Source organism: Prunus dulcis, chromosome 4, assembly GCF_902201215.1.
Source record: "Prunus dulcis chromosome 4, ALMONDv2, whole genome shotgun sequence".
Taxonomy (NCBI): Eukaryota; Viridiplantae; Streptophyta; class Magnoliopsida; order Rosales; family Rosaceae; genus Prunus; species Prunus dulcis.
In genome coordinates this window covers 2,570,965-2,622,729 of record NC_047653.1, presented here as the reverse complement: position 1 = coordinate 2,622,729, position 51,765 = coordinate 2,570,965, and the positions used below count along the sequence as shown (strand labels likewise).

General features: G+C 37.8%; 9 protein-coding genes across 16 annotated transcripts; 5 read left to right on the top strand and 4 right to left on the bottom strand.

Moving 5' to 3' along the window:
• Positions 1–1,151: 1,151 nt before the first annotated feature.
• On the bottom strand, positions 1,152–2,128 carry LOC117623786 (ethylene-responsive transcription factor 12). The gene has a single exon (XM_034354764.1). The coding sequence runs from the start codon at positions 1,952–1,954 to the stop codon at positions 1,436–1,438; it is 519 nt and encodes a 172-aa protein (XP_034210655.1). The 5' UTR covers positions 1,955–2,128; the 3' UTR covers positions 1,152–1,435.
• A 1,282-nt stretch (positions 2,129–3,410) lies between these two features.
• On the bottom strand, positions 3,411–8,908 carry LOC117626236 (receptor-like protein 4). The gene is made up of 9 exons (XM_034357898.1): positions 8,592–8,908; positions 6,572–7,627; positions 6,062–6,209; positions 4,867–4,938; positions 4,568–4,639; positions 4,292–4,363; positions 4,128–4,205; positions 3,836–4,017; positions 3,411–3,708 (listed from the first exon to the last, which is right to left on the bottom strand). The coding sequence occupies exons 1-9, from the start codon at positions 8,707–8,709 to the stop codon at positions 3,584–3,586; spliced, it is 1,923 nt and encodes a 640-aa protein (XP_034213789.1). The 5' UTR covers positions 8,710–8,908; the 3' UTR covers positions 3,411–3,583.
• Positions 8,909–10,864: 1,956 nt separating this feature from the next.
• Positions 10,865–17,321, top strand: LOC117624617 (protein FRIGIDA-ESSENTIAL 1). 3 transcript variants are annotated; one of them, XR_004585344.1, is made up of 6 exons: positions 10,865–11,352; positions 11,913–12,177; positions 12,363–12,583; positions 12,665–14,232; positions 14,339–16,769; positions 16,842–17,321. XR_004585344.1 is itself a non-coding variant. In XM_034355977.1 (6 exons), exons 1-6 carry the CDS (start codon positions 11,049–11,051, stop codon positions 14,366–14,368), a joined length of 2,178 nt encoding a protein of 725 aa, XP_034211868.1. In that variant the 5' UTR covers positions 10,865–11,048; the 3' UTR covers positions 14,369–17,321. The 3 variants fall into 3 exon arrangements, 2 of the variants coding, with proteins under 2 accessions (XP_034211868.1, XP_034211867.1); XM_034355977.1 differs by having other exon boundaries at positions 12,665–12,838; positions 13,049–14,232; positions 14,339–17,321; XM_034355976.1 differs by having other exon boundaries at positions 14,339–17,321.
• A 1,344-nt stretch (positions 17,322–18,665) lies between these two features.
• Positions 18,666–19,818, top strand: LOC117623817 (auxin-repressed 12.5 kDa protein). The gene is made up of 3 exons (XM_034354810.1): positions 18,666–18,905; positions 19,032–19,248; positions 19,380–19,818. Exons 1-3 carry the CDS (start codon positions 18,800–18,802, stop codon positions 19,414–19,416), a joined length of 360 nt encoding a protein of 119 aa, XP_034210701.1. The 5' UTR covers positions 18,666–18,799; the 3' UTR covers positions 19,417–19,818.
• Positions 19,819–20,753: 935 nt separating this feature from the next.
• On the bottom strand, positions 20,754–26,573 carry LOC117623816 (putative E3 ubiquitin-protein ligase RING1a). 2 transcript variants are annotated; one of them, XM_034354808.1, is made up of 10 exons: positions 26,246–26,573; positions 26,026–26,068; positions 24,601–24,659; positions 23,260–23,341; positions 22,940–23,060; positions 22,804–22,845; positions 21,867–22,385; positions 21,487–21,594; positions 21,178–21,387; positions 20,754–21,060 (listed from the first exon to the last, which is right to left on the bottom strand). In XM_034354808.1, the coding sequence occupies exons 1-10, from the start codon at positions 26,337–26,339 to the stop codon at positions 21,025–21,027; spliced, it is 1,314 nt and encodes a 437-aa protein (XP_034210699.1). In that variant the 5' UTR covers positions 26,340–26,573; the 3' UTR covers positions 20,754–21,024. The 2 variants fall into 2 exon arrangements, with proteins under 2 accessions (XP_034210699.1, XP_034210700.1); XM_034354809.1 differs by having other exon boundaries at positions 25,222–26,068; positions 26,246–26,326.
• A 4,105-nt stretch (positions 26,574–30,678) lies between these two features.
• LOC117625106 (glyoxysomal processing protease, glyoxysomal) lies at positions 30,679–36,261 on the top strand. 4 transcript variants are annotated; one of them, XM_034356695.1, is made up of 14 exons: positions 30,679–30,812; positions 30,896–30,942; positions 31,049–31,226; positions 31,340–31,387; positions 31,534–31,614; positions 32,135–32,257; positions 32,539–32,631; positions 32,745–32,848; positions 33,002–33,087; positions 33,170–33,264; positions 33,349–34,087; positions 34,855–35,053; positions 35,361–35,452; positions 35,687–36,261. In XM_034356695.1, exons 1-14 carry the CDS (start codon positions 30,747–30,749, stop codon positions 35,947–35,949), a joined length of 2,214 nt encoding a protein of 737 aa, XP_034212586.1. In that variant the 5' UTR covers positions 30,679–30,746; the 3' UTR covers positions 35,950–36,261. The 4 variants fall into 4 exon arrangements, 3 of the variants coding, with proteins under 3 accessions (XP_034212586.1, XP_034212588.1, XP_034212587.1); XM_034356697.1 differs by having other exon boundaries at positions 32,485–32,631; XR_004585413.1 differs by lacking the exon at positions 35,687–36,261 and having other exon boundaries at positions 34,809–35,053.
• A 269-nt stretch (positions 36,262–36,530) lies between these two features.
• On the top strand, positions 36,531–39,161 carry LOC117624382 (mitochondrial arginine transporter BAC1). 2 transcript variants are annotated; one of them, XM_034355586.1, is made up of 8 exons: positions 36,531–36,857; positions 37,334–37,423; positions 37,569–37,670; positions 37,823–37,927; positions 38,002–38,100; positions 38,208–38,396; positions 38,502–38,600; positions 38,712–39,161. In XM_034355586.1, exons 1-8 carry the CDS (start codon positions 36,765–36,767, stop codon positions 38,844–38,846), a joined length of 912 nt encoding a protein of 303 aa, XP_034211477.1. In that variant the 5' UTR covers positions 36,531–36,764; the 3' UTR covers positions 38,847–39,161. The 2 variants fall into 2 exon arrangements, 1 of the variants encoding a protein (XP_034211477.1); XR_004585312.1 differs by having other exon boundaries at positions 36,831–36,857; positions 37,539–37,670; positions 38,002–38,396.
• Positions 39,162–39,633: 472 nt separating this feature from the next.
• LOC117624383 (squamosa promoter-binding-like protein 3) lies at positions 39,634–41,492 on the bottom strand. Its single transcript, XM_034355587.1, has 2 exons — positions 40,898–41,492; positions 39,634–40,035 (listed from the first exon to the last, which is right to left on the bottom strand). The coding sequence occupies exons 1-2, from the start codon at positions 41,275–41,277 to the stop codon at positions 39,927–39,929; spliced, it is 489 nt and encodes a 162-aa protein (XP_034211478.1). The 5' UTR covers positions 41,278–41,492; the 3' UTR covers positions 39,634–39,926.
• A 7,164-nt stretch (positions 41,493–48,656) lies between these two features.
• On the top strand, positions 48,657–50,801 carry LOC117626485 (dof zinc finger protein DOF1.4-like). The gene is made up of 2 exons (XM_034358200.1): positions 48,657–48,805; positions 48,998–50,801. The coding sequence occupies exons 1-2, from the start codon at positions 48,740–48,742 to the stop codon at positions 50,060–50,062; spliced, it is 1,131 nt and encodes a 376-aa protein (XP_034214091.1). The 5' UTR covers positions 48,657–48,739; the 3' UTR covers positions 50,063–50,801.
• The last annotated feature ends 964 nt before the right edge of the window (positions 50,802–51,765 follow it).

Here is a 51,765-nt window from a genome sequence, read left to right as displayed (position 1 = left end):
AATTATAGAATTCTTACGAAAACCAATAGAGGCAGACAGAAAATGGATTGGGTTGCCTTTTAGTTAGATTGCAATCTTCTGTTTACCTTTATAATTAAAGCCAGCTGATGCTGATGCTGCACAAATTACTCAGACCAGAATGAAATTACTAATCTATTATAAGTTTTGGAATACGTTTATTCGAAATTTGAACATGATATGCATATAAACAAAATGTTACGTGATTAAATTGTAGACAGTTCATTATCATCGAAACATAATAAAATCCAATAACTAATAGATCATCACCACATGTACAATTGTGTGTTACAACAAAATTCAAATGAAATAGCCACCACCCATCAAAATCACTAGGTGGTGGGGATGGCATGTTATAAATGTGTCTTTCCCGGCTGGTGAAGAATCATCTGAGGAAAAGAACAAACGGGCAAAGGTTGTCACTCACTAGGCTTGAAATTGATTGCATAATAATTTTAATATTATAATCAAGGTTTTGTATATAAATAAATAAACATGTAGTTTTCAAATATTGGTTGGCTTGAAAGAGAGAGAAATGGACAGCAGATTCCCACAGGATGGATAATTATATATATATATATATATATATATAAAAAGAAGAGAAAGGGACCCAAAGCCGGCAGCAAGCAAAGCAACAACATCAACACACATGAACAACGCGGCCATTTTTTTTCCTTCCTAATTTGCTTTTCCATAACAAGGAAAAGCTACGTCCCCTACCAAGAAAGCAACTTTTTGCTTATCCGAAGATCCAAATTTTGTGAAATAGACCTAGCACCTAAAACAATTCTATTAAAATCAAATTAACAGCTAATTATACGCTTGGTTATTGTTAGGAAAAAAAAAAAAAAAAACAGAGAGGTAAGGGTTTAATTCACGAGGTAAGATGAATAATTAAAGAATATTAAACTGGTTTAATTAAGATTAAGGACACTGCTTATCTCCATGTCGGAGCAGACATGGACACTCTGAATTAACACGCGCCATGGGCTGAGAGTGGGTCAAGTTGTTCAAATTTATGGGATGCTGAAATGATCGGAAACAGATGATCAAAACACACACCGCACGCACGCACGCTGGGTTTGCTGCAGAGCTTCCTTTCCCCACTTTGAAATGAATGAAAAGCTTCAAACTTTATCGAAATGGAAAGAGTCTCATTAATAAAAAAGCACATAAATTTATATACAGAAAGAAAGCCTCTCTCTAATATTTTTACTTTCAATAATAACATTGTTTTCTTTTTCCCTCCCTCAAATTCTCAAACCTTCAAACGTCCGAAAACGGAAGTGAAGATTTTTTCTTTAGATAATGGCGAAATACTAAAAACAAAAAGAAAAATATGGAGGGATCATGAGATGAGATGAGATGAGAGGAAAACCCAAAACGACGCCGTCAGATGAGTACTACTTTTTTTTTTTCACAGCCACAAGGGTGGGGGCTCATTGAGGTCAATAGGCAGGCCACGTCGTACAAGCCCTAAATACGACGCCGTACTCGAACCCTCTGCGACCGTACCACCTGCGACGCCGCCAACATTTCCTACAACACCAACAGGAGGTTGAGGTTGTTCCCTCTTGCTCACCAACGACGTCGTATCGGGTGTTGCATCGCCGCAGCTCATGTCGTTCAAGACGCCTGTGTGGAGGAACTCGACCAAGCGGCCGGAGTGAGAGGCCCAGTGGGCGGCGGAGGGGATGTTCAGGTCCAGAGAAAGACCGCCGGGAACCGGCGCCGGGAAGTTGGTCTTGGCCTTGGCGCCGCGGAGTGATCTGGCTGCGCCGTCATAAGCGAGAGCAGCTTCTTCGGGTGTGTCGAATGTACCCAACCAAACCCTGGTCTTCTTCCAAGGGTCTCGGATTTCGGCGGCGTATCGGCCCCACGGCCTCTTCCTCACGCCTCTGTAGTGGCCCTCGCGAGATGAAGAAGCAGTCGCCATGAAAAGACAGAGAGAGAGAGAGAGAGAGAGAGAGAGAGAGAGAACAAAAGAAAAGGTTTGAGTGAGTGAGAGAGAAAGAGAGAAAGGGAGAAAGAGAGAGACTGAAGAAATGGAGAGATGTATTGGGTGTGGAAAGTGAAAGGGTCCCACTCAGACACCCGTAATCGTCGGCTGGACGGCACGGCTCTCTCTATTTACTTATATATTGATCTGATTATGGGTTTTATTTACGTGTAAATTATTTGGCAACCGTTGGATTGTGATGAGGATCAGAGAGTTGGCCTCAGGTGTGATCGGACGGTCGTAGGGACGAAGAGGGAGGAAGGTGCACGTGAGGAGGGTGTGGTGGGGCCCAGTGGGGAAAAAGAAAAGAGCCGCCGCCTGAGTAGACGTGTGGGTTTGTGTGTGGGGTGTAGTGGTCTCTGCGCAAAGGGTGATGTAAGCCCTATCCATTTTGTACGGCGCTGTGGTCAGGCTCAGCGGCGCCTGCCACTTAATTCGTTTTTTATTTTATTTTATCTATTTTTGAAACTTAATTTAAGAAAATAAAATTAAGGAAGTGGGGGCAGGGGTGGCGTATCGGGTAGTGAGTTGGATTGAAAGGAGATTGTTTGGTAGTGAGGAGGGAGTCCACGTGGCGAACAGAGAGGCGGTGTCCGAGTTGCAGGAGACAAGGGGCGCGTTAAGTTGAATTGGGTTGGGTCGGGTTTGGGTAAGATGGGCTGCTGCTGCTGCGTCTGAATGCCTTTGGCGTCAATGCCGTGTTTGACTGGGGTTTGGGTTTGGGTGTGGGTGTGACCACTGACCACTGACCACTATGACGGAAATAATCGTACGGTGATCCTCATCCTGCCGTAAGCAGACTCACGAGAGCCTGACAACTATCTTATTTTATTCAATTTTATCAAATTGGATCTCTGAATTGTGTCCTTGTGACACGTATGTAATGTTAGGGGATTGTGCTTTTTGACCAAGCTCTCAGTTTTCCAGCTTTTTACTGGAGTATCTTACCTTACCATTAGCAGGAACAAGCTGTTAATGTAAATTCCACTTTTAGGCTCCCTTGGCATTTACCCTTAGATTTGGACTCACTGTAACTTTTTCTCATATAAATGCTCTCTTTCACTTTAGTATGGGAGCGCTTATGTAGTACAAAATCATAATTTGGGTCTTTATGATTTGTACACATCGATCGTCAGAATCTGAATGGGGCATGTCTGAAATTTTCCCTCCAACTCATCATGCCCCTTCTATGTTTTCTGAATCAAATTTCAAATAATTTCTTAAAATACTTCTCATACAGACTAGTTTTAATTAGTATTCTACACTCCATATGTTTAAAGTTGTGGAAGGATGGGATGGGAACATTTTGATTTCTACATGCATCACTTCCTTTAGGTGTTACAAAACTTCGCCAAATTTGAAAAGAAGAGGAAAGAATTGGAGCAATGTACAGTTTTTTTTTTTTTTTTTTCTTTCTTCTTTCTCTCTCTGTAGCATATACGGGCACCCAATGAGGGATGTGATCTTGTGTAAGTGAGAGGGCCAATGCAAGCAGTATTGCCTAGAGACCAAGTGCTTTGGATCAAACTTCCAACTATATTGGGCTTTGGGCTGAAAGTTGTCTGATCATGAAAGCAAGATGGGCCCAGTCTCAGCTGCCGTTCGAGATTGGGCATGATGATTATGCTGCCGGCTCATCTGAATGTTTTGTGATAAATGGGTCCTCGCCTTTGCATATGGAGCTTCTCTTGCTGCACAAATAAAGGTAGATCATAGTTTGCATTCGTAATGTCTACTTATGCTAATATGGCTGATTTTCAGTCTTTTTTATTATCAGCACCATTGTATGCAGTTGCATTCCATTTCATATATCCTTACCAGCAAGTTGCTGCGTTCGGAGGATATTCTGCCGCCTTTTCCAACAGCATATTGAACAGATGACAAGAAGTAGGAACAACAACAACGCACCAAATGCAATTCCAATCTTTGCCGCAGCAGTAAGGTGTGGCCCGCATGTAGGCAGTCCAGGTATACCACAAAGACCATGATTGTCAGTGAAGCTGCATGCAAGCCAGATATGGAGTTCAGAATTCGTATAGATACATTTCTATTTATGTTATCGTGCATAAAAGCCAACAATATGTACAGATTATTACTGACTAAATCATACTTGAAGCTAGCTCTGTGTAAAAGCCTTCCTCCTAGAGCAGCTGGGACCCTTCCGGACAGAGAATTGCTATTGAGATTACTGCACAATGACAACTTAGGTTAGAGTCTTCTTTCTATTACATTTTAATTCCTTAGGTTTATAAGATGCATGATGATATATCTTACAGTCTTTGTAATGATGTCAACTGTCCGAGGGATTCAGGAATTGATCCATTGAAGGAATTTAAGGAGAGGTCCCTGCCAAGGAAGGTGCATGTATATTCTTCAATGATTACGTTGATTCAAAAACAAAAAATAGAACTCGAGGAAACTTTCACAAAATGGAATTGAACATGCAAATCACAACAATAATCGAGTTCATTGGATATGCCGTCCAGAAAAAACAAAATAATAAAACATCATCAACACTTTATGAAAAGAGAATATAAGCTGTGCACTTACAGTACTTCTAAGCTTGTTATTGTTCCAAGGGAGGATGGAATTGTTCCATGAATGTTATTTCCGCTCAAATTTCTGTAAATCCACAAGGTAAACAAACATGGGTTGAAACGGCTGTAAAACATTTGACTAGCTAGATGTTGCATTTTATAAATAAATAAACAAAAGCAATGCCGAGCTGTTATTTCATTGAAGTCTGGCATCAGATAGATATATATATATATATATATATATATATATATATATATTGAATTAAGTTAACATGACAAATAGAAGCTACCACATCTTAGAAAGAAACTCACAGGCTCTGAAGATGATGTAATTTTGATATGCCATCTGGCAAAAATCCCTTCAGACCTTGATTGTCAAGACCCCTGTGCATGCAGAGGTAAACATTAATTGCCAAAAATGTTCATATTACAATGGAACACACAAATGCCGAGGGGCCTTCTTCAGACATCATAAGAGTAATTCTCAAGACTACGCTGGAAGGTAATCTGAAATACAAATCACTCAACCATGCACAGAATAACAGCTGGACTTCATGTAGTAGGAAATAAAGCTGGAACATAAAAGGTGCTAGAATTCAGATTCAGTGAGATGAATAAAACTCAGGGAAAAAGAAACAAGACCAACTATTACGCCAAAATGGAAGCAATTCAAGTGGCTCGGGCATATTAGGACTACATTTTGTGAAGACTAACCCTTGGTCAGGTATCAATTGATATTCACTTCCAAGACTAGAAGCAGAAGGTCTTCTGAAAAAATTGCTATTTGTATTCAACAGCCTCAAAAGAACTCCTCTACAGCAATAGCTCATCTCTATAGAATCAAAGAGTAACTGAGCTGGCAAGAGGCCATCAGAAATTCAGGACTCAAATTTGGGGTAAAGATGAAGGCTAAATAATGAAGAAGCCAGATGATGTCAGTATACAGTGGAAAATGTGGACATGATGCCATAGTTGGGCGAATACTTTCCCTGTCAAATAAGCAAATAAGTATTTGATATTGCAACTAAAGCTTTCCTACTTTTTCTCGTCCACTTCCAAAAGAAAACTGATCATTCACACCAAAGAAAGAAAGATAAATTTGATGCTTGGTGGGTTAAGTCGCTTGTTTTGACACCTTCTGTTGTGTACTTCCAATTCAAAAGAAAACTTTAAACATTACAACTTCCTTATAAATGAATCACAAAAAATTAACGAAATATCTCGACTGGTATACCAGCTGTCCATGTCCAATAGTTGTCTCAAGGCACACTATTCAAACTTACATTATTATTTTAATACCTTCATCACAGTGTTTTCTGAACAAAAACAGAAAACTAAGTTCTTTACATATTCAAGAGTGAAATTCTTGCAGTGAGAAAATGAAGAGGGTAGCCAATTGAAGCACATGAGCAGTATAAAGAACACATAAATTGGAAAGACAAATTAGAAATAAGGTTGAAAAGGAAAAGGAAATAATAAAAAATGAGGTGAAGGCTCAAGAAATTACAGTCCGTCAATGACCCATTTGCTGCTAGTTCTATCAAATTGGCAATCTGCTCCACTCCATGGATGTTGTTGAGGAACACATGGATCACCATTCCACCCCAACCGAACAGGAAGCCCCAATGTTTTCTTTAATGTCTGTAACGCCTTAACTGTTTTTTTTTTTTTTGGGTGTGGAAAGAGAAAAGGGTGATGAATTAGTAACAACGGTTTCCATAGCGTTTGACTACCACTATAGACATATGATAGCTTTTGGTGGAAAATAAGACACAATAAAAACAATCTCCAATAGGTAACACAAGTTAAGAATGTTTTCAAAGCAATTGTAAAGTGAAGAAGATATTAAGTGATATGTGACAAGATCAAAGAGTACATTCGTAAGACTGCAATTCTACATGTCTAACTATTGTTTAATGAAATGAGTATGTGTACACTATGTACATATGCTAGGTGCTAGCGAGGGTTGCATAAAACTTGGATATATAAAAACAAACAAAGAGGTGTGCATATGTACCTTCTTCTGGTACAGTTTTTGACTCGGCCATTATAACCTCAAAGATCTCAATGGCATTGATTATGGCATGATCACCTCCTTTAGGGTGCAAGGTTATTGTTAAAGTCCTCCCGCTTACAGCGACAGTTTTGTTAAGTACAAGAGCAGCATAACGGTCCCCACTCATTTTGATAACATCCACATCTTGAAATTCAGTGTTACCATTTATCAGGATATCAAATACCCTTTGCCCTACACGAGTGACTGCAGAATCAATCTCAGCAAAGTGTAACCAAATTGAGTAGTTTCTATTGGGATCCACATCCATTGTATATTCTAAATCGAGCTGACTAGCAGTACCAACAATTGCATTTTTATAAAGAGCTGCTGGATAAAAGTTTGGTGGATTTGAAGCCTGCTTAATGCTGCCTTCAGTAGATCGGGCTGTATCAGTACTCTGACCAAAGGTCTTTATGTAATTCCAAAATCTGTCCCCGCCCCAATGATCCCCGCCATAATCTACATCAAACTTTGGCTTCCCAGTACCACAGCTCAATCTTGTTACTGTTCTAAGGATTATTCCTTGACCTGATTGCTGGCTAAGTTGGTATGCTTTATCATCAACTTGGAGAATTTCAAGGGAAAGAATTGCTGGATCCCCATGACCAGTGCTATGGAAGCAGATAGACACAGAGCTATCTTTAAGAAACACTAGTGCTTCAGCAAATGTTTCATCATCGTGGCTACTCCAACCAGATTTTAATGAAGTAACCTGAGTGCCTTCGACAGAAATATCAAATAAAGGTTCACTGTCATAGTTCTGTTGTGCAAGCAATCCAAAGAAGATCCTTACTGAGTAGTGTCCCCGGGGAACTCTATTGATGATGTAACAATTTTCAGGGCCTTCAGACAGGGGAAAATACCGAAGTGACTGAAGTGGAGGACTGATATAACTTGGGTGTGTTGCATTAAAAGGTATGCCTCCTGTATATGCAAAATCCTTAAACCATAGTGTATTGGTTGGCTTTGTATGCACATTCTGACGAGCTCCACAGCTTATGCGCATAGCAAATGGTGCTGTTATCAAAAGCATAACACACAAGTTAAAACCAAAATTTTAACCGGAATAAGCACAGGAAGATAAAATAAAGGACTGAGTATTATTCTCTAATCTTATAAGCATGTGTTGTCTGCATGATGGTGTGTGAATAGTAATACCAACTTCACTAAACAACAACTACTAGAGAATTAATCTTCTCTTAAATTTGAGTATTCTTTTTATAAGCACTGATGTGAAAGCAGCAACTTATACAAAAATGCTACTTTCATGAAAATCCTATTACTATAGTGTTTTTCTTTTTTATGTATAATTTTCTAGATTCTGTAATTGTACTGTAACCACCTTATTCAATTTTAAAAAAACAAAACAAAATTAGACAAAAATAGAAAATTCATCTAAAATGTTGAGAGGCCACAGAGCATAATGCACCATCCGCCATTAATACGCCAATGCCCCTGCTTTCTCTATAACTTGGTAAAATTGGTTATCATCATACATAAGAAACATAACCTACTTTAAGCCTCGTTTTATGCCGTTCTGTGTTTGCAATTGGCACAACTGAAACGCAGATTCATTTCCTTTTCCAAAAGGAATTCGAACTCATTAACTTTCCTTCAACATCAAACAAACAAATTTTTTTTTTTCCAGAAAGAGTAAAAAAGTACTACTTATTTCCATTTTTACTCTCTGATTCATTTCCATTCTTTGAATCATCAATGCCAAACAGAATCGAGCATAAGAACAAGATCTCCACCAAAGCAAACGCTAAAATTTACACCAAAAACCAAAAACGATAAATTAGCACCACTACGCTTTAAACTCATTGTTCTCTCTCAAAATTCAGTGGCTAAATTCACTCCAATGCCACTGAATTTGACTCCGAATTGTTAAGAACTCAAGAATCAAGATATACAGGGAATCAAGAAACGGCAATGTAATCGAACTGAAGCGAATAAGTAAAAGATGCTAGTGAGCACTCACCAGGTTTAGCCGAAGTCAAAGAGAAGACTGAGCTGAGCAGGAGAAGAAGCCATGGCAGAAGAAGAAGACGAAGAATAAACCTAAGCATTGTTTTAGCTGTGAAACACGCTACGCGCATGTGCCGTTCGCCTTTTCTTTCTCCACTATACAAAATCTCATTCTCATATGTTCTGTATTTGCTTTCCAATTCAACACAGAAGGAGAGAGAAAGACAGAGAGAGCGAAAGAGAGTAAAATTGGATTGGACGTGTATGCAACTAGTCGCTAGTGCTGAATTACAGTTGGAGTTGGTATCTAATTTCCTTTTTTCTCTTGATTTTGTTGACTCGTGAAAAGAGGAGATATTAATGTCCTGCCGAGATTTTAATGATCTCCTTTGCTTTCATTAATGGACGGTGCAGATGGATAGTTAGGTCTAGTCCACACAGATTCTTAAAGGGTCTCGATGGTTGGGTTGGAGCCCACACCGCACACTCTCGTGTAGACGACAAAGCACGTGACAACGCTAACGCGAGCGAAGGGTGGGGAGAGTTCACGGGGTGGACTTTTTTATTTTTTATTTTTTTTGTTGCCAAAGTGCAATTATCAAATTGGCAATCCAGATTAGGAATTATAATTAATCTTGTCCATCAATTTAGGACTTGTTGGGCCTCTGATCTTAACAATACGAGACGAGGACAGTTGGTTTTTATATGCAAGTTTTATTCAATTTTGGTGACTTTTGCTTATATGGATGGGATTTATATTTTGGTAAACAAATTTATTCGAATTTCTACTTAAAGAAGATTGGGTTCTGGATGTGTAAGGTTGAATGGATCGGACCGTTGAGGTTGAGGGATGGTCCGTGAGGACCCCTAGTTCTGAACTTTGACTCCTTCAAGCATGACTTGGTGCGCAATCTTCGGAGACGCTTTTGTGATTAAGGCAGTAGGCCAACTAATCACCACCAGAATTCAACTCAAGTTCCCATTTTATTTACAAACAAAGGTGAAGAGGATTAGACGAGTCTCTACACATAAGGGCTCGAGTATCGTTTGAGTCAAGTAGTTTACTCTCTTTTTGCAAAGTGATTCAATTTTGATTGAGCTCTCTACCTGTGATAGAGTACTCATCACTCCTATTTTTCTTGGCATGAAAATAAAACATTAAAAATTAAGATTTTCAAAAAGCATATGAGTGAGAAAATCAAGAGATTCCTCAAACCATAATCGATGTGAGCTAATATGCAATGCCAACTCCGCAAGCCTATGTGCCACTTCATTTTTTATTTTAAGTTACATAATGCTCTAAATGAAATATGAATGGCGGCATTATTAGTGCTGGTAGATTATAAATTTTCATTAAAGCATGGACACTTTGTAGGTCATCCTTAAACTGTTGAGATAGAGACGTCTTGTTGTCTCCATTGATCATGGACCAGTTTAAAGTTCATTAACATGCCAGAATGAAATTTCATTTTCTGGGGACGACTTGATATCATTTTGTAGTTAGGTAGGACCTTTGAGCATTCATATTGCTTCAATTATGATAATTCTTTTGTATACTATATATGCATGTAGACTCATTTTCATTCTCCTAATTTGTGTATTTGTTCGTGCAACACAGTGTGCTTGCAAATTATTGTGCTGCACGGACAGAACCCACTGAGTCACATAACGTATGTATGAATCCAACTCAATATATTTTGAAATCCTAACTCCGTCCTTGATATACGGGACATATTATGGACTGCAAAATAAATCACATTTATCAGAAGAGAAATAGAGCTGATTGGGCTCCGAGGCTGAGTTGGGTCTTATTACTGTCCTGCCCCTCCTCCTAGTATTAGTATTGGGTCTTGTTTAGGATATCATTTTGTGCAAGTGGAGTTAAAGATTGTCCGACGTTGAAAGGCCTGGTCCACAATAAAGACCAAATTATAAGACTAAAATACATTGTATGTGCCTCTCAAAAAAAAAAAAAAAAAAACTGATTTTATGATTTTTTGCCCACCCTTATTTCCGGTGTATTTACAATGGAAAAATAAGAGGTGATGACTTTGTAATCTTGGAAAATAAGTTATTGGTGACATCTCGGCATTACTTGAGAACTGTTGTGATTCATTAGCACGAATTTGAGTTAAGGTTAATTTTCATGGTCCGACTCGACAATTATTCGGAGTCATGCAAAACTCCTAATGATTAATATTTGAGTCGGACGTTATTTCAATGGAGATCAATATGTACATGTGTGATTGTTTTTAATATAAAATTTTAAACTATATTTAATATGTATATATATTTTTTGAATTATATGTATCACACTGCAGTGATCAATATGTACCCGGGAATAATCACAGCACTACACGTATCCCATTTGCCTGGCCAACGGAGATCAGTGAAGCAAGCTCAGTCTTAGCGTCCCCACAACAAGGCTCAAGAAAGGCGTACCGTACCAACCTCAGAAGCCGCACCCAGAATGCCTCGCGATGACCAATCTCCGCCCCCAGGCGAAGTCTCCGACTCCGCCGATATTGAAGAAGAAGAAGACCCAGAAATAGAAGAAGAAGAAGAAGATGACGACGACGAAGAAGACCCCGAAATAGTAGAAGAAGAAGAAGAAGAAGAAGAAGAAGGGAAAGAGGAGGAGGAGGAGGAGGAGGAAGAAGAAGAAGAAGAAGAAGAGGTGGAGGGAGAACAGGAAGAGATAATGGAAGAAGAAAGGATTGAAGTGGATATGGATATTTCTGATTCACCGGTTCAAGCTCGTGATCATCATAACGGTTATTTACCTCTTTGATTAACCTACTTGTTTTCTAAACTCTTTTTGTTCCATCTTTGATTGTTTGGATTTCGATGCTGTTGCTCATATCCATACGTTTGCTCTGTTTCCACTTCAATTTGAGGTTTGCATTTAGATTCATACTGTTCATTGTGGCTTGATTGGAGCAATTCGTGCTAATGTAGTGCTTTCAGAGCAATTGGAAATTCTTTAGGTGAGATAAAGTAATGTAATTTGATTATGAAGAATTGTTATAAACTTGGAACTCTGATATGCGGGCCACTGTTTTGAGGAGTTTGGAAAGAGCCGCCAATACTTGTGAAAATTGGTAAAGTAAGGTTTTGTCTTGCGCATTTCACTTTGAGCCTTCCAGTTTCAACCGGTTATTTGGTTAAACCCTATCTCTCTAATCTAGAATGATGAATTGGTCCAATCTCGTTGAAACCATTGCCCAAATTTAGCTCAAGGCCAACTTGATTTACTTGATTGTTATGAATATCTATCAGCCTTTTTTCTCTCTGTCAAGGCGGCAATACTTGATTTTATTTTTGTTTTGTGTAGATGTTAGACAAGATTATAAGCCCGAGGGACTTGATGGTATACACTCAAATGAATCACATGATGATGGAAAAGCTTATTTGCGTCATAGTGTGGTTACGGATGCTAAAGCCTCCAACTCATCTGGTGTCGCTGGGGAAGAGATGGCTGATGCCATCCTGATGAGGGATCACTTAGGTAAGGAGGTTAAGAGTGTTATGAATCCAGAGGATGAGATGAAACTAGGGGACATACATCCGAGGAATGATAGAAAGCAAATGGATTCAAGGTGAGGTGATATGCCGGACCTATATACTTTTAAAATTTTATTTTTATAGAGCCAAAGCAAGTGCACTTTCGAAATTTACTTGTCACAGAGCCAAAATGTTGGCTACTATCTGTTTTTCTGGTAGCTAAATATTAACTTTTTCCAACCAAACTTGTACAAATCCCGCTAACCGTCAAGTTTTTCAGATCAGCTGCTTCTGAGAAAGTGACGAGAATTATGTCTCCTGTTGCTGAGACTAGTGATCGAAACAAACGCCCAGCTATTATCTGTGACTTCTTTGCTAAAGGTTGGTGCATTAGAGGTACTTCATGTAAGTTTGTCCATATAAAAGACAATCTGAATAGTACTCATCCACAAGGAGATGTTGCTGCTGCAAATTGTACTAGAGAAGTCCAGCCTGATGAAGGTATAATGTATCTTCTTGGGTTTGAATGTCAAGAAAGTACTCTCCTGTGATGTTCTTATTAACAACCTTCTACTGTGACAGGTCTAAGAGACATAACCGAGAGATCAAGGTCACCTGGTTTTCCTGACCCTCTGGCTTCTTCACATCTCTCTTCTGAAAAGATCCGATTTTCGGAACACAAAGGAATTCAGAGACGGCACCAGTCTCTTGAAAACCATAAGTTTCCAGCAGTTCCAGGAGAGGAATCAAATATGGGTGAGTCCACTGATGCACAGAAATTGCATTCATCCAAAGATGATCAAGTCTTTCTCTCCTCGTTTAAAGATGTAGGAAGGGATGGTCATGCATGTAACTGGCCCGTTGATGGTTATAACAACTCACCAATTCATAAAGATAATTCTAGATTCATGAGTGGTTTGCATCCTGAACCTGGATTTTTTTCTAATGGATCTACTGCGTCATCAGGCAAGTACTCTAGAGGGAATCCCACTTCTCAGTCGAGTTGTATGGATGAACCAGCTGGAATTTGGAGCCAGCGTATGCACAGTGATCATAATTCCCCACTTGTGAGCCTTTCCTTGAATTCAAACTCAAGTAATCTTTTAACTAATGGCTCGTTTCCAGCTTGCCGTATTTCATCTTGGACTGGATTTTCATTGCCTTCTAGTTATTCCTGTTTAGATGCAAGTCCTCATGGTACTCATAAGCTTTTAGACCGAAATAGAGATTACCATTATTCTACTAGATCATCTCCCTTACTGAAAAGCTCTTCTCCCTTCTCTAGTTCTGAATTGAAGAAGTTGCCTTCTACCAGTGTGTCATTGCGCTCTGATAAACTTAAAACAAAAATTTCTTCAAATGATTGGGAGCCATCTGTACCCTTCCAGCCATCTTTTATTCTTCCTCCTGCATTTCTATCATCTTCAGGGAGCCAGTATGACCCTCTTCGTGACAGCATTGAGTTACCTAAGTTAGCAAACATCTCCTTTGAGGATTCTTTCTATTCTGAAGAGGCTGCCATTGGGAACAAGTTGCATCATCAAATACTTGGTGAATCTGTTAGTGGGACTATGCGTCCAGTTTGTGATGGTGATACAAACTCTATGTCTTCACATAATACATGTCATGAAAAGGTATTAGATAATAGCTGCTATACACGTGAACATAATTCGCCTGTAACTGAAGCAGAGACAGTGGGGGCTTCTGTTGTCTGCCAAAATGGAACAATGGCTATAGAAGAAAATCTCTCGGGGCCCTCTCATCTCAAAGGTAGTACAAAACCACATAAAACCAGTTCATATGGTGATTCTAGACCTCAGAGTGACAGTTCTAGACACAAAAAGGACATAACAGTAGATAGATTTAGAGAAAACAATGAAGTGGATGGTGAACATGTGACAGATGGGGATGTACAGCAAGAATCAAAAGCTCTGAGGCATTTCCGTGCTGCTCTTGTAGAGTTAGTAAAAGAATTGTTAAAACCAAAATGGCGTGAAGGTTGTCTCAGCAAAGATGCACATAACAAGATAGTTAAGAAAGCAGTAGAGAAGGTTCTCAGTGCTTTTCAGCCCCAACAAATCCCACCTACCGTAGAAACAGTTCTGCAATACCTGTCTTCATGCCGTCCAAAAATCTCAAAGCTTGTTGAGGTTAGCTTTTTATTTTGTCATTTTAGTGATAATGTGAGGACGCAGGTATTGGGTTTTGAATGTGAAATTGTTCCTGGTATCTGACTGCTACTTCTTTCATTTGCAGGGATATGTTGAGAAATACGGTAAATCTTGAGATGTTAGGCCAAGATATTGTTCTTTTGCAGAATTTCCTACACAGTTTACTAATTGGAGGTCATGGACAGTTTGTTCGATAACCCTTTTCTTTTACATAATTAGAACAGAGTTTTTGTAGAGTTGTTAATTTTCTTATAAGATGTATTGCTTCAAAAATTATTTCTGTTACTCTCAGTTCATCTATTTGGAGATAATAGGTGTCATGACTAGAATTTGTCTTAGTCTGTATATAGAAAAAGAAAAGAAGAAAAAAAGAAGAAGTCATAATTCGTTTCATTTTTATGCAAGGAAGATTGCCTTAAGGCTTGAATTAACCCAGATTGAGGGTCTTTCCAAATTTTAGCAAGTTCCCAAATGCTGGGTTTTAGTCTATCTACGGTCAGTCTTTAATTCTTTCACTGCTTGAATTCTTAGGTGCTGTGGAGTGACAGGGTAAAATGAATCCTTTTGGTTTGGGAACTACCCGTATGGGACCCATGAAGTTGAAATTACAGTTTCCATATCAGTCTTCCCTGAGTTAGGATGGATATGATATGTAATTGATCACTTCTGCAGTATCTTGGGTATAATTTGCATATATCTTATGTTACTGGCTACAAAGAATTTGGCATAGTGCGGCAGATTTTCATTAGGATAATGAAAAATAAAAATAAGCTGTATGGTCTGATAGTGTAGATATCAAAAGATGTTTATTTTGATTTTCTGAAGTTAAAGTTGACTTATAATATTGCTAGCATTGGAATTTGAAGTTTTACTGTTCCTTCATCCTCTTTTCTGGTCATCATGATCTGTAATTGTGGCTTTCAGATTCTTCTATGGATAATATGTTTCATTGTTGAGGTACATTCTAATTTTTCTACGACATGTCGTTAATTCTTGTGCTGTGAATTTTATTTTGGTGTTTGATCTAAACTGTTCGGAAGTTTCATTAATTGTTTGACAACAGAGGATTGGATTTTGATTGCAATATTATAGGTTTTACAGGTGTCTAGCTTATAAGCTGATGGCATTTCAGTTATTCAAGTCAAAACTGAAGTAGCTATGATTTAGTACATAAGGATTTCTGTGTTAAAACTATGGAAATTCTAGTACTTAGATTCTTGGGCACCTAGTTTTTCACTTTCCTCCTTTCATTTTCCATATCTAAAAATATAGAACTTCCGTAAGAAATTGAGGCTTCTGCAAATATTATGTACATGAAACTAGTTTATCAATGTGGAAATGATAGAAACGGATGAATTATACAAGTTAGAATTTCTGTAACTAAAGTCCCTATGAGGCTTTGAGGATAGCTCGCTAGTAAAATTTCACTGGTAAACTTTCAAGTGTGAATGTCCACACTTTGCACCTGAAAACCCCTCAAAGTCCCTGAACCCTGAAATCTACTTACGCATGGGATTGCTGTTGAGGTACGATAGTTGCTACTAAATCAGGGCAATTTGCGAAAACTGCAAATCAATCATGTTGTAATTCTTTTCCATTTTCCCATCTCAAGAACAAGTTAGATTTGACTTTATGTATGGTTTCTCAACCCAAATCAAAGTATTTTTTATGGCATCAAAGGCCTAACAAGTTTCAACAAATAGCCCTGATATGGTCAAGATTCAGAATTGAGTGAAAGAGAGGGGGGAAATAGAGGCTTGAAAGGCAGCTCTATGTGATGAATGACTGTAGGACATTAGAAATCGATATACAAATCCCACAGTTCCTGTAAGATATCAGATAATTTAGAACATTTTCTATTAATTTCAGGTGGTTCTGGTAGCTCGTAAGTATACTCTCTATAAAATGAGTTGGGTCATATGAGGAAGCGTTTATGAGATTGTAAAGAAGTTGGGGCTGGTTTCTCAGTATATGGCATTAACTGCTGTATGCAGACTTATATTAGTGACTTTTAAGTGACCTCGGACTGTTGAGACTCTAGATGCAGTTGTGTAACAACTGTGTGATCAATCATCTGTTCGTTCAGTGATCATACTTGAGTAAAGGTTCATGTCTTGGATTTTATTAAATGTTGCTAACTGAAACAACCTGTGTTATATTGAAGCCTCACTTTCAAATCTAAATTGTTCATCGCAACTAATTGAAATGGACTTTTGATTTAGCTGAAATAGAAAGAATTGAAAAGAAAAAGGAGCCTCATGTCAATGTAACTTCCCATTTTCTTCTGGGATTCTGTGTCCTCTCTGCATTGGCTTAGAAACTCGGCATTCCTTGCAAGGGAAGAGAAATGACTTGAATATTTTCTGGCCAAACCATGATCTTGGCGCAGGGTTTTCTTTTTTCTCTTGGTTTCCAAATTCTGGATTTGGTTTAGCAGTTTCTGTGCCACCGATGTTGTCAGTTGATCTCTTGCTACTGGTACGGGCTGCTCGTACTGAATCTTTGATGCAGGGCTGGTTAGTTGGCACATGCTGTGTTGATTGAAGTACAATTGCTTTTGGTATGATCTGACCATTTGAGATTAACAGGTCTGCTGGGTAATGCTTGATGGGATCGGTCGCAATGGACTGTGGTGTAGTGTGACCAAACTCAAACTCTGTGCCTTGTTTGTGAATTTGATTGGCTCTGTTAGTAGGGAGGGACTTGGATTGCTGATCCTGAACACACAGGAGGCCAGCAAACGAAAAAGAGTCAAGTGAACAGCTATCAGCTGCAGTATCCATTGAAATCTTGTTTTGCAGGCGGGCTGCCATTGTTTCTAGGATGCATTCTGGTTCCAAGCTTCCAGAGTTATATATATACAGTTCTGGATAAGGGGGCTGAGTGTGGATTTAACTATTTGTTCTGTCTTGTTTGTTTGTTTGTTTTTCATCTCTGCTTCCTTTTCCATGTTTGTTTTGGATGGTATATGGGCGGCTTGGAAATAACGAGATGATGAAGAAACAACGCAGAATATTCATTACATGTATTTGTGATTCATTAAAAATGTGTAAAATGTGGAAGTGTGAGATACTTTTTGCGGCAAATTTTAAAATGCTTGAAGATATGCAGGCAGGCAGCTTGTAGGCTTGCAGGTGATCTTTTGTAGGGGCGTGGATAATACCAAAGAATTGCCTGCTGTTAAAAAGGTAAAATAATAGGGTTGGCTTGGCTTGGGTTAAATGTTGTAGTGTTAGCCGAATGCCGACCATTGAATCTGCTGTGTGTTTGTTCACCAAAAAGCCTTAAAAATTGAACTTTTGATCCTTTTAATGCATACTTACAAAACTTTGTTTTAGGTAGCTGATGTTATCGAGGATGGCATTGGCATGTTAATTAAATCAGCTAATTAGTGTTATGTTTATTTATTTATTAATTTTAATTTCTTGAGTTCCTCTTCTAAGGGAAAAAAACAAAATGATTGCCTTTTGTTCTTTCTTCATTTCTTTTGTTTTTTTGGTTATTTGAAGAAATATGTGGGCTAATACTGGTGCACCAGCTTATTATTATTAGCCCAGGTGTCAGCCCATAGAGAAGGTCATAAATGGGCAAGGCAATCTGTAGAGAAAACTAGGGCTGGATCAGCATGCACGGCTCAAAAATGTGTCTCTCTATTAGTGAATCGGCGGACCGAATTCTTTTTACTTTTTTCGGCTCAGTTTTCTGAAGTAGCCCAACATGAAATGTGGGCTCTGTTGCATATCATAAGGTCAGATTTGTATATATATTTATTAATAATAAATTAAAAAAAACAATTACCATCACATAAAAATAAAAAGAGAAGAATTGGGGGAAGCTTATATAATGAGGTGTTAAATCCAACATAAGGATCTCTCACTATAATCCCTTGAGATTTGGGTGTAACAGTCAAGACGTCAGGTCGTGGTGTTAGGTTAAATGATGAGAGAGTTGATATTTCATGAATCGTGGTACAGTATCAACAGATAAAAAATATCATTGTAATATTGAGTGACTAAATAACACCTCGTAACATTCACATTGAATGCCAAAACTAGTGCATGAACATTTAACCCAGAAAGTGGGACCAAATTACAGGACCACGTGTCATCTCAAAATTCTTGTCTCCCATGATCATTAATCACTGCGGACCCCACATTGCTCTGATGAATAGGACAAGTATTCGTATGGTAAGACGAGTACACTTTGTGAAGCCAAGCCAAGCCAGAACTCAGTAGATAGATGGATGATATTATTTAGCGGGGCCCAGTTTTACCAAGTCTTTCATTCTTATCCTTTTTCCACTCTCGGGTTTCCTATACCCAATTTCACCCACAATTGTCGTTTGCACTGCGCACTGTAATCCCTGATTAAAAAATCAATGCCACTTGGTGGCAGAAAAAAGAAAGAAAGCCCCAATTAGCAAATTTTTAATGAGAGATGAGATATTTTAGGTTTCTAGTTGCATTATATATAGAATAGAAGCCTCTAGACCATGAGCTATTAGAGAGAGAAAGAGAAGGAAAAGAAAGAAAGAGTGAGCAAAAAAATGGTTCTGCTTGAAAAGCTTTGGGATGACATTGTTGCTGGACCTCAGCCTGAACGCGGGCTTGGCAAGCTTAGGAAGGTCACCCCCAAACCCTTGAACATCAAAGGTGCTACATATATATGTGACATAAAGTTTCTCTCTTTTAATTCTAGTTTCCATATATCATATGGTTTTTTGGGTTTTGATTAAATTTGATATATATATATATATATTATTTTATTTTTGGTTGTAGATGTGGAGGGAGAGACAAGCGGCAGCAGCAAGTTGGCGATGCCTATGAGCCCAGGAACTCCAGTAACCCCAGGAACACCAGTAACACCAGCTTCAGCTCGTGCTAAGGACAACGTTTGGAGGAGTGTTTTCCACCCAGGCAGCAACCTTGCCACCAGAACCATGGGCAACCAGGTCTTTGACAAGCCACAGCCCAACTCTCCCACTGTCTATGATTGGTACGTAACCTTCTTAACCTCTACACAAATCAATCCAAGCCGTACGTTGATCATAGATCTATCTGTTGATCATAGATCTATATACTTAATTAGATCTTATATATTATCTGATATACGTGATCATATCACAGGCTCTACAGTGGGGAGACCAGGAGCAAGCATCGCTAAGGTGACAAGCAAGCAACTGATGAGAGCAGAGACCAGCTAATAGCTACCGGGGGTTGCATGTAAATAGTGTCGTTTTTTCATTTCTGCGTTTGCCACGTGCCTTGGTGGTGGTTTGGACTGGACTGTGGATTGTTTTTGTGATTAGGTTGTGTCGTTTTAATTTTTGTAAGTAATGTAAGGCCTTGTTTGGCCTATGTGAGAGAGAGAGAGAGAGAGAGAGAGAGAGAGAGAGAGAGAGAGAGCTCACTGTCTTTAAGCATTATTAATTACGTATGTATAATGTGTGTGTAGCGTTGTATAAGTAAAACTGGCACGGTGGATGACTCTTTGTTTAGTCAGATCAAACCGTGAGTTGCTTTCCAATTTTATCTTCAAATAAATAAAAATATATTTCTGCTAATTTACTAAATGATCCATTTAAGTTTGTGTGGGTTTATCTTGTGATTATTTGTTTATTTGCAATAGTACATTCTAAAACGAGATCAGAATCGCATTGGAATTTGGGAGGAGGGGTCCATGACCATGTCCCATGGTATTGGTGGGACCTACATATGAATGGATAAGAAAGAAGAAAAGGATGAAAGGGAGAGGCTGCGTGGCAGTTGGTGAGTGGGGTCACACTGGGAAAGATACAAAACATTATCTTCTTCATCAGAAACAATGACATAATCAATAATGGTGATGTGTTGAGTGGGTCCTACTCTTCTTAATGTGTTATTATATTTGGCCATCTCACTCACTCAAGTGTTCACCATAGTATTAAGCTAAATCAAAATCGAGTGGAATCATTGGAATGGAAGATTCACCACCATTTGATCTGATTTTTTTGTGCAAGCCAAGAAGGAGGACCAATTAGCTAGCTCTAATAATAAATAAAAACAAAATTAGGTGGAGTCTGTCGGTCTAATGTTCAATTCAAGCCGGCCACCGAAGAAGGCTTAAACTCACTGTGAAACGTCTGCACAAGAGTCCTTATCTCTCACAAGATCCATAATTCCATTCTGTGAATGTTACGTGACTGCCACGTGTAGCATGATCCCTACAAGCCAGGTTTGAAATGAGAGTTTTCATATGAGCTTGTTTAATTAATGTACAGTTAGGTCAATGAGATTGAGATTAGCTGAATATGGCTGCTGTGCTGTGCTGTTAATTATTTTGGAGGAAGGGTGAGAGAAGAGATGAGCGGCCTGCGACATAAATATATGCACCAAGTAAAGTAGGACCCGAACTGGAGCTGGCCGCGCACACAGATGCATGTCTTCATGTAGGAAGCTGGGGTTGGGAGAAGAGAGGAAGGAGGTGATCAGGAAATTCAAAACCAATCAAACACGACGGCCACAAGATGAAAGAGATTATTTTCCAGACAGAAAGGGAAATTCATATTCTATAAATACATGTAACAGTTGTAACAAGCTCGTACACATGACATGATAATTTTCATCTGCTTCTAAATTGCTAGCTGTATGCAGCATATGCCAGAGAACGCAGCTCTAAATATGAAACCTACCTGACACTCTTTATTAAGAGTGGTCACTATATATTCTAGTGAAAAGAACAAAAGAACGAAAGAAGTTGAATTGAACCACTTGTTCCAATTTGTCATCATCATCAGCTTGAGTTCCATTTCTTCTGATATGCCAAAAGCTGCAGAACAACACATGCAACGAGATCAATCTGGGAATGTGTATATATCGAAGTATCAAAACTTAAATGTTCCCCCTAGCTCTTTTCACTAGTTTAAACCCTAGAAAAGGTGCTCACCAGATGACCAGGAATGAGATTGTGTGTTCTAAGGTCTGCCAACGTCTCTTGTTCTCTTAATAGTTGCAGGTTATCTTTGGTTGAGTCTAAAACAACAGACTTGGAAATTAGTACATTTGTGGCAGTTGAATGACTGAATTTGGCATGCAGCTCTTTCACCAAGTACAATTCAACTTCATCAGCTTGCAGTGCGGTTCGGAGAGCTACATACTGTATACAAATAAAACCAATTTCAGTATATGGTGACAGAAGCTTTGGAAATATAATGAGGTTCTATCAAAAGAAAAATGCAGTGAGTGGAAGAATTACGTGACATAGTTGTCCAACTGACAGGGTAGGCCTGCAGCAAAGATATGGCCGCTGCAAACTGGGTATTCTTTGCTCATCAAAAGAAACAAGCAGGAGGTGGATGTCCAACTGAAGATATGAGAAATCGTTGATTCAACCATCTCAGTACAGAAGCAGAGTTCCAGATAAAATTCCAATTACACATATTACATAGTGTGTGTATGAAATGATCTCATAAACCTTATGTGAAACCAGGACCGCAGTGTGTGTTGAAATATTAGTATGGGATAATGGGATTTCAGACAGTCAAATATCTCTGCCAATTTGAAATCTCAAAAGGGTACTCAGTCCCTATCACAGAGGAGTCATGAGATGATCGTCAGTCTAAACTCTTAACTTACCTCATCATCGTGGTTTTCTGAGTTCCGAAGATACTCCACCAACTTAGAGAGGCGGATGTTCCTGGCATTTTTGCCATTGCCACCACTTGTACTGCCATACCGCGTATGGCTCCGCATGCCACCTTTACCCCAGGCAAGCCTTTCTGAGCTGCCAACAAGCCCTGCAGACGCACCCATAATTTCTCTGTTCAATTCATAATCATTTTCATCACCACCATCTGCATTAGCAGATCCTGATCGACCTCCTCCCCATCTTTTGCATCTCTTTGGTCTTGGTTCTGTGCGCTCATCACCAGAAGTTGAGTCTTTACCTCCATCATTACCATTTGCATCCTCGTTATCATCGGAACCTTGATGTTCAGCAACATTTCTATAGTTTCTTCTCCCCCTCAAATGAGCATTTCGATAGCTACCCTGTGATCTCCTCATAAATGCAGCTGCAGTTGCTTTAGCTGTTGTTCGTTTCCTTCCTAGTGCCTCAGATTGTCGTCGAAATGTCTGGGCAATGGAAGCTTGGATCTGTGAAAATAAGTTTAAAGATCAAGGCCCTGGAGCAACAAATTGGGAACAAAAAGAAATATCTGTACAGTTTTGCCACTAAATTCGTAGTGACGTGTAACACCTGAATGATGAAAGGGCAAAGATTCTAGTATAAGTGCTTATTAAAAGCCATATCACAAGTTATGTGGAAGTTGCATTCTTTCAGTAATAGCACACAGATGAGATCCACATACAAAAATATAATCAAGTCTTAACTAAATTTTTAAAGAATTACTGTTCCTGAATTTTACAAATCAGAGAACCCGTCAGTTTCACAAGAAAAAGTTGAACAATTTGCATTTGTTTTGTTTGGGGTTGAGCTCCAATTAAAATTTAAAGATATTAACCCTAAAATACTTGCATGCCTAACACAAACTTGAAAATTGAAATATGTCACCTGCTTATTGCGAGCCTTCTCCTCTTCATGAAAAGCCAGTTCCTAAAGGAGATAATCAACAATCAGCGCAATCATTTAAAATGTAACTGAGAAAATAAAATTTACAGTCTAAGATTGTTGTAAATCAGCATCATACCTCTTCCTCATACTTGTCAATATCTGGATAGATGGCTGCAATTAAGGCATCGTAGTTTGGGTCATCTCTCAAAGAGCGACGACTAGCACAATGGGTGCGGCATGCAGGGCATTCATTGTTCCTGCAGTGAGAGCCAGTTACTAGTAGTCAGAACTCCAACTGGGCCGATTGTGTGTCTAAATATGAAATAGACATATCAGGTCACAAGTTCAAGCTTTCTAATATTTTGAGACATCTCCAAACAAAATCTATATAAGCAAATTTAACTTGAATGTTCCATTTGAATAAAAAAAGGAGAAGGTAATCATTTGAAGACATACCCCAGGCGCATGGACTTGTCGATGCATTCCCTGCAGAAGCGATGCAGGCATTCCATCACTGTTCTTGTTTTCCGAATGATCCCTATAGATACAAGGGAGTAAATGAATTTATCCTTTTCTTTTTCTTTTTTTGGGGAGAGAGGAGAGGTGTGTTAAAAGAGTTTATACTTATTGCATGAAAATGGAAAGGAAAATATGCGGGCATGGATTCCAGAAATGAGTTAAGACGCCTAAAAGGACTAGCCTGCACCCACAATTTACTACAAGTATACTATCTGAGGATGAAGTCCCCATAAACTGTATGAGTGTAAAAGGGACCAATGAGTACTTGGATCTATATAGTATGATTCACTATCTCAATATTTAGCAAAATATTATGTTAAATTCTAATATGAAGGACTATTGGATGTGAAAACTCTCAACCTTCGAACTTTAATTTAGGCATGCATAATAAACACCATCTGAACATGGTGTCTACATGAAGCTGTCAATGGTTTTAAGGTAAGCAATGTTTTGTAACAAAAATATACAGAACAAGCACCTGTGCAAGCACACAACAGTAACATAAACAAGAAAAAAAAAAGCGAATTGGCCCATCAATAAGGCAGTTCATGTTCATTGCAGGTATCTGAAAAAAAAAAAAAAAAAAAAGGATATAAAATTTCTTAAGGCTTTATATTCAAGACCTGTTAATATAATTCTATTTCTTCCAATGAATTTACCCTAATGTAGAAACTTATGTAATTGCGTTAATGGAGGAATGGCCCCGTAAAAGAGATAAATCAATTCAAAGTTTGATGATTTTGATGCTTTCTTGAGCTGAGATGACTGTATTTTCATTTAGTAAATAACAGGTTATGAGCTCTTATCATGAAAAGTTGACTCTGCATGTAAACAGAGTAATTCAGTTGAAGAATGTAATCCATAACTTAATCATACCAATTGCAAGCAGAACTAACAACTGCAATTTTGGGGAAAAATATATAATTACTAATTCGTGGTTACCACATAATTTTGCAAATCAATATATTGGCCTCTAAGCTAAAACTAAAAATGGTGTTTGACAGATAGAACACATTATTTCTGACTTGTATGCAACAAAACGCTTAAAACAGTGGCATTTCAAGATATACTAAGCTCAACGCTGCAATACAACAAAACATTAGCATGCAAGTGACTATGATGTTCTAGAATTAAACTATCAATCTTCCTTGATAATAGATAATGAGATTTACTTTTTGCTGGTACCCGATAGTAAACAAATAAAATTAGAATACATAAAAATGCTTCCTTCCAATCTATATTCAGTTATTATCCATAATTTAGTATCCCAAAACATACCTAAACAGATAGGGCATTGGACTTCTTTCCGAATTTCTGCCAATTTCACTATGATATATCTGTGCATAATACCAACAAAAAAAAAAAAAAGAATTAGCTTATAGCAGATGTAATATTTGATATGTAGGTTGCTCTATATGCAACCTTTTTTTTTTTCTGTTTTTTTTTTTTTTGCACACACTGATATATAAAGAATGGAAAAAAAATACAAATTCTTATAATTTTTCGGATGGGAAATACAGAACCCAGCACAAAAGAAGAGAAAACTATAAAGTATAATTCTATGCAGAAAGAGTATCTGTAAGAATTTCTTAAGTAGAGCCTACCCCACCTCCAACCAAGATCATATATCATAAAACTAATTATAAACGTCTTCAAAATACTGATTTCACCCTTAAGCCTAAACTTTTCATTACATGGAACTTTCCATATCAGTGTCCCATCCTGGGCATCCATATTGTAACTGAACAATAAGCTGCTGCATGTTGTGGTTTGCATTTTGCAAGCATACAAATGCCCAATTCATCATGCATATTGACGTTATTGTCACTATTTAAAATATCCAAAAATGAAAATAAAAACGTTAGTCGCTTTCTTCTATAAATATGGCAGTAAACTAACAAAGCTTGGCGTTGAAAATATAGCAGATGGTGCAACAAGACTGTCACTGCCATAACCGAGACTGTTTCAATCCCAGAGATATCCTGTATGCAAAACACTTCTTTGTGGTAAGCGTTTAGCAGAATAATGAGAGCCCAGTAGAGTTATAGAGTTCAGAAGCTGAGTAGGAGTTTGTATGAAGCAGATTGGTCAGAAGATTCCAAATTTATCCCTTTCAACGAAGCACCATGATCCCTCAATCTAATAAACTATCGAGCAAGACTTGAGTGAGAATTTTCGCTCAAACTGACCCAACGATCACAAAAACAATGGACGCAAGCCATATGAAAATTTGGATCAGCATCTCTATGCAAGTTTTATTCAGCTTAGCACATGGCAGGCGTTGCTGTAGCTAATGACCATCCACCAGATTGGGCAACATGCTTGAACCACCCATGCACGCATAGAAATTGAAGCCCGAAATCAGCAGAGCAAAAGCCACAGCTCAGAAGATCCAAAACCCAACTTCACCAACCTTCTTCCCCGCACTAGCAGAGCAACCAAAACCAGGAAAATAAAGAGAAAACCCCCATCAACCAGAAGTCATTGCTTTCACAGTCGCATAGACGTTAATCAACATAGCTCATCCCAGTAGCCGGTCGATTAACAAAACACAAACAAAGAGTAGCACGAAGCAAACCATGCAGATCCCGAATCAAGTCCAGCATTCAAAATCAAACACTTGCACAATCAACAGAACCAATACCAATAAACAAAAAGAAAAATAGAAGAATGAGAAAGCTATGAAGAACCAGAAAAGCTCACTCGTCTTTCTCTTCGTTACTCGGGGAAAGGCTTCGATCGGACTCTGAGGGGCAAAAGGACCAAGAAGGAACACATGAAGAAACAAAACAGAATCAGAGAAGGGAAAAGAAAAAAAAAAATCCAAAACCATGTGCAGGAACGAACATGCGTGTATGGTTTTGTTTGCGGTGGGTCGAAAAATTTGGAGTTGGGTTTGGGTATTGAGCAAAATAAGACGTACCCTCTTCGTCTTGTGGATGGTCGTGGCTGTTTTCATGGTGGTTCTGCAGAGGATCATCTTCCACAGACTCTGGGGTGCGCTTCTGTGCCGGCATTGCTCTGGTTTCTAGCGAAAATTTAGCACGGAACGGAAGGCTTGTATGTAAGAGTATGCAATTGTTACTTGATTGCGGTGCTCTCTGAGGAACAGAGAGAGAGAAAACGATGAAGGTGGTGGTGGAGTGTGGCTGACCAGAGAGAGAGAGGCGGAGGGGTAGAGGCTCTGAGAGGCTCGTGGTCTTACCAAAATTTCTTCAATTTATATATATATATATATAAAAACAATAAAATTGCCAATAAATAAAATATGCCCAGCTGCTGCGTGCAGGGGACAATTCAAGCTGGGTTTTTGGTCAACACGTGTAAGATGCAGGGGTGTTATGGTAAATCTTCTGTCCTATTTTGCTTTGCCTTTTTGGTTTTGCTTTTTCCTCTTTCTGCGTTTACGTTGGGTCGCTGGCAGGAAATGCCTGGATTTTTTTAGAAAAATTAAAATTAAAAACACGATAATAAAAAGAAAAACACACTGTGAAAAGAAGCATATGGATTAATAGGTAACTGAATTTTCTGTACTTTTTTATCCATTGCCATTCACTTGCGGGACGGCCTTGTGTTTTTCTTTTTACTTTTTACCTTTAAATACTTGTTTTTGTTTAATTCGTTATTACCAAACTATCCCTAACGAATAATAAGTAACCATCAATTGTATTAAATTTGGTTTGAAATACTTCCTAAACATTTTAGTTTTTAGTTTTCACTATCCAAGTTTCAACCTTGGATAAATAATTATTACTTAAGCTTTGCCTATTGTGCCGAACGCAATGAAAATATGACGAGAGAGAGACTCGTCCGTTTGTAAGTTTGTAACTTACTAACTTAACGTAATGCGCCGAAAATATATTAAAATTTATCCAGCTACTAATCCGTGTAAGCATTGTTTGTAAAAAGTAGTCCTTTTTATCTACAAAATGAACTGTCAAAATATCTAAATAAATGCATTTCGAATTATATTCGCACGTGTGACGTTTGTACATGCTTATTTGTCAATTATGAGCGCCGATACATGTATGTTGAAAATATAACTAGTCAATTATCTAAAACATACATTTCATATAAATGATTGGCTTAACCACAATTAACAGTCTCTTAAACAATCATGAAAAGATACATATAGAGAGTATATTGTGTATTGATTAGAATGATTACACATAATCGGGTTTAGGATTCCATATTTCTTTAAAAAAAAGGTAAAGTTTATCATCAAGCTATTTTAAAGGATAAAGGGTGAATATGTGCCTTTTCTACCCTTTGATCATTTTTTGTGAGAGACAGGCAGGCAGTGTGTTTTCTGCATCCATATATAGTAAATATTGCATGCCCTTCTAAGCAACAAGCTTTACAAATTCTTAAGAAATGAATAATGCTGACTATCGATCTCACAGGAAATGGTAAAGGATAGGGCCATTTCATTGTAGTCTTTTGTTTTTGTTTCGCAGGTTTTATATTACATGTACATATATACGACGTTGTCTTACTAAAACATGTGTTGTCACTATGGAATCGATGTGTTATCGTAATTGATAATGCTAATGTAAACCTAAATAATATGCATGAAGATTAACAGAAAATATTTTGGAGTGCTAAGTAGTTTTTACAAGGAATGCTAATGTAAGATATATTGAGATTTGTTGTCTCCAAATTGTATGTCCCCTCATGCCTTTATCTAATATTTGTGACATATGTTCTCTCACTTATAACATAACCTAAACCATGTTAACTCCATCAGAAAACATAATAAATAAAGTTGTAAAAACAAAAAGGTTTTTTAATTGCCATATAGTCCATGATCCTATACTCGATTTGCATTTTAATCCTCGAATTTGCAAAATATGATTGTTGTAGTCCCTAGAATGTTGATCATGCGTTACTTTTTATGTGGCAAAATCGTATTTTTACGTTTATCCTCTTGCTTTTAGTTTATTTTCCATTTGATATGGTTAAGATTGAGGAGATTAGATGTGTGGGTGGGGAAGGAGCAAGAAGGGAGAGAGAGAAGCCATGACATGAGAGGTGGCTCGTCGAATATGAGGGTAGGTTTGTGTTGAAATAATTGTTTATGAAAATAATATTGTTGGATTTTAAGGTTCTGAAAATAAAAAAAATAGTGGGGTGAACTTGGATGATTGATGAGTGTAAATAAAACAAATTCAAAGAAGGTGACTGAGTTTTGTTCTTTATTCTTTATTCATGTGGTGGTGGAAATTGTGAATTTGGGTACACAGTGGTGGTGGGAGTGGTGGCGGGTGTGGGTGATGGGGATTGTATTTGAAGTGACAATAGTATCCTTAAATTTAGAGAAAATCGTTGAAATACCCCTTGAACTTGTACCCCAATCAAACTTAATCCTGTAAACTAAAAAATTAACCAATTTACCCATAGATAAATTTATATCACCAATTTAACACATGGCATTAGATTTTATGAGATTTCATCCAATCTCCCGTAAAACCTGACCACATGTGAGATATTTTGAGGGTTATTTCGTTCTTTTAAGCCCTTCCTTCCCAAACCTCGAGTTTTTATCAAAAATAGCCAAAATTTATCCCATACTTTCATAAATGTCAGTTTTTATAAAAACTTTCTAAAATAGCCAAAAACTCACTTAAAAATACTCAAATGCCCTCAAAACTAAAACCCACAAAAACCTAAAAAAGCAAAATATGAAACCTGTAATCTATGTTTTCATTTGATTTTAAACATAAAAACTCCCCTATGTTAGTATCTGTCATCTCTGTCATTGGGCTCGAAGCTTTGGTATTATTTGTTGTCGTCAGCCATGTTGATGCTATCACCATTGGAGGCCACGCACAACCCTTTGTCAGCCATATATGGACTTCAAAGTTGCTAATTAGATTCCGATATGAACTTTAACATTGCGGAGATGAATCAATAACTCTATAAATGCCTTGTTAAATATATAATACAAATATATGGCTTATTAGAGATAATTAAGTAATTAGATAATGGAGATGAATCAATAACTCTATCAATGTTGGGTGGATGCAGTACTCGGACTAGCTAGGAATCAAGTCATATTCATGGTTCAACTCCTCCAATGATATAACATGGGATCAAACCTTTGTGTTTTATAGATGTTTAAAATCAAATTGAAAACAAAGATTGCATTTTTTTTTTTATAAGGTTTTTGTGGGTTTTTACTTATGAGGGTGTTTGAGTAATTTTAGGTGAGTTTTTTGCTATTTTTGAAAGTTTTTATAAAAACTGACATTTATGAAAGTATGGGGTAAATTTTGGCTATTTTTGATAAAAACTCCCAAACCTCATCCACCATATTTCAAACTTTCAAAGTGAAGTGGGTAATCTCATTCGTTGAAGAGTGGCGAGAAGGAGACGAAGAAGAAACTCTGGGAGATGAAGTTGGAGATCAAACAAAACAAGGCTCCAACAAAGACATTATCTCAACGATGGTCGAAGGGGAGGAGGTGAATAATGAAGTTGCAAAGCTGAAGCGTGTTTTGGGAAAGGAGCAAAAATTGATAGCTTGGAGAAAGACCTTAAGAGCCTGTAGAAGGCCAAAGATAAGAGTGAGAAGTGGGTTAGGGAATTGGAGAGTAAGATTGGGGTTTTGGAAGTGAAGGAAATTGAGGAGAAGAGCAAGAGAATTAGGGTTGAGGAGGGGATGAGGAATGATGAATACAAGGATGAAAATACCCTCCAAATAGGCCACACGTGCGTCTCATGTGGTTGGATTTGATGGAATATTGGATGAAATCTCATAACATCTAACGTAGGGTGTGAAATTGGTGATAAAAATTATTCAAGGGGGTAAATTGGCTAATTTTTTAGTTAATGGGATTAAATTACAATGGTCATAGTTCGGGGGATAAAATGGTTGAAAATCCCTTAATTTTAAGAGGAAATTTTACAAATATGACCAAAGGACCAACACTACTAATGAAAGTGGAGTTGAGGGATTACAACAACCATTTTGCGAATTCAAAGAACAAAATATAAATCGAGTCTAAATTCAGGAATTATGACAACTAAAAAGCCAAATAAAAATAATAATAACATGAGTGCATGACATAACCCTATTGAAAAGAAGTAAATTTCAAAGTATTGGTTACAATAAGATCATCAATAATATAATTCAATAGCCACACAGAACTTTCTTATAACCAATAATAAGGACATTTTTCGTGTAAAGCGAAATAATAAGGACAACTTTCTTAATAAGTTACGAAACTGAAATATAATATTATTGACAGGGCGGGTAAGTAAATTTTTAGAGCGGTAAAATAGGGGAGAGTCACTTTTCCGTCTTCCTTTTTTTCTATTTTGTTGTTGTTGGTTTTCATAAAAGGTATATGTACTTATGCGAACCCCACTCTGTTATCAGAATCGGGCACTCAGAACAAGAACACCATCTTCTCTTCCTTATTATGGGTTTACCGGAGATCGTCGATTTCGCTCGTAATTTAGCCGTCATGGTCCGAGTCAAAGGCCCTGTAAGTTTCTCTTTAGTCGTTATCCCTCTTCTAATTTTTCTCTGAGCTTCTGCTATCTGATTATGCAAACCTTCTCCACATAGGACCCAAAGGGCCTCAAAATGCGAAACCACGCTTTCCATCACTACCAGTAAGCCAAGTTTCTGTTCATAATTAACCTATATATATTTATATAATTTCCTAATTTCATTTTGTTTTGTTTTCTGATTTGTTTGTATTGATTTGGTTATGTGTAGCTCTGGGACGACGACTATATCAGCGTCTGGAATGCTATTGCCGAACACCCTTTACGACTCTGATGTTGCTCAGCAACTCTTTGGCGGCGACAGTGAACGGTCTCCTGCTCTGGTTGTGACTGTTGCCTCCATTGTTGAGCCTTTTCTCTCTCTGCAACACAGAGAGGGCCTTACCCAGGTTGAAATTAGTATGCGATGATTTACCTTTTTTGCTAAATTTTGTACTGGGGTTGATATGTAATGCATTTGCTTTGCTTTTATTTATTTATTTATTATTTTGGTACCTTGCAGGGCAGGCCTCAGTTGATTCCTGGGGTTCAGATTGATATAATGGTAGAGGTATAGCAATATAGCACAAACCCAATTTTTTTATTTTTCATAATTATTTCATGCATATTGACAAATTTTAACTGAAGATTTTTGTATACGTTACTTTATGGGGTTAGATATAAGCGTCTGACTATTTGAGGTGTTTTCTTTGACAGGATGAAATGAGGTTCCACAAAGATTCTGAAGATTTGGATAAAGGGCCTCCGTGCTGGTTTGCAGCACAGCTGTTAATGCTAGTAGGATTTTGCTTATCCAGTTGTTTAATTGACTAACACTATACATTTGAGTGTAGAATTGATGTAGAAGGAGCTTGCAACAATAGCAGCTCTCTGTCGGAGGATTTCCACCATTTATTTCTTTTGTGCCTAGTTGACAACCGTTCATGTGATCATTAGCACTTTGGTTGATTTATGTAAAAAAAATGAAAGTATTTTATTTTATTTTATCTAATTTTGTAAACATATTCATGACCGTCATGCAGTCACCTATCAAAGGGAAATGAAGTATTAACTGGTAGTGGAAAAATAAACTTGACCTGAATTATGTTCTTAAAAACGTGTCAATAGCTTGATTATTATATGAAATAAGATGAGACTGCAATCTCAAAGTCAATTTTAATGGTTGGTCACTGATTTAATAAATAAAGTGAATGATATATCTTTCATTTCTCATATTTGCTTGTATTTACTGTATGCTCGATACTCATTCTAAACCATACGTGGCTTCTGATATTGATCAAACTAATGTACCTTATAGATTGACGTTCCTGCTTCTGCTGTTGCTCTCCAATCAGTTATTGAAGCTTCTTTAAGCTCCCCAGATCACGGATGGGAGGTCGGTTGGTCTTTAGCCTCACATGGTAATGCTCCTCAGACCCAGGTATGAGGTGTTTCTGTTTTGGGAATTAATGCAAAAGTTATCATCCTGTGCAGATCTCTTGTAGAGATAATTGTGTCATGTGACGTGGAAAGCAACTAATTGAGAAATCCATAACAACCCTCACTGATGAATTGAGCAGTTCTTCCTTATCTGGTTGGTTGGGAGAATGCTGCAGAAGCTAACATGATAAAGAGATCCGTTTTAATGTTTTTCATGTAATGTGAAAGAGGTTTTTTGTTAATCTGGACTGTGACAGTACATCATCTGTCATGGATAACCAGGTGGACTCGGCAGTCGGACAATTGGGGAATTCAAGTCTTACAGGCAAGTCAACTACAAGAATTGCCATTCTTGGAGTATCCTTAATTTCCAAGGTGAATTTATGCTCTTAAATTCAGTTTAGCATACAGTTTTGGCGAAGATTCATAACTCAAGATACTGAATATGAGTCCATTTGTGAGAGTGATAATTAATTGTTTCTGTTCAGGACGTGCCAAACATAACCATATCATCCTCCACTAAAAAGGGGGACTTTCTTGTGGCTGTGGGTTCTCCTTTTGGTGTCCTCTCACCTGTGCACTTCTTTAACAGGTAGTTTATCTTCTCTGTATAAAAATATGTTATGTTTCTGGTCCTGTCTGATATTATCTATGCTCTATCTCTCACTCTCGCTCTGGTTTTATCTAAAGTCTAATTGTTTCATCCTATTGATGCCTGATTTAATTCTTTGGCTTCCTACCTCAGTATATCAGTGGGATCCATTTCCAACTGCTATCCTCCTAATTCAACTTATAGTTCATTGCTGATGGCTGACATACGGTGTCTTCCCGGTACGAGCATAACCTGAAATAGTATCTATTGTTCTTTTCATGCCATTGGTCTCTGATTCCATATTAATTATAAATCTACCAGGAGGGGAAGGTGGTCCAGTTTTGAATGAGCATGCACAACTTATTGGTATTTTGATTAGACCATTGAGGCAGAAGACTAGTGGGGCTGAGATTCAGGTAACTTGAGAGCATTTGCCTGTGTGACAGTCTGAAATTTATTTTTCTTAACATGTCATCCAAAATTCTAGTCTTGGGTAACAGCTGGTGATTTCATGGGAAGCCATTGCAACTGCTTGCAGTGACTTGCTGCAGAAGGTGCCCCGTTATGCAGAAAAAGGGATTTATTATGACAAGAGAAACTTAAATGCTGTAGGGAAGACATTTTTAGCCGACAGCCACGACTCAAATGGACCCATAACGCATATTCAGGAGCATCTTTATTCTAATTGCTCATCCCCATCACACATTGAGAAGGCAATTGGTTCTGTTTGTCTTATAACCATGGATGATGGAGTATGGGCATCTGGTGTCTTTCTTAACAGGCAAGGTCTCATACTCACAAATGCTCACTTGTTGGAACCATGGAGATTTGGTAAAAGAACCGCAAGTGATGGAAAGCATGGATCCAATTCTGAGGCACTGTCTGATGGACCTGTATCACCAGGGCATAGTGAACTATATGGCAAACAAAAGAGTGAAGGTTTTCTGCCAAGGATTCGCAATAATGCAGATCTCTTTGTGGGTGATGAATATGGAGGACATAAATTGAGTTCATCTTACAGAGGTCATAGAAACATACATGTCCGCCTGGATCATACAGACCCTTGGACTTGGTGTGATGCTAAAGTAGTGTATATTTGTAAAGGACCTTTGGATGTTTCCCTGTTGCAGCTCAAGCACATTGCAGATCATCTTTCCCCAATTGCCAAGGATTTTTCATCTCCATCTGTAGGATCAAAGGCATATGTTGTTGGACATGGACTATTTGGACCAAGATGCGGTATAACCTTGCTTATAGCTTCTTTTCATCCTCTTGTTTTTTATTGTTTGAATTTGGATTCCCCCTGGAAATGTATCATTTGCTTTTGTCTACTTGCCACCTTGATAGAAGATCTCACAAGTCACACCTATCTTTGTTGTTGATGATGCATGTCATTGTTAGTCCAGTTGATGTAGTTATTTAATCAAATAATTTACCAAGTGATTTAACATATCTATGAGGGTTGGATTCATTAGTATTTGTCTCCTAATATAGTTTTAAACTCTTTTGGCAGACAATTATCTAGAGTTTCTGCCTAGTGCAAGTTTCTGTTTCAGACTTGAATTTTGACATTATCAAGTGCTAAAGAGTTCTCATATGGTACTGTTAGAAATCTTTCTTTAGATTTTGTACAATCTTAATAAAGATGTACTGTACAGAAATAAGTGACATACGTGGTCCAATTTATTGGATGTAATTTTTTTTTACTCTTTACTATTCTTAGCATCTATGTGCATTGCAATTTGATTAGATGTATGCCCAGTTATGCAGATCCTTGAACTTTTCTTCTTTGCCTGTGCTGCATTACTTGGCACTAGTACTGATGCAATAGTTCTAAAGAATAGATGTTGAATCTTAGTGCCATGACATGACTTAAGAAGGACTAATTGTACACATGCTCTTATCTTTGTTATGGAATGTGTTTCCAATAATTGGCTTCTTGTTTGTTTTTTTGATTTAGACAGTCCACTTATGTTTCATGTCCTGATTGAGATTAATTCCATTAGGCTTCTCCCCATCAATTTGTTCTGGTGTGGTCGCAAAAGTTGTGAAAGCAAAGTTTCCACTCTCGTATCAACCCGACCAACCAGGAAATACTCAAGGACATTTTCCCGTGATGCTTGAAACAACAGCTGCTGTCCATCCTGGTGGTAGTGGTGGCGCTGTTATTAATTCAGATGGTCATATGATTGGACTTGTTACAAGGTATGAAGAAACTAAATTTTTGTGGGTTGATTGTATTCTTGCATTACATATGGCCATGATATGAAGACTCTAAATTTTGTGATTTCTATCACGATGTTGGCTGTGATGCTATTGAAATCAAATAAAGCACTAAAATAAGGATAATTTGGTGGACATCATATCATTCTCTGCTACATTGTTGTTAAGGCTGCTTTCTGTGTCATCAGCATCATCACTTCAAATCTTAGATGTGTTCATTTTATTTATATGTCCCTCACTCTTTGCTGATAGAACTTCCATGTTTAATGAGATATATTTTTTGAAACAGCAATGCAAGGCATGGTGGAGGAACCGTTATACCGCATCTGAACTTCAGCATTCCATGTGCGGCCCTCCTCCCCATCTTCAAGTTCGCAAAAGGTTATTTATTCATACATTCTGTTAACTTTTTATTGCACTTGTTTTGATGGTTCAAAGTCATTGTAGGTGCTTGAACTTGTTTTGTTTTTGGTGTTGGTATACAGTATCAAGATGTGTGGTTTAGTTTGACATGTTTTTTTAATGTGAATATGTTTTTCCTGATTATCGAAAAAGGGGAGTAACAAAAGGGTAAGCAATGGGGAGATCTGACAACTGTGGTTTTTCTTCCGACAGACATGCAGGATATTTCACTTCTCCAAGTTCTTGACCAACCAAACAAATATATTTCTTCCGTATGGGCATTGATGCCACCTGTGTCTCCCAAGCCCCCTCCTTTGCCTCATATGCCAGAGTCACTACGACAAGAGAACAACAATGAAGGGAAAGGTTCCCGTTTTGCAAAATTTATAGCTGAAAGACAAGATGCGTTTACAAAGCCAACTCAACTTGGCAAGGCAGGAAGACTTTCTAACGATGCTGTTCCTAGCAAGTTATGACTTATGAGCATCCAGCAATTTACTTGTACCGAACTGAAAGGCATCAGTAAAGAAAAACCGGGATCAGGTTTCATTGTGTTACTCTGCTTCTTCACTGACTTCACAGACTGGGCCAAAATTCCATGGGCAGAAGAAGTTTGCAACTTCATAGGAAAGCCGTGTGCAATGCCCAATAATGTTCCTTCGTTCCGGACAACATTGTCTTCTACTGTTGTATATCGCATATGTGACATTAATTTGTTGCAGGTTTCCAAAGAAATGAAAACCTTTCGATTTTTAGAACAAAAAACGGAAAATACCTGATTGTTTTTACTTTTTGCCAGTTACTCATACAATCTGAATATAACATTGATGTATACTAGTCTATCCACATGCGTGGGAGCGCGGCTTAAAGTTTTCTTATTTTGTTTGTTTTAAAAAATAATTATAAAAAAAAATAAAAATAAAAATAAAAATAAAAAACAAAAAAAAACGGGAGCAATTCCTGGACTGGACAAGGCAATATTTTGAGAGTGGGCCTCAGTGACTCACATCGCACTTACCAAGCTAAAAGACATAAGGAGGGGGGTGGTAAATCGGATATGAGACCCTTCCTAAATACAAATGCAGGCCGCAGGAACCCAATAAGAATTTGTATGGGGCGGTCCTGACCTGAAGACTCGCTTTTCGCCGCCTCTCTGCTCTGGTCTAACCGTCTTAGATGTTTCACTAAAATCTCAGAGAGAGTGAGGGAGACGAAGTACGTATAAAGACACCATGATAAAAGCCCAGAAATAACAAAACGAGAGAGAGAAAAGAGAGAGAGGGAGAGGCAGATGGCGGATAGTTCCGGTTACAAGGAGTACGTGGCAGGCTTGCTCGCCGGCGTCGCCACTGTTGCCATTGGCCATCCCTTTGACACCATCAAGGTAAATTCATATTAATTTCAAGTTGTTGAACTTTCAGTGGTTTAAAGATTGTGAAGTTTATTTTCATGGGTATGTTTTAAAAACCTCTTTTTTTAAGTGTAATTGATAGGACTTGGAAGTAGAATGTATGAACTAACGCCAAAGTTTAGTTTTTGGCATCTGGGTAGTTTAAATTTTGGCTGAACAACATTGGATCAGTTTGATTTTACAAAGTTAGTAATGTTACAGAAAGCAAGCTTAATTTTCCTTACTTAGATATGCATTAGCTTAACGTTTTGTCACTTTTCCCACTACCAGGCTGTAATCTTTCAATCACTTCCTGTATCGTTGTCACATTATAGTTGATGATTTCAGGATGCTGTTTGCCTTTGAGATATTTCTATGAACTGAGAATGGGCGGACCATTTTTCTTGTGTGTAAAATTGTGCTTTTCTCCGAATGTGAATTTCTTATGTATGTAATACTTGTTTAATTAGGTGAAGATGCAAAAACACAACACTGTAGCACATGGGATTACGTACAGGAATAGTTTTCATTGTACTGCGAGGATACTAAAGACTGAAGGGGTATGATCCTGCACTTTCTCTAGCTAGATATCTCTTGCATTACAATCTAGCACCTTTTTTCTTTTGAAAAAGGAACTATGTTATAGAAATTGAATTTTCTCATCATCTTTTCCAGGAAACCTGACTGATATTGGGTCCTTGGCAGATTAAAGGACTTTACAGAGGTGCAACATCATCTTTTGTGGGGATGGCTTTCGAGAGTTCACTTCTTTTTGGCATGTATTCGCAAATGAAACAGTCACTGCAGGTTTGAATGAAAATGAAATGTAAACTTTGCTGCTTTTATTTGGCAATGATCTATATAATCGCTTCTGTTAGATGCATATTTCTGTAGAGAAATTGTTTATCTGTTATATGGTTGTCATGTAACATTCTTCTTAACCATAATGACACTTCTAGGGAAGCGCACAAGGTGCAGGGCCACAGCTCCAAGTCATAATTCCATCTGCAGCTTATAGTGGAGCAATCATCAGTTTTATATTATGCCCGTCGGAGCTGGTGAAGGTAAGAGGAGCTCAAGGGGTTTTAGATTGTGCAGTTTTTTCTCATGGTATGCTTATTACACTGAGCTTTTCCAGTGTAGGATGCAAGTTCAAGGCACAGACTCTTTGGTCCCAATGTCCAGAAGATACGACAGTTCTCTTGATTGTGCACTTAAAACTGTAAAAAATGATGGGGTGAGAAAATACTGTTCTTTCATGACTGAAAAAAGGAAGAAAATACCGTGCCTTCTGGCAAACATATAATTTGTGATGATCTTTTTAGCTGATGGAAAGATTTTCAGGTTAGAGGAATTTTTCGAGGAGGTTTTACAACATTGTTAAGAGAATCTATTGGAAATGCAGTCTTCTTTAGCATTTATGAGCATGTCCGCTATCACATGCATTTACATCTGAAATCTGCTTCACCTGACCACAGAAACTTGATTGACGTGGGAGTTGGGATTGCTAGTGGTGGCCTTGGTGGTATAGCGGTATGCATCTCCACTATTTGGCCTTCTCTAATATGCATGTTCACATTACTATTACACTAGACACTAGACTTCTAAATTGTGATTTTCTTCTTAACGTTCTTCCAGTTTTGGTCTGCTGTTCTACCCTTGGATGTGGCAAAAACCATAATTCAGACTGCTCCAGATAATAGTTCTTCAAGAAACCCATTTCAAGTCTTGAGCTCGGTAAGAACGCCTTTCCCTCTCTCTCTTCTGCCCTCCCCAAATCCAGTATTTAAAAGAGACTGAATGGGCCGTTTTTATTCTCTCTCTCTCTCTCTCTCTCTCTCTCTGTAGATTTACAGAAGGGCTGGATTGAAAGGATGCTATGTTGGCTTGGGTCCTACTATCGTTCGGGCTTTTCCTGCTAATGCAACGGCAATTGTCGCCTGGGAGGTAGCCGTAAAGCTATTAGGCATCAAACGTGACTAAGGATACCAAATGCTTCTAACCTATTTGTCAACTCCTCTTAAATCCAGCCAAATAAAATTGTTCACTTGGGCAAACTCTAGGGATGATACGATATTTTTCCACAAGAAAATATTAGAGATTAGAGAGTGTTTTGTTAGAGCCTTTTTTTGTTTTGCTCTTATGTTTAGTTTAGTTGCGCTTGGTCATAAGCGCCATATGAAGAGTGCCCAATTTTACTGATGGTGGAAAATTACTGCCGGATTTCAAATTATTTGTACTTTCTTTCAACTAACAATAGATGAAATAGAAGAGGGTCTGAACTTGGCTCGCTAGGTATGGTTTTTTGTATTAATTTTTCATTTAAATGAAAGAAGAAAGACAGAGGGTCTGAACTTGGCTCACTTGATATGGTAAATTTGATCAGCTTTAAAAAATTTCTCCACACAGTGAAGTAAAATGTTTGTTCCAAGTCCATGTCTACTTAGCCTCCGACAAAACATTGTATTACGGGTAAGGAGCCCCTAAAATGACAAGAACATTCTATTTCACTCTTAACATTCAGGAAAACAGGTGGTGTTACTAAATTCACATGTTATAAAATGGATGGATGAACACGAGCGGTGGTTTATCATTTAAAGTCATTTCGCTATACGAACTTATATCCAAACCCAGCGCAATCCACACAATTTTTGTTGTTGTTGGAGTGATGAACTGATTCATGATAAACATATTTGAGTACGTACATGGAGAGAGAGAGAGAGAGAGAGAGAGAGAGAGAGAGAGAGAGAGCATTTCACGAAAAGTAAACTAATGCATGAACAAGAATCACAGCCACATATGAAACACGAGGATGGAAGTTGTACTAGCTAGCTTAGCTATATATGCATAATTGTTGGATTTCAGATGCAAATTTTCAAGTACATAAAATTAAGAAAGAGAATTCAATGGTGGATAATCAAGGTTGAGGATTGACAGAAGAGAGAGAGCACGCTAGGCTAGAGGTAGAAAAGAGGCATTTTATATGAGAAAGATATATAGCAATCCTCGCTTTTTAATAACCATGCCTGCAGTTTAATAATCTTATTTGATCTGGGGTTTTGTTCACTCTCCATGATATTCAGAGGAGGTTTTCCGACGCCGCTCATTGTGTCCAGCTAAACGCCTCCGACAACTCCTTTTATTATCATCAAACTCTGATAGGCTATGGAACCTGTAAACGCACCATTAATTCAGTGGATTTATGAGTCACAATATATGGTAATTAAACCACTTCTTTTTCTTCTTCTTCTTCTTCTTTCTCTCTTTTTCTTTTTTGGGGTAAATGGTTTTCTCTCCTTCATCTTGTTTTTCTCTTTTTCTTTAGCTATTTTCTGTGCACTGCATATGTACTAAACTACATGATTCTGTATATAAGTAATTATGCAGTTAGATGGGCCCTTTATATGATATGATCTATATAATGATGAAGTATAAGAATGGTACAAAAAAGATAACCTACATTGATAGAAACTAAGGCAAGAAATCAAAACACAAAAAACAAAAGAAAGTAAGGCAGAAAGGGAGAGAGAAAAGAAAAAGGCTTAGAGCTAGTGAGACATGACATGAAATTGTAAGTATGGGGTTCATGGTGTGCCCCCTTCTCAACGCCATTCAACAAGTTTTCATACTAATTGCGTGATTTATTATAGCTCACATCAACTATATATCCTTTTGGAAAAACCCAACTATCACACCTTTTGTTTTGAAAAGACTTTAGGTTAAGATATAGAAGGACGTACGAAAAATGAATTATCAAGATGAGGGAAAAAATTACCAAACATTTTACCCATAAAAAAAGAGATTAATCTATTTTGCTTGATGAGTCATGCACCAATTAATGCAATAACAAAAACAAGATGAAACTTGCAAAAATGGTTTGATGGGGTTTCTAAATGTTCAATTAAAATGCAATTTCACTTAAGCACTAGATATCTTTTGTTCTATGAGCATGAAGCAACAAGTTAGCTCCACAAGAAAAGATATGTGGTAAGAAATTAATGAGCGTGAAGTTTAGGGTTTGTTAATTGACTGACCTGCTACATTGCTGGCAGAAGCGCTGTTGAACTCCACCCACACGCACCGCCGGAGCCTTGGCATGAACACCGCAGACCTTATGGCGGCGATAGTATTGCTTTGCATCACTCAAGTCAGCATTGCAATCATCCGCTTGACAAGATGGCCTTGCCATAGACCCTCCTGCACCAGATCCTCTCTTGTTAGGAGTAGAAGTTGCACTATTCACCGTCAACACTCTTTTCCTCCTGTCATCCTCACCGTACACTAGTGATGATCTGTTAGTATCTTCATCATCCTCCTCTTCCTCCTGCTCTTCTTCTTCATCCTCCTCCTCCTCTTCCTCTTCCTCCATCTTGTAGTTCAAGCTCCTCTTCCCATGAGCTCTGTTTGATTCCATTTTGGAGAAAATTAGGAGAGAAGGCAAGAAATAATGAGAGAGAGAGAGAGATGGAAGAGTCAAAGAAGAAGAAGACTAAGACTAAAACATTGATATAGGAAAGGGTTTTGGAAAAGAAAGAGATTTATGTGTGAGGACCACAAGTTCCAAATGTTCTCTTGTCACCACAAGGATAACAGTGAATGGTAGCTAGAAGCCTACAAAAGCCAAAGCTAAGCTCATTTCCTCCAACAAAACCACATCATCATGTACATGATGTGTACAGCTACAACAACACAACAACAGGCACCAACTCTTTTACTATAACTTTAATTCACATAGACATATTCACATGGTGGCTATTGCACTATCTAATTCGTTTTTAGGATAGGTTTTCTGTCTAATCCAATCATGGAGCAAAGGGAATTAACTTGTCCAATATTGGTTGAACAACCCAATATTGTTGTACAAATGGGATTTGATTTACAGGGAGATTCAATAAGTATTTAAGTTAATGATTTTTTACATATTTCTAATCTCAGTTGTCGGATTGCATTCATTAGATGTGTTGATAGATTTAATATGTAACATATATACATGCAATCCAACAATCGGGATTAGAAATATGTAACCAATATCCTTAACCTAAAATACTTATTGGAGAATTTTCCTTGATTTACATATTTGTCATTTTGCTAGAAACCTGAAACCGGATAAGCCAGTCAGTCAGTGAATCATATAAATATATGGAGTTAGGTTTAAGTATATAGATTATATATATATATATATATTTCCAAGGCAAGAAAGAAATGCAGTTGAGGCTTTGTCCTTATAATAGTTGACAGTCCTTTTCTTGAGAGCGCGACTATTCCTTCATCCACAATGTATTATTGGAAAGTGAAAGGTGAAAAGAAAACCCTACCTATATGGTCCAATGATGTAAGGGGAGAGCCCTATCATGCTTTGACACATATGGTACTATTATCTATTATTTCATGTCCTTGAATCTCATATTTGTTGGCCCTTCTTTCCTTTCCTTTGTTTTTACACTAACATTATGGTGTTAGCCAACTGGTTTGCAGCAAACAAAGTGGCCAATTTCTGTTACCAATTTATGTCAATTGTTGCTAGCAAGCAGCTTGGACCACACTTTCATACGTTGCAATTTATAAATATTGGTCCCCATTTGTACAACCCAAGACAAGAGCTACCTCTAGCATGTTTTTTTCTGCAACATGGAAAGCATGCATGGTTTAATTACCAATTAATGAACTATTATCCCCAGTTTTAATTACTAATTAGTATCAAAGTTCAATGTATATATAAACAGAGTTTGGAATTTGAAAACTCTAAAGTGGGATGTGAAATAAAAGTCAGTGAAGTTATCGAGTGGGGAAAAAGTTGTTGCCATAAGGTAGACGTAAATAATTTAGTAGAATCTAGTGGAGGAGCCTTTTGAAGAAAGGACAGCATGCATCATGGTTCCACGCATCTCATCAGGAGGCCACAACTTTCTATCTGGGGAAAAAAAAAATTATATGTTCTGAGGTGGGACATGTGGAAATATTCTATACCAAAATTACTTCTATTTAAGACGGTAAATTGGATCTATACAATAGATTGGAGTTCGAATTCAACTCTCATTTGGCTCGTTTGGTCTACAAATAAGCCGAGCTGAGTTCGAGCTTGAAAAAATCATTTGAGCAAAACTTAAGAACTTTGGCATTCAATCTGGCTCGGCTCATCCCGGAATTTGATTTTGGTTTTGGTCTCATTCATGTATATATTAGCACTCCTGCACTAGAAGAAACTTGAAGCCCTAATATTGACCAACTAATCCACTAGATACATGACCAAAGCCTTTCAACAATACTAGCAAAAATCATTTTCACGTATATATTATTTTGCATGTATTTGTGTGTGTGCGCCATGAAATCTCTGTGATAATTTATATGCCTTGAATTTTTCCAATTCTGAACTCCTTATGCCTTGCCTAACATGAACGGAACAAAAGAATATAAGAGTTTTACATTGTAATCTGTAATCTAATATCTGAAAAACTAAAAATTAGATTGATAATCATGACTAGTTGATTTCAGTATCCATTCATTCTCTCTCCTATATATTCTCACCCTACCGACTCACGACTTCCCTCAATCTAAATAAATAAACATGCGAGAAGTTTTTAAGCATTGTTCCAAGTTTTGGGTCTGTGCATCTAGCTTTTAGCTAGGCTGGGTTTTATTTAAGTTGGACCGTGGCTGCCGCGTTCTTTGGAGACCAGGGCCTTCACTTATTTCAGGCCCATAGTCATTTGTAATGGCTCGATGGGCTAATTGTTTTGTTTTATGTGTTGGGCCATGCTCACTCTTCTTACCAAAATACGTTTTTTGGTCGTTATTTAAGGAGAAGAGAAGAAGCAATAAACGAACTGGACCCTTACCTTTAGGGTCTTATAGGAGAGAGAGATTTTCATGTAACGGTGATAGATTTTTTTGTTATTTTCAGTCAATAACGACGTGCGGGATGACTTTTTTACGTGTCATTGCATTATTGACTGAAAATAGCAAAACAGTGTAATTTCCGTTATAATGAAGTTTTTCTGCTCGTAGGGACACACCAATTGATTGCTTCTACTTAGGGATTGGGGGGGGGGGGAGGGAGACCACCAGTATGGACTACAATGGTAGAGTCATAACAACTAATTGGCTTGATTTTTGGCTTTTCTTAGAGTGATTGGAGTTTTAAGTAAACATAATATTATTACACCTCACCATATGCGACTAAATTAAGGTCCAAAACTTTGCATATCATGAAGATTGAAGATTGAAGAGAGGGTTAATCAGTAGATCGACTAAATCTAGGTCTAGGTTTGGCCCCTCTCTCTAATCATAATTACTTTCAAAGCCATGCAGCACAGCACATATCCACTAATTACATTACACCACATATTAATTAAATATCACCAATGCCCATCAATTGAGGAAAAAAATTTGAGGGATGGGTGGGGTGAAACACTTTGAAGTACTTATCAAAATCATGTCACTAATTATTTCCCCATTTTAGAACAAAGTCAATCCACAATAATAATGAAATTGAAGTATAGGCTAAATAGCCGAACAAACACATGCGTAATCATATATCGGGCCAAACCCAATATGGGTTTATTAATTCCCAAAACCAGCACTAAAAGTAGGTTGAATTGTAGTCACTAAAAGTTAGTGAGGTATAGCTTAGTTGGTTGAGATATTCTACCTCCATTCATGTGGACAGAGGTTCAAAACTCCAAACACCCAATGAATTCAGATCAATTCAACTTGTTGTTGCGTTTGGTCACTGGGGAAGTTGTATCATATTCAGCACTTTAATTGCTTTGTACTTGTTTTTGTTTATCTTATTAATAAAATACTATCGCTCTACGTTTATCAATATATATATATATATATGTAAATTCCCTGTCCCAGTCGCTTGTATTAAAAATAAAAAATATTCATAGGCGCTAAAAATAAATGTTTTGTGGTTCAAGTTCCTTAACAAGCACTATTGATAATGGACATAAGAGTTTAAGCAACAACGTAATCAAATCAATGTAAGATTACCAAACCATATTATAATTATGAAGGAATGATAATTTATGTGCATGCTCGAATAAAAATATATAGGATGAGAAACATGACCTGTTGACAGCTTGTTATAGAATGAGTGATTCACCCTTCTCACTACCATTATATATGCTAGCTCTTAATTAGTATTTTTTTTCATCCCAACAATTATACTATAAATTATCATTGTCTCAACTAATTTATATTTTCAGAAAGTGGAAGCAACCTCCATCAACATCGCTTTCTCCCCCTAATCCCATGTCCATTTACATGGATTTGAGGCTACCAACGTGCAACATGTGGAATTTTAGTATCTCTCTTTATATAATAAATTAGTGTCAACGAGATTTAGTCCAGTGAAAAAGGACTTTAATTTGCATATTAGAGGTCTCATATTCGAACCCCGACGACAATAGCATCATAATTGTGTGTATTTGTGTGAAATTCTCCCTCTCCTTTAATTTAGACTATCGTTTATACTAAAAAAAATAAAATAAAAAAATAAATGTTTTAAGTGTGAGAATGTGAAGGTAAAGAGTCCCACTATTGGAAAGTTAAGAAACCTAGCAAGGGCTTATAAGGAGTTGGGTTACTCCCCACATTGCCAATTGGTTTTGGGGTGGAACCTCAACTTCCTTCATGGTATCAGAGTGGGTTAGCCCACGTGTGAAAGCCCAACGGCCACACGTGCTCCACGTCACCCAATATGTGTTGTCCACGTGTTAGGCTTGAAAATTCGCCACACGTACGGGGGCGTGTGAGAATGTGAAGGTAAAAAGTCCCACATTGGAAAGTTAAGAAACCTAGCAAGGGCTTATAAGGAGTTGGGTTACTCCCCTCATTGCCAATTGGTTTTAAAATGGAACCTCAACTTCTTTCAGGGCACACCCAGTTAGACAGTTGTCCTTATTAATCCCCAACATTCTCAAGGCCCCACAGGACGGGCGGCATGAAACTTCCATACTCAATTAAGTCCTTCCTCAGCTGTATTAAATTATAACATAAGCTTGGTATTAGATTCTCTAATGATATGGTTCAATTAACCAGAATTTTATGCTACGGCAGCCGCTTGCTTGTGGGGTTATGGCCCATTTAGAACCGCATAACATTATTGACATACCAAAATTCCAAATCAACAGGATGGGTAAAATCAAGCTGAATGAATGAGTGAGATGCTTAACGTCTTAATGGGAATAATTATATCCCATAATCACCAACTTTATGAGTACAAATATAGAACCACATGCTGCTGCATGAGCATTATTTATTTCATTTGGGCACCGATCTTTTTTATTTTTTTATTTTTTATCCCTAATTTAATTACTGGAATATTGGAATTGCGATTGTGATTCGGTCAGCCAAAGAATATGCCGACTTTGTTATAACTTTGCCTGCCTCTTCGTTTCCTCACATTTTCATTACAGCAGGTACATGCATGCATGATGGATAAGTCACCAAATGGAATACGTCGTTCTAGAAAGCCTCCATTCGCATTCTTCCTCCTGCCAGTGCCACACATCATAAGATTCCATGTATGGTATAGAGAGAAATTTTTATATGTTCGGGTTACAACAAGTGCTCATGTATATAAATGGCTTGACCAAAGGGAAAAGAAAATGGAAGGGGAGTGAGATGTTTGTCTGGACATGGTCATGGACTCATGGTGCATGGCAAATTGGCAAGGGTGATGGGTACAGTTGGATTGGCTTGGATCAGAGATGGTCCCCGTAATCCCCAATCTCTTTTCTCTTCTACTGCTTTCTCTCCTCACTACATTATTAGAAATTTATGAAAATTGAAATTAGAGGAGGGAGGGAGGGAGGCTTTCCTTTTCTTGACTTTTTAACGTGCGCGTTGGGTTTCTTTCATGTTTTTCCAAATTGGAATCTCTTGTGTTGTCCGATGGTGGTGGTGGTGGTGGTGGTCACTGCCTCATCACTGCTCAGTGACAATGCCTGTGTAGGCCCCACCCTCACCCTCCACGTCTCTCCCCCTACTTTGACTACTCAAATCAAACCCACTCTCCTCTTTCCTTCCAGTCCTATATATACATACATATATATATATATATTTATATATCTATACAATTGACCTATATGAGTGGCCCTCCAATTGTCCATGAGGTCCAGCTACCACCACCACCCTCATCATCATCATCATCATAATTCAAACTATTAACAAACACTACCAAATTAATTAAGATAATGTTCAGTTTTGGATAACCATTGGGTGGGCTGAGTGGGTTCAAATTTGGCTAATTAGTTTAAGTTGCACATTCCCTTTAGAAACCTACATAATATAGGGTGTTAATAAATAAATTAAACTCAAGTTGTAGGATCTATCTAAATCACCCTAACATGCTATACCTATGTATATATTGGTTTCCCAGATTAGTTTAATTCTGCTGCTCAGTAGTCAATAGTCTTACACCTGCTGCTGATAGAATTAATAATATCTGATCTCAATCTAGTAAAGACCAACATGCATGATAGATAGTAATATTTTTTAATTATCAAATTAAAGGTTTAACAGTGTAACAGGCAGAGAGAGGGAAGAATAATGATGGGTTGTAGGGAAGGAGGAGAAGATCCCTCGGGACACTACAAAATCCGTTTGTTCCCCGAACGTCTATGCTTTTGTGTGTTACTTTTTTTATTTTCCATTTCTCTCTTTTTCTCTTTACCAGCTCATGAGCTGCCCACCACATGCTTCTGCTTCTGCTTCTGCCTGCACTATGCTTTGGTTTTCCACACTCTCTCTTTCTTTGTGACACCATTAACGGTTTTTTTTTTTCGTTTTTTTTGGTCTTTGTAATATATTGCCAAACTGGGAAGGAGGGTGGTAGAGAGAGGAACAAGAAGTGCAAGGTACAGCAAGAGCCCTCGAGAATAAAGCGTGGTAGTCTTTCTTTGTTGTGTGCTTTGAGTAGTCTGGGATGTAGACAGCCACATGGTGCCCTCTTGTCTCTTTCTCTTTGGAATTTTCACCCTTCCCTATTTCAAATGAATATTTCCCTCCTTCATACAAACATATATCTTGTACTTTTGTATTGATTATATATGCAAATACCTAATTGCAAAAACATGCGTCTTACAAAATCATTAACATATTTACAAGCTCATTTTCATGTTGTTGAGAAATCATTTTCCACAATATGGTGTCCCGTCAAATTAATAATTACATGATTCAATTTGGATGATTAGATATTGTTGTGGAAATGGGGATATGTAACATGTTGATACATGGGAGCTGAGGGCCAGCCATATGTACTATATATATATATTAATTAGGTGCCACAACCACACAACAATCAACATGGTGGTGGTGACCCCATAATTAAATAAGTAAAGTAAAAGAAAACAAAAAAGAGGAAGTGGGATTTGCTGTGAAGACTGCATCGAATATTGGGCTCTAGGGATTCCCTCTATACTTATCTAATTTACTTGCTGCTACTATCTCTATGCAAAATTAAGGAATGTATGTTATGTTGTTAATCATATAGGAATGTGTAGTCGTAGCTACTCTCTCTCTCTTTCTTGAACCGCCCAAAAGATTCATCTCTAATGCTACATTATCTCCCTGTCCGCTTCTCGGATTTCGAATGCCCTCAATATTCTTCCCCATTAAAATAATCGGTCTTCTCAAAATCGATTTTAGACCTCCACAACCTCATCACGTGAAAATTGGATTCAAAGTAGTTAACTAGTTAATTAATTTCTTCTCTCATGTAATCACACGACTTGGTCTCTCTCTCTCTCTCTCTCTCTCTCTCTCTCTCTCTCATAGTCATAATATTTCAACCCCATCAAGAAAGACTCACGTCGCCACCTGCTCTTTGTCTGCTTACTCTTTGTTTCAACGATTCCTTCTCAAACAGAAACATGTTGAGCAACTGTGATCATGAGAAGATGGTACTCATCTCTTCAACTACTAACGAATGGCCACAGGTTCACCTCTCTCTCACTCTCTCTCTCTCTCTCTCTCTCTCTCTCTCTCTCAATTATTAGACAAAACATGACACAACTTTTGTTGCTTAGCTCTTGGAAGAGAATATTTCTCCTGTGTTGTTCTTTTTACCCTAACACCACCGCCTAAACCCTCTTTCTTTCCTTTTTCCTTTCACAAAAAAATTTCTGTAGATGCAGCAGCAAGATAATATTCAAATCGATGATCACCATCAAAAGGGCTTGAACAATAACATGTCTTCATCAACATCATCACCAGCTACTCGGATAATGGAGAAACCAGGCCAAGAGCAGCTCCAACTACAGCAACAAGCCCTCAAGTGTCCACGCTGCGATTCATCAAACACCAAGTTCTGCTACTATAACAACTACAGCTTGTCTCAGCCAAGGCACTTCTGCAAGGCCTGCAAGCGCTACTGGACCAGAGGGGGGACTCTCAGGAACGTTCCGGTCGGCGGTGGGTGTAGAAAGAACAAGCGTGTGAAGAGGCCTGGCTCATCATCGTCGTCAGCCATGGATGGAGCTTCTTCTTCTTCTTCTTCAGTTCCAAGCAACACTGCTAACAATAATAATAGTAATTCAAACCCTCCTTCACAACCATCCCAGATAGATCAGATCAACCCAATGTTTTATGGGTTGCCTAGTAACCCTTTTATGGACAGTCCAAGTTCCGCTTCTGGGTTTGATCTTCATCAGTTGAATCATCATCATGCTCAGCTGGGGTTAGGGTTTTCATCAGCAGGTACTTTCATGTCTGGTGATAATTATCGAAACAGGTTTAATCCCACATCGAATTCATCACTTCCTTCTTCCAATTATAGCTCCATTTTTAGTACTTCTCCATCTACTACCACCACCACTCCAACTATGGCTTCTGTGCTTGCTTCTAAGTTCCTCAATGGGGGTAGTTTTAAAGATATTCAAGCTAGAGGGCCTAATCATAACCAGTATTTCCAGTCCTTACTACCCTTTGAAGACCTTCATATAGCAGCCGGCAATACCGGTGAGGCTGGTGGTGCCGCGAAAGATGTGAAAGTTGAAGATCAGGCTGGTCAGAACAGGTTGGAGTGGAATAATAATAGCAACAACAATAATGTGAATGGTAATATGAATTGCCAGAATCAGATGACAGAGCAAATGGGGCTCTCGGATCCCAGTCTCTACTGGAGCTCAACGACTCTTGGTGCTAATTGGCATGATCCATCAAATCTTGGGTCCTCAGTCTCTTCTCTGATCTAGCAGATGCCAAATTCATCAACATCATCATTTTTCAATTTCATCATTATCTCAAGTGATTTTGGTTCTTTCTTAGCTTTAGGTTTTCTTAGTTGGTTGGTAATTGGTTTTTGTTACTGGGTGTGGGTTTCAAAAAAGTTGAAGAAAAAGAAACAAAAAAAGAAGTCAAGGGTATAGCTTCATAATATTATTGAAGCGAGGACGGCAGGAGCTGGGATCGGAGTGTTCATGTCAGCAGCAATTAGAGAATTAATCAGCCTCTTGATCAGTTTTATTAATCAAGGTTGAGAGCCCCCCCACCAAAATTGCGCTGAGAGGAACCTCGGATCTTCTTCGTCTCACTGCCTCGAATATCAACTATATATCATCAAGATCATGACTAGAGAGCTTCTTCTAGTGCAGTAAGTTGGTGTGTTTGTTTTGTAGATGTATATATAATATGCATGACACTGTTTCCTAATTCTCGTATGTATTTGTTATTAGCTAGGTTGGGGTGGTGGGTTTACTTGTGTTAATGTCAATGGTGATGATCTATATGATCAGGAAGGAGAGGAAGGAACCAATAATTTATTTTTAATTCCTTACTTTGTTCTTGGGGATGGGATGGGTGTGTTTAGAGGGAGGGGGGAAATGGGGTTAATTGGGTATAATGGTATACAAGAGAAGAGATGGGAGACAATTGTTATTGCAATGTGGGTACGTAATTAATTTATATATATCTATATATATGTCTTTTCTTCAACTTGTTTAGTTTCTGCTATTTTCATTGTAGTTGATGTTACTGGTTTTGAATTTTGGATTATGAGAAAGAATAAATGCTGATATTTTCAAACCAAAACAATTATAGATCTGTCAATAGTGCTGTACTATTGCATGATATGTATGTATATAAATTGTAGCTCACATTTTTATAGGCTAGCATGAGATTAATTAATGTGAACCTCAAGAAAAGTATATTGGATTTCATTCATGGGAATTATTCTATGGAGACAAATATATATATATATATATATATTGATTTTGAAGGTACGTTCCTTGGCCTATAGTATACTGGCTCTAGTGGAACTCTTTATTCTCCCCGTATATATAGTACTAAAGCTAGTAGACGCATATGGATCATGGAGTGGTGGAGATTCTTTATGCACGTACATGATGAACATTTCACATGGCAATAACTAAGATAAGGTGAATAAATGTATATTGAATTCGACACTGGCTCATTCTATTTAGCTAACTAGTATGTCTATTAAATTACCTCATATGAGTTAGAGCAGTTGGTCAAAACAAGATAGTGTACTCATCTTTTTATGCTCGAGTTCGATCCCAATACATTAGAGTAGTAATAAAAAAAGAGAGCATATCTATATGAGAGAGAGAGAGAGAGAGAGAGAGAGCTCTTGACTTCGTGTATGCAGATTTAAAAGGATTGGTTGAGGTTGAATATTGGTACGAAAAAACTTAGGTTGAAAATTTTGATAAGCTAATAATTAGATGCAGTTTTATGTCTATCACGGTAATATGATTATTCACTATGATATGATATATTACGTACCCTTCGTGAGTGGTAGACAACTGGTAGTGCACTCCTTCAAAAAGCTGCCAATTCATGATCTCCTCTCTCGGCATTAATTGCTTTCTTTCACCCTTTTGGGAGAAATACTTGTGTATAAGAGGGATAGTACTGGTCAATCTCGATAATACTGGTC

Coding starts and splice junctions, on each gene's coding strand:
- LOC117626485 (XM_034358200.1), top strand. CDS start 48,740: ATGTTGAGCAACTGTGATCATGAGAAGATGGTACTCATCTCTTCAACT. Junction 48,806..48,997: donor CTACTAACGAATGGCCACAG/GTTCACCTCTCT, acceptor AAATTTCTGTAG/ATGCAGCAGCAAGATAATAT.
- LOC117624617 (XM_034355976.1), top strand. CDS start 11,049: ATGCCTCGCGATGACCAATCTCCGCCCCCAGGCGAAGTCTCCGACTCC. Junction 11,353..11,912: donor AGCTCGTGATCATCATAACG/GTTATTTACCTC, acceptor TGTTTTGTGTAG/ATGTTAGACAAGATTATAAG. Junction 12,584..12,664: donor AGAAGTCCAGCCTGATGAAG/GTATAATGTATC, acceptor CTACTGTGACAG/GTCTAAGAGACATAACCGAG.
- LOC117625106 (XM_034356697.1), top strand. CDS start 30,747: ATGGGTTTACCGGAGATCGTCGATTTCGCTCGTAATTTAGCCGTCATG. Junction 32,632..32,744: donor GAGTATCCTTAATTTCCAAG/GTGAATTTATGC, acceptor GTTTCTGTTCAG/GACGTGCCAAACATAACCAT. Junction 35,453..35,686: donor CATCTTCAAGTTCGCAAAAG/GTTATTTATTCA, acceptor TTCTTCCGACAG/ACATGCAGGATATTTCACTT.
- LOC117626236 (XM_034357898.1), bottom strand. CDS start 8,709: ATGCGCGTAGCGTGTTTCACAGCTAAAACAATGCTTAGGTTTATTCTT. Junction 6,210..6,571: donor AAAAACTGTACCAGAAGAAG/GTACATATGCAC, acceptor AAAAAAAAACAG/TTAAGGCGTTACAGACATTA. Junction 4,939..6,061: donor AAATGGGTCATTGACGGACT/GTAATTTCTTGA, acceptor CTGCATGCACAG/GGGTCTTGACAATCAAGGTC.
- LOC117623786 (XM_034354764.1), bottom strand. CDS start 1,954: ATGGCGACTGCTTCTTCATCTCGCGAGGGCCACTACAGAGGCGTGAGG.
- LOC117623817 (XM_034354810.1), top strand. CDS start 18,800: ATGGTTCTGCTTGAAAAGCTTTGGGATGACATTGTTGCTGGACCTCAG. Junction 18,906..19,031: donor CAAACCCTTGAACATCAAAG/GTGCTACATATA, acceptor TTTTGGTTGTAG/ATGTGGAGGGAGAGACAAGC. Junction 19,249..19,379: donor TCTCCCACTGTCTATGATTG/GTACGTAACCTT, acceptor ATCATATCACAG/GCTCTACAGTGGGGAGACCA.
- LOC117624383 (XM_034355587.1), bottom strand. CDS start 41,277: ATGGAATCAAACAGAGCTCATGGGAAGAGGAGCTTGAACTACAAGATG. Junction 40,036..40,897: donor TTCTGCCAGCAATGTAGCAG/GTCAGTCAATTA, acceptor GTGCGTTTACAG/GTTCCATAGCCTATCAGAGT.
- LOC117623816 (XM_034354808.1), bottom strand. CDS start 26,339: ATGCCGGCACAGAAGCGCACCCCAGAGTCTGTGGAAGATGATCCTCTG. Junction 24,660..26,025: donor AGTAACGAAGAGAAAGACGA/GTGAGCTTTTCT, acceptor TATTATGCACAG/ATATATCATAGTGAAATTGG. Junction 22,846..22,939: donor TTGACAAGTATGAGGAAGAG/GTATGATGCTGA, acceptor TATCTCCTTTAG/GAACTGGCTTTTCATGAAGA.
- LOC117624382 (XM_034355586.1), top strand. CDS start 36,765: ATGGCGGATAGTTCCGGTTACAAGGAGTACGTGGCAGGCTTGCTCGCC. Junction 37,424..37,568: donor GGATACTAAAGACTGAAGGG/GTATGATCCTGC, acceptor GGTCCTTGGCAG/ATTAAAGGACTTTACAGAGG. Junction 38,601..38,711: donor CATTTCAAGTCTTGAGCTCG/GTAAGAACGCCT, acceptor CTCTCTCTGTAG/ATTTACAGAAGGGCTGGATT.